The 71350-nt window shown below is 53.4% G+C and overlaps 1 pseudogene; it reads right to left on the reverse strand.

Annotated features, from left to right (window-relative positions):
* Nucleotides 1–23469: 23469 nt before the first annotated feature.
* On the reverse strand, nt 23470–23588 carry LOC120616147 (uncharacterized; annotated as a pseudogene).
* Between the last annotated feature and the right edge of the window lie 47762 nt (nt 23589–71350).

Genomic DNA, 71350 nt, shown 5'->3' on the forward strand with positions numbered 1-71350 from the left:
CATCGTTCCGCATTTTAAAGAAACAGGCACGAGAAGAGAAGAGTAGAGTCTTTCTGCTTTAAAAGTTATCACTGCATCCAGCCCCGACGGATTTCTGAGCTCAAATTATGGTTCACGGTCCGATTCTTTGCTCTCGTCTCCGCTGCTAATTCTCGAAAGGACTGGGGGAGTCTTTTTCCATCCTCCTCTGCTCTAAATTTCGAAGGATAGAGTTTCCGAAACGAAGGTGCGCTTTCCTCCTAATCTTCACCGGGGTGGGTCTCAAGAACCTGCAGGGAGATGTCACCTGGGCTGCACGTTCGGTGGCCGCCGCACTGGCTTCTGTAAGTCCCACGTGCGGGTGTGCGGGTAGTTAAAGATCGCCTAGGCTGACCGAGGCAGGATGTGTGTTTCGCGTGCTAACGGGCGAGGGGGCCCGTCGCCGACCAGCACCGGAATTGCACAAGACGGAACACGGCAGCCAGGCTCACCCTGTCCCTCCGTTAAGAAAGGCTCGCACCTGTCAGGGGTTGTGGGATGTCCCCGAGGGATTTGTCACCGAGGCTCCGGGGGTGGCTGACACAGCAGGAGCAGGGGAGCTCCGACTCCAGACCGGAAGGAGACATGGGGCTCGTCACCCACCACTGCCCAGACACCGTCCCCCACGGCCACACATTCTCCCATAGCCACATCATCTTCGGGATACGACTTGCCTGATATTTTTCTTTAAACCAACTCAGGCCTAACCTCACAAGCGGACAGCTCCACATAAGCAGTGAGCGCTGCGGAATCCTAAGTCTGATGTGCAAGTTTTGCTTTATTTTCTGATGCATTTTAATTATAGGAATATACACATATATATAGGATAGGTAGATAGGTCGGTAAGTACGTAGTTAGGTAGGTAGGTAGGTAGGTAGGTAGGTAGGTAGGTAGATAGATAGATAGATAGATAGATAGATAGATAGATAGATAGATATAGATAGATAGACAGACAGACAGATAGATAGACTCACACACAAACACACGTATGCATAGTGTGACCTGCTCACCCCCTAACTCTTTAAAAATCAATGATAAGCATGTTGCACTTTGACAAACAGGAACCTTATTGAAGTGACTCATTTTGGTCAGGAGAATATGAGGCATGGAGAGGAGAAAGGGCTCACCCGGTCATTTAGCCAAAATGACGACAGTCAGAAAACTAGAACCCAGGACTGCGGAATCGCAATCCAGACCCCTGTTCTGAAGATCCGAGTTCCCCTGCTTGACAAAGTCCCCTCCTGCGTAGGAACTGCTGACCCAGACGCCTCATGCTCCAGCCAGCCTGAGCCCCTGTGTGCCCCGCTCTGCCCTCCACGCAACAGAAACCCCATCGCGACCTTTGCAATATCCAGATAAATGCCAGATTCTAGGTCGCCAGGGGATTTTTAAAAAGCAGGGCGAGCGAACAGAAGAAGACAGCAAAGCTGCTCAACTCAGAGTCCACCCACGTCCTGAGAGCGTCCTGTCGTCCAAACATAGACGCAACCCAGACCTTGCAAAGGACACGGCCTGCGCCTCTGGGGGCAAAGGGAGCCGGAAAGCAGGCGAGAGCTTCCTGCCGGCCTTAGGCACAGGGGAGAGACACTGACATGACGCTGGGCAGTTACCGGTTGGGGGGGTTCGGGTTTTGTTCTTCCACGATGGGGCTCCAACAGATCACGAATCTGGGGGACTCAGGGACACAGCCGGCTGCAGATCAGAGTTCCAGCCACGGGTGGTTGTGTCACCCCGGGCACCCTGGCAATGCCTGGAGATCATTTGGTTGTCACAGCTTGGGGACAGGGGACCGGCATCTCGTGGGTAGTGTCCAGGGATGCTGCTAAATATCCCGCGATTCTCAGAACAGCCCCTCGCAGCCAAGAACGATCCGGCACGTGTCCATCATGCTGAGGTTGAGAAACCCTGAGGTCAAGATGACAGCTCTGAACTTTACTGAAGTCTGTGAATGCAGCAAAGGAAGAGCCGGCATCCCACGTCCAGTCACCGCGATGCCAGAGCAGCAGACCTGTGGGTACCTCCCCTTTCTACTCATGAGCTCAGTGGGGACCGCCCCCCCTCTCTCGCTATCAGCTCTATCCAACTTTCTGCAGATGACGATGGCTGCTACAAGACAATATTATTGGCTATTATTATCCAGACAAGGACAGTAGCTACTGTTATCATTTATTTCCCTCATTTCTATCTGCGGAGAAAATCGCATAGGTTATTTCATCGGATGATGTTTTCAGCGCGTTTGGGCGTCCATACACCGTGCCACTCGACAAGAGCTATCACGAGGAAACTGGGGGGGGGTGGAATGAGAGATTATTTCTTCTTCGAGAATGGAGGGAACTGGGGGAAAGTCCCCAAAAGGAATATTTTGCCCTCCTGAGAGAAACAGCCTTTCTCAGAATATTCCATTTTTTGGAGAGAATTTTCCTGGACTCTAAAATGGCAAGCCTTTCTTTATGCCTCTATCTGTCATGCATCAAGCACTAATTTAAAGAATTTCACTGAGGTACATATTTGAAGCACATAATATTTTGTAAGTTTTGACCTATGAAAAACTTGGGAAAACGAGACTAAAATCAAGAGAATAATCCAAAAAAAAGTGTAGCTGTGCTACTTTGTCACCCCGCCACCCCATCCCTCCCTCCCTGGGTCCCCCTACCCCACCCCAACCACGCACAACCACTGATCTGGTTCCTGACCGTACAGATTTGTTTGCATTTTCTATGATTTCATAGAAATGAAATCATACATTTTCCACATGGCTTCTTTTATTTTTCAATCAAGTTACACAGTTCCTTCCAGATCTAGCAATATTAGAGCACGGATCAATAGCGACGTTCTTTCTCATGCATAGTTAGTTGTCGTTCCTCATTTGGAGACAGGGTTTATCGGTTGTGTGATGGGCATCCGGGCTGTTTTCACTGCCGGGCTGGCGGGGGGCGGAGCTGCGGTGACTCCAGGAGCCCGTGCCTGTGCGGATGGACACTGTCATGCCTAGGAGGGAAGCGCCTGCAAGGAGAATGACTAGGTCCTAGAGACAGTATCTGTTCACGATTCTTTTTTTGAAAAGCTGCCAGATAATTTTCCTAAGTGGCTGTACCACTCGACTCCCCCACCAGCAGAGCGTTCTGGTCCCTCCAAACCTCCCCGATATCTGGGACGGTCAGTATATTTTAAATTTCGTCCATTCTCACGGGTGCGTGATGGTGCCTCATTGCAGTTTCGATTCTCATTTTCCTAATGACCGACGGCGTGGAGCATCTTTTGATGTGCGTGCGTCCACCTGCCGTCCATCCGTGTGGCTCTATGAGACGTTTGGCATCTGAGTTAGGAACGATGCCCTTTGAACTGGAACTCGCATCCAAACGACTGAGCGAGGAGCCGTCCTGACAGCAGAGAGCAGAATGGCTTGGCAGTAGGAAGCCACTGCTGAAAAACGCGAGTGGCTTCCGTCCAAATGGCTCCCTAATTGTTAGTCACGTGACTAACGGGCTGCCCTGCCGCTGAAGACGGGGTGGGCATCCTGCGGGTGACGATGACAGCTGATAGCCCACGACACTAAATGCAGCAAAGACCTCGGTCACTCTCCGTTCACTGGAAGGTGTGGGCTCTCTGGCGTTCGGTCCTGACCAGCTGAGTGACCACCGGCAAATGCTCTCTGAACCTTGGGAAGAGGGAGATAATGGCCTGGGACCCAGAAGTTAAAGCTGATTCGACCGTCTCCATCCAAATCAGATATGGTCTGTGGATGCTCAGCCTTTGAATTGTGACATTTGAGGTCAGGGCTAACACTCTACCCTCCGGAGAGGTCAGGCAAGTTCTTCAATCTGGCCTCAGCATCCATGGCTGTGAACTTGGCAGCGGCAGCAGCCACCGCTCAGGAGATGAGCAAGAATGGCCGTGGCCACTGGGGGCGCTGTCCTGTCTGCACGGGGCGGGGAGGTGCCATTGGCTGTCCTTGGAAGATAATGTGGCTACAGTTTAGCCAGATTTTGGGGGTTTCTTTCCAAGATAGGCCGGAAATCTTGACTTTGAGTAAAATTCCTAAATCCGAGTATTTAATGTACAGAAATGGAAAAACGTCTTGAGGGCCGGAACGTTTTGTTTGTCCAGGTGGCAGATGCAATTACATGTGGGCAACGAGGCCAGCGTGCGGTGTAACCCACTGGCAGTGACCACAGTTCCTGGCCCTGGCACTTGTCCCATCTGCCACCTGCAGGGTGCTCCGCCCGCCACCCCCACATCTTTCTCCCAACCCTGTCGCCTCCACCTGGCAAATGGGGAAGCAGAGGCTCAGAGGTCGAAGGATTCGGCCAAGGTCACACAGCCAGGAAGTGACAACGCAGGGAGAGAAACCTTGTCCCGCCCACAGGACCCTTGTCCCATCCAGGACCCTGTCCGTGGCACTGTGCTCTGGTCCCTGTCCTCCAGCTCTTGCTCTGCCATATGTACCTCTTCAACCTTCTGCCTGGGGACAGATGGCGGCCAAGCTAACACGGGACCGGATGTCTCTATTCGGGACTGGCCAGCCTGGCATGGGGTTCGTAGACATCACCCCAGGCAGGACGACACGCCCCTCACCTCGGCCTCCCTCTGCCTCTCAGTTTGGAAGCGGACAGTGAGAAGCGTGTCGAGCCCGAGGCGGCTCGTGCTGGGACTGCGTCTGCTTCAGCATGGTTAGGCGGAGGCTGCTGCTCCTCCTACAGACGGGGCTGCCCCGGTTTGTGTACATCCGTGTGCTATGTTTAGAAATCTCATTCAGTGTGAACGCTGCGTGCTGGCTCAAAGTGTTCCCAGCGGCTGCGAGGCTACAATTTTCCGCCTTTGTCAGCCTTCCCGCTGGGCGCTGACCACATCAGAGCTTGCTCAGCCTATCGGGGGCTTCTGGGTGTTCCGAGAATCAAGGGTTTTGTCATTGGACTCAGGGTCACGGACTGGGCCAGATGGGGTGGAAAGGGCGGTTGGTCCACACGTGACCTGGGCAGCCACAGACGTGCGTCTCATTGCCGACGACGATGCCCAACCCTGGGGCCGTGTCAATGGCAGGGTGTCCACGTAGGGTGCTGGGAAGGCCGCTGGCCAACGGGAAAGCACTTGGGCTCACGGAGGCAGCAAGAGGCAGTGGAGGCAAAGCGGACCTTGGCCCTGGAGATTCCTGGGTTGAAATCGTGTTTCGGTCACAGTGCGGTCTGAAAAGTAGAATTTTGGGGGGAGGTTTCTTGATTTGATTTTGCCCCGAAGGATTTATCCCATTACCATGTTGTGCCTTCTTGGGATTTTTTTTTCCAATTTCAAGCCATTTAATAGATAATATATGCAGTAAATAAAAGCAATAATCAAAGACTGCTAACGAGCAAGCGTGCCAGAAACAAATCAGCCCCATGCTGGTGACGGTTCTTCTCTTCACCGAGTGTTAATGACCGATGCTCATTACCGCGTTATCGTCCCCACCGCGCGGAGTTGTGTGCGCGCGCGCGCGTGCGTGCCGCGGCCGTCCGTGCGTGCGCGCGTGCGTGATGCAGCTGTCCGTGCGCTCGTGCGTGCCGCGGCTGTCCGTGCGCGCGCGCGTGCGTGCCGCGGCCGTCCATGCGTGCGCGTGTACGTGCCGCGGCCGTCCGTGCGTGCGCGCGTGCGTGATGCAGCCGTCCGTGCGCTCGTGCGTCCCGCGGCCGTCCGTGCGTGCGCGCATGCGTGCCGCGGCCGTCCGTGCGTGCGCGCGTACGTGCCGCGGCCGTCCGTGCGTGCGCGTGTACGTGCCGCAGGCGTCTCGCCCTGCTCCGCTGCAGTCGCCTCACCGTGGAGCGGACGCGCGCACGGATTTGCTGGACGCTGTTCTGGCCGGTCACCGGGGCGGCTGAGTCAGGGCCAACCCGGGGTCAACGAGCAGCTCGCCGCGGCCTGCACGGCCCAGGCGCGGCCCGCCTCCCTGCCAGGGCGAGGGGCGTTTACAGAGCCCTCTTGGGGCGCCTGGAACAGCCGGTGGGGGAGTTCAGGTTCTAGTAGAGAAATATAAGGATTTTACTGAGAACGATAAATCGGCTGAAGTAGAGTTCCTTATCTCAGCTAAATAATGTTCTAGAATTCTCTCTCAGAAGGCAAAGGGCAGATTGAGTGAGGGAGGGAGAATATGCATCAGAAGTCGCAATAATCGTATTATTTCACTACCACCTTGGCTCGATTTTCTCCTGGCAAAATTATTTTCATTAGGGGATCATTTTTTTTTTTTTTGCATTTAAACACTTTTCCCGGACCCTCAGACACCCCTAAATGATAGTAGAATATAAGTCATTGTAAAAAGAAAGGTAGGAATTCAGGTTTGATTCAAAACTCAGTGAGCAATAAGGAGTCCAGACCGTCAGGACATGAACGGTCGTTTGTGGGGTGAGGGGACACTGGCTCTGACGGAGCTGGCGGTGAGTGAGACTTAGGGCGATGGGAGTGGGCGGTACCCTTTCCCGACATATCCTCTGCACATGCATAGATGGTAAGTCCTCGTTCACCAACAACTGTGAATCTGGGTGAAGAGGAAGATTGAATTTTATTATGTCCCATACAAATCGTTTCCAAGTCCTAAAACGGTCTATGCAGTTAGACTCGTTCTCAGACCCTTTCTCATCCTCGGGGCTGTGTCTGTGAGAAAATCAAGCTTTCAACAGCAGAGGGTCCTGGGTGGTGGGTGTTTCAGCTAGCACCCAGGCCTGTACACTAAGCTATCAATTTTTATAACTATTTTCAAACCTTATTCCTTTCTTTTTCTTACTTAAAAAAAAAATGGGCTCGTATGATCACGTTCTTTTGACTCTATTTTTATTACCACTCTCTCCAGATCGTAACTCAAATGATGGTCGAGCAAGAAGGTAGACAGGCGCACAGCATTTTTACCCATCCAAACATCAGAGCTACGTCAATTTTCAGGCATTTTTATACTCGCGATTTATGAAAGCAGTATTGAATAAAGTTCAGTTAATGATGCAAATGTCACCATAATGCTTTGGAAACAGTCAACTCCAACCATATGCTTGACGCAGAACAACATATTTCATCGTCGCAAAGAAAGGTAGACGGAGAATTGAGAGATCTCTTCAGCCTTCTCGGTCCAACCTCTATTTAAAGAAAAGGGCACTTTTGGCGATCGAGAGTCAGTAAAATAAAAGACCAACACTTACTAATTGTGGAGCACGGATCAAACACCGTGCGAGTGTTCTGCGTCCTCCGTCATTTCGTGAGCGCTCCCCCATGCGCGTTAGGCGGGTGTGGTGCACATCTCCTGCCTCCGCATGCCTCCCGCTCCCCAGCTTCTCCGGTCCCCGCGCGGTGATGGGCACGCGTGATGAGCCCCGTGCATCATGAGCCTCTTTTCTAAGGGATCGCCATGACAAAGGATTGGTGTCCAGTGTTTTGAAGACTCTTAGTCCATATATATTTTCTTCCTGAGGTTTCAGGTAGAGGGTAAATTCATTCCATATCAGTCCATCCTGGCTTGAAGGAGACTTCTCATCATGATCATAATTAATGATCGATGTCTTTAAGAACCGCTTTTGCTGCTGGGATTACATTGTTTTCAAGATAGGAACCAAACCTAGACTGCTCGGCAGTGTGCATTGCAACTCGGCGGAGGCCTGGCGAACTGTAGGCATCCAGTTTTTTTTTAAAACTGAATAAATAATGAATAAGAGAAAAAATGATTATCTGTTCGGGAATTTAAAATGATGGATTAAACCAGTTTATTGGATTTAACCTAACGGGACTAAATTAGGTGATGATTCAAGCGGCTGGACAAAAATGATAGTTTTAGCCAAACTGGCATTTGCTTGACTTTGTTCTGACAACAGCCCAGTCATTCATCTATCGAAAAAGAAAAGCTTTGTTTTTGCTGCATTTACTGAACAGGTTATATGGAAGCCTGGAGCTTCTCAGGGCTTAACTTCCTGCCATAAGGAAAAATAATAAACCCAGAGAGATGAGCGGTAAGAGAGCCTAATACTATTACTTCAACCCTTTGATCCATGTGGACTTCTTGTCACGTGCGTTAATGAATTTCCCCTGTGTGCTAAGCCCGGTTCACTCGGGTGTCTGTCATCTGTAGTCTCCGACAGTAATTAACGAAGCTGGAGATGGTGAGGTAACAGAGAAACGATTTCTAAAACATTTCGTACACAGGCTGAAGGGGAAAGCGATTGAAGAGAAGGTAGAGATGATGTGGGTGTATCAGTCAGCTATCGCTGAATAACACATCACCCCGAACAGGTGCATAGACATTAAGTCTCTATTGTCATGCTCACTGGCCCTCAAATCAGCTGCAGCAGCTCCTCAGACTGCAGGTCTGTCCGCCCACAGCAGTGTTTCTTTAAGGGTTACCCCTCTGCCAGGAGACCTGGAGTGTCCTAGTCCCCACCCAGGGACTCCGCTAGGTGACTTCTGTGGCATGAGTTATTCGAATGCTTTAAAATTTGCTTGCTTTTCTAATCTCTCCTCCTTTATAATCACGTGGTCTTCACCTCCATCTCGTCACATGCCCTCACGACGAGTGTGCATTAAAATGTTTTGAATCGAGACTTTTTCTGCCCGCTTTCTAACCCATTGCACTGGGGCTTTGCATTGAACAGCTTTTAAAATTCTTATCACAGTAGTTCAGGCAGTTTATACGTTATAGTCTATTAAGATGATTCTATCCAAGTTTGTCGCAATTCAGAGATTACAGCTTCTGCGGGACGTTTTGTTAAGAACATATTCATATATTCACTGTTAGCCGTCAAACACATCCCATGAGCCTGCGTTTAACACCTCATTTGATAATAATCCGACAAAAAGGATAAAAAAAGCAATATTTATTAATCCTATGGAATGGGTTTTACAGGGACATCAATGGGCCCACGCTGTCTCCCCAACGCAAACGGTTCCGCATGTCTAGCCCTGTGAGGACCGACGGGCAAAGGGAGCCCACAAAAGAAGGGAGAGGCGTGAGATGTGAGAACTTCTCCTATCTGCGTAACTCGGGTTATATAATTACCTTTTCTCACGCCGTCTTTTTTATCTCCTCTAAAAAGAATGCAAAATTTATTCTCGCAAGAGTGACAAACACCATCTGTGTTGTTCTTTGAGTGTGGGAACATCGCTTGATCAGATAGTTTAAGAAAGCATACGCCCCGTGCAAAGCCCACGGGCATGACTGTCGTGTACCCAGACAGCGTTTTCCGAGGGTGAGGAGCCGGAAAAGCACATTTGGACCCCTCAGGATCCTGAGACTCTGGCGACAGCCAGGCCACCCGTGGTTCCTCCTCCCAGCATCCATTCCAGTCAGAACTCCACTGCTGCTTTCTAAGTCCAGCTGGGTCCGGCCCCCTCCCCCAGCTTCCAGGGCTGGCTACGGGGACTGGATGAGGTGCGTCTGTGATCTAAGTCGCCCCAAGCGGAGCCAGTGACCAGCACCCCCAGACTCGTGCTGGACCTCACGGGAAGAGCAGTGTTCTCTCTGAAGGGACCGAGCCAGCAGGATGGCCTCCGGGAGGTGCTGGTGGCCCACACGCCGCCAGGAAGGAAGAGCCTGCTGGAGACGATGCCGGCCCAGAGGAAAGACGAGAGACAGGTTGCTAAGGATGCTGCTCGAGCACCTGGGCCCAGACTCCCCGGTCCCTGTCCAGCCCTGAGCTTCTCCACATGCGTCAGGAGCCTAAGTCCTTCTTCCTGCTTGGACTTCATCAGTACGGTACCTAACGGCATCGGAGGGACAAAAACCCCAATAAGCACCCCAGCAACCAAGGAGAAGCCTTGCAGTGGAGACGCAAACACACACACGTCTCTGCACAAAACAGAGAACAAATATGACCTTCGTTGAGAGGGGAAGACTACCGGCTACCTCCCCAGCTGTCACTCGCTCGCCCTTCATCCTCGGCGGCCGGGCCTGCTCCCGACTACAAACCCTAAAACGACAGTACTCACCTCACCACACTCCTGCGAGTCTGCGACCCGCTGTGGACCAGTGGGATCGGAAGGTAAGACTAGCGGCAGGGTTTGTGGGAAGGTTTTCTTCCCTGCCAAAGAGACACATGAGGAGAAACATCCCTCTTCCTGCCCTTGGGTATAGCTGGGTAAGTTGGCGATGTCTGGAGGACCTGCAGCTCTCTCGTGATCGTGAGGAGAATGAGAGCCAGTGCACGGGGTGGGAAAACAGAAACATCTGGATGCCACTGGCGTGCCACCGGATTAACGACCCTGGGAACCGACCACTTCCGAATCTTTGATATGATATATAATCGACTCCTATCATTTCAGCCGCTTCGGGGAGGGTTTCTAACTGCAGCCGACGTCACCCTAAGTAACACACAGACCTCACGCCCTCTCCATGTACTTGCGGCTTGTGGAGCCAGTTTCCAGCGAGCGGCCCCTTGGGAGACCAGACTTAGTGTAATGAGACCCTGTCTCGGCGGGCGTGCCGGAGCGTCGAGCTTGAGAACGAGAATGTGGAGTTTGGAACCACACGAGTTCACCAATACCTCGACCAACCGCTATCTGCTTAGAAGGCTGACCCGCTCAACCTTGGCCACTTCCGACTCACTCCGAGACATCTGAGGCGGGCAGAGAACAGTCACAGGCGAGATTTGCTGGGTCGGCAAGAACGCAGCCCGCCCCGTACGGTTCCACGAGAAAAGGGGGTCCCAGCCGCCCCCACGTGCGCTCGTCACTCACTGTTTTCACTAAGTAAGTGCTCGCCGGCATCTCTGCTTAACGTCACATCAGTCAAATACTTTACGTTCTCAAAGAGAAGGAAAAGAGAACTTTAAGGCTCTGCTTTTGGAGCAGGAGGGAAAGCAGCCAAGAAGATGTGAACATGAGAACAGGTGACCACGTTCCAATAAAACTTTATTTATGAAACAGACGACGGGCCAGGTTTGGTCCACGGCTGTAGTTTTCTGACTCGTGAGCTCAGAAGCAGGCGGTGTCTGTGCTTCTCACGGGAAGGCTCCCAGGCGGGTGAGGCTGCATGTGCCTATGACCCCGTCACTGCGTGGAAAGGAGAAGACAAGGTGGCCCCGTGTGGGACCCTTGGAGGCTGAGGCCGGTCAGCGAGCAGTCTGCGAATGAGCACTCTAGGTCCTGAACCATCGGGGTGGCGAGGAGCCCTTCTCAGAGCTGCAGAACCTCTCCTCAGGGACAGCTGTCCTGTGTCACCATCTCGGGGAGTGGAGACTGCGCCCACCTTAGAGGCTTCCCCAGAGCGCTGCCCCTCCAAGAACCTCTGCTGGCATCTCGGACATGGCCACACTGTCTACTGGGAAATGTGTTTATTTAGCTGGGCACATCCCACTGCACAGCAGTGGGAACAAAGTCAGGATTCTGAGAGCAAAGGGTCGAATTAAAAAGTCGGACACTGCAAAGAGCCGAGGACGAGGAGAAACAGGAACCCTTCAAAGCATAAACACGTACTTACCACGGGACCCCACAAACCCCCTCCTGGCCAACAAAGAGGTGCGCCCGAGTGCGTGTGGCGGCTTCGCTCGTAACAGCCCAGACCCGGACACGATCCAAATGTCTGTCAGCGTGTGAGAGGGCAAACGAGCGGGTGTCTCTACACCAGCAGCGAGACGCTTCTCCGCAGGAAGACGAGCCGAGCTACAGGCTAGCGTGACGGCACGCGCGACTCGCCCGGGCACTTGCTGGCCGAGAAGCGAGCGAGACGCCGCGTGCTGCGCGATGCCACACAGAGTGACAGAGGAGAGGGGGCGTCTGAACGACGCAAAGGGAAGGGCTTGCAGCGTGACTGACTCAGCCGTTACAGATGAGCCACATCCTATAGACCTCTGAACGGCCTTCTGGAAACTCTTGTCACACCTACAAGATAAACAAGCTGCAGATAGATAGGACCAGTGATCCGGGAATCCCTCTCCCGTGCAGCCCCCACCCGAAACTCCCCCTGCCCATCCTGAGTCATGAGGCGCAGGTAGAACCTCAGACAAAGGACTCCCGTGCCCCTTGCGTGGACACCGCAGAGGTATGTGAGCCATGAGGCATCTAACCAGGGGAGCTCGTGCTCTGGTGCTGCTGAGCCCCGCGGCTCTGCCAGCTGATAAATTCTCCGTCCTCTAACGAAGTCGTCTGAGCATCCAGTTTCCTCTATCGAGTGTCACTTCCTGCAACAACGGACGTTCTCGAAAGGACAGATCCTATTCGTAGTGATGGAAAGAAAATTAGTGTTTGCCTGGCCCTAGAGGTCATGGGCGTACTGACTAAGAAGGAAAGAGAGGGAGCTTTTGGGTGACGGAACTGTTCTGTATCTTGATCGTGCTGGTAGTTGCGTTGTATATATACTTGTTAAAATGCATCAGTCTATACATGGAAAATGAATGTGCTTTGCTGCATATAAACTATATTTCCATAAAGCTCACTTTTTAATAATCTATATATTTGATAAACCCAAAATGCACAGCATATAAACTCATCTCAGACATGACCATTATCATCATCTCCAGCACTTCACCACCGTCTGACCCAACTCTCGGTCACCTCCCACCTGGATCCCTGTAAAAGTCCCCCACCAACTGTCTTTCTTCCAGTCTTAGAGTCTTGCTGCCTGATCTCTCTCAGCAGCCTGAGTGAACCTTTAAAAAAATAAGTCATGTCACTCTTTGGCTTAAAATCCTTTAAACATTTCCTATAGATGAGGATAAACACGTAAGTCCTTTTCTTGGTATATCAAGCAGAATTAGATTCAGCTGCAGCTTACGGAAGGACCCCAAAATGCAGTGTCTTAAAACAGTTAATTTCTCTGTCATGGCAGTGAAATCAAGGGGCTGTCAGCCCAGGGCTGGTATCGGAGGCCCAGATGCTCTTCCGTTGTTGCCCCAGTGTGCAAAGCTTCCATTGCTAAGGTCACCTGCCGCATGGTTCAAGATGGTTGTTGGGGCTCCAGCCATCGCATCTATATTCTAGCCACCAACCAATAGGAAGCCAAACCTCCTCCCATTTAAAACATATCAAAGAAACGTCAGGCCCCGCCCACCCGAAGAAAACTTCGGTTAGAAAATAGTCATCATTCTGTGGCGCTAACCGTCAAGGTGTCTGTGCGGGAGGGAGAGTGGGGATTGGGGGCGGGCGGCGGCCTCAGCCACAGGTGCCCATCAGAGCCAGACTGGGAGCCCCCTGCCCGCCTCCCGCTCCCCCTGACTGTCCTCCAGCCCCCTGTGCTGCGTGCTCTCCCTCCAGCACACCAAGCCGACTGCATCTCCCCGTGCCTGGTCCTGCCCACCAAGCTGACTGCATCTCCCCGTCCACGTGCCTGGTCCTGCCCAGACGGCTGCTCCTCTGTCCCCTCGTTGAGGTCTCCATTCCCAGCCCTCCGGACCGCCCCATCCTGAAGGCCAGACCCTTCCCTACTCCTCCCTGCTCACTCACTGCCCTGTGATCTGGGCGATCTAGTTTGCCTTTTCAAGTTAACAGGGACGAAAATAAGTAAATAAATAAGCCCCCTCCCTAACCCACTCCACTATAACTGGAGTTCCAGGGAGGAAGGGACAGGGGACTTAACACAGCAGAGAGGTTTTTGTAAAAAAAGTGGGTCTAGTGGGGGCTGGGGGGCGCTGTCTGAGAACCCGCAGCCTCAGAGAGGATGGATTACCCGGCATCCCCAGCTGTGCCTAAAGACTTCGGGGACACAAACCCAGCTCTTCAATTTCACTTAGCCAGGCCCCTTCCAGTGCGTTTCTAGGCCGGCTTTAGGCAGAGAGGCCCCCGGGAGAGGGAGTGAGTCTCGGGGAGCGCTCCGGCGGGTCCCCGAACCAGGGGCCCAGCGCAAGATCCGCAGGAGGGGACGCTGCAGCCCGAGCACTCAGAGCACGGACCTGCGGCCCCTCCACGCAGCGCTGGTGGCATTTCCCCCTTTATCTCTGCTTGGCCCAAATCCCACGCCTGGGAATCCACGCCTGTGTCCTGCGGGGAGGGTCGCCCAGAGGCTGAACCCTCCCCTGATCCTCCCCCGGCCTGCCCTGCTGCCCCGCAAATCTACAGGGCCACCCCGACCGCACGTGAAGAAAATAACAGTCATAACACTGCTGGTCTCCCTGGGCAGTACGTTCTGCGGCGGAGAGGGGCAGGTCCAGTCCTGTTCTGGAGACTCGCTCCCCACCAACCCCAGGCACCAGTCCCTCTAAGCCTCAAGCCCCCTCCTGCACCCCCGAATTGCTTTGAAATCAATCTCCAGTGCCCACGGGAAGGTCCCAGCTTTTTGGCACAAGTTGTTTAAGCTGAGTGAGCGCACCCTCCTCCCTCCATGGGCCAAGACCCGCTCCCACAGCTAGGGAGAGGGGCGCGCAAAGAGCTGGGTTCTCGTCCTGGAACTGCGGCCCCACAGACAGAGCAGCGGGGCGGTGGAGGGGACCCCACAGTCACAGGGATGGAAGCGCCGAGATCCGCCGCGCTCTCGTAGAGCTGGCCTCACAAGCGGCCCCAAGACCGGAAACTATTAGCGGGGGTGTCCTCAGGCAAAAGCCTGCAACGTGGGCACAGGAGAACAATTCGTTGTTTAAGTCACGCTCTTTCTGTACTGTCTGGTTTTTTAATGTGCTTGCACTGTCTACCCAAGAAAACAAACAGACAAACCCGAATCCCCGCGGCCTCGTCCCCACAGCCTCGTTGCTGCCAGAAGTTTCTCTGCAGTCAGGCTGCAAGGTCAGTGCTCCTCCCCACTGCCCCCTCTCATGTGTCCCAGCTGTCACCTGGTGCAGGAACCTGGCTCAGCCTCCTGGGCCCTGAGGGAGCTGAGCCTCTGCAGCAGGATTCGGCGGGCCCCTCCCCTGGAACGGCACAGTGGATGGCGCGGGCGGGCAGGGGAGGCTGGACTCCAGCTGCCACCCCTCCCCAAACCAGCATCTCCTGGCAGCGCCCCCAGGGTGGTGGCTTCTCACCTATAGGGCAGGCTCCCCGCAGGTCCCGCCCTCGCCTTGTGCTGCCTCAAGCATCAGAAAGGTAGCCTGACTTTTTCACGTGTCACCATCGTTCCTGGTACTGGAGAACCCCCAGCATATCCTGATCTCGAATGCTTTAAACACGAGCAAACACAAACGGAAACAATAGCGAGATCCAGAGACTGCGAACCCATCGTTCCCGACCCTCTGCAAGACTGGTCCTACCAGCCAGACAAGAGCCTGGCCTGAGGCTGGGGGAGGGGGCTCTCCCAGCGCCCTGGGGCTGGGACTCTGGCCCTAGGCCAGGTGAGGGGGGCTCAGCGTTTTCCACTCCGCTTGGTCGTGTTGGGAGGAGGACTCGAGGGCCCCTACTGCCCTGGTGGCAGCGGTCCCGTGTCATTCACAGACACCCGCTGGGCACCCTGGTGGCAGCACACAGGGAGCAAGCTGGTCGTGGCCATGGGTCCTTGGGTGAGCGTGGTGAGCGTGGGACCACCTGCTCCCGCCACTGTTCAGTGTCCTCTGGTCCTGTTCGAGCTCAGAGGAGATGTGCCTTTTACTCACACAAAGGGCTGGGCCCTGTGACTTTAAAAGGTGGCGATTCTGACAGAATCCAGCCTTGGGGAATTTCCAGACATGTGGCCTCTGTCTGTCTGCCACGTCGGGGGGTGTCTAACTCGGGGAGGGCACGGAAAGCAGAGCCTGCTGCGCTGGGCGGCGCAGCTTCACTCTACGGTCCCAAGAGCCTGCGTCACCTCCCGCTGGGGCGTTGTAAGCTGCACCCTTCTCCGCCAACGCCAGGGAGTCGGCCCGATGGCTCCGCTCAGGGTCGACGGCACCAGACCCTGGACGGACTGTGCCGCTCCCTGTGGTTGACCCGCACCCCCCGAAGCCGGCCGCCCAGCCTGCCTCAGGGTGCACAGCCCGCTCTGACTCCTAGCTGGGGGACACGGTTCCTCCAGAACCCACGGGGCTCGCTGGGCGCTGCGCTTCCCGCCGTGGGGCGGGCGTGCTGACTGGCCCTTCCCTTCAGGGAGGGGGTCCATGGCAGTGCGGGTCCGACCTGTCACGCCCTCTGGAGCACAGGTGTCTTTCCAAGGCCCCCGGAGTACGAGCCACCTCCCCCTGTCCATCGGCGGGGCGAATGGGTCAGGGCGAATGGGTCAGCGCGATCGCCACAGGGATGCGTAGCCGGTCCAGACCCTGCAGCTGCGCTTCAGCGGTGAGAAGATGCAGATCTAGTCCCGAGGCAACACCGTGGATTAGCGCTGTCCATCCAAAGGCGTGTGTGTGCGCGTGCGCCCATGTGTGCGTGAGCGCGCACCTGTGCGTTCTGCATCATCTATTTAATAGTGCGGACTATAGCAGAATACGCGGTGCCACACCGTCAGCGTCTGGACGCAGCAGTAGAGTCGCTGCATTTCGGGGTGTATATCTTCAGCTTTCAGTGTTGCCAAATTGCTCCCCAAAATATTTGGACCAATCGGCAAGTCGTGTTCGAGGTTCAAAGGTTTCCTCACTTTCCGAAGTGAGGCTTTTCCAGAAGTTCTTCTCGTAAGACTTATGTCGTGGCGACGTACGTCTGGCTTGGTTTCATAAATCTGCGGTTGAAGTTTGGTTCTCCAGAGAAACGCTCACCTTTATGGCTCACCATTTAATTTCTCTGCTGTCAAGAGGCAGAATTAAGTTCTTCCTCTTTTAAAAAGAATGGTATAAGTGGGGAGTAATGAATGCAAAATGCTGTAGTTAAACAGCGACAGAGAAGCTGATGGATCGGCTGCCGCTGACGTTATGCTATAAACAGGAAGAAAGTGATATTTAATCATTTGCCAAAAAAAACAAAAAACACCCAGCGGTGACGGATATGGTGTACTTTGACTCTGGGTGACTCGCTACAGCAAATCGTTATTTTCCAGTTCATAGAGGAAATAAAAAGTGCAAAGCACAGGAAATTATTGCTTTCCAGAGCACGCCGGGTCCCCCGAACTGTTTAAACTTGTGAACCATTGCACAGTTCCGCTCACGGGCCGAGTCGGGTCCTCCCGAAAGCCGCGTGAGGACCTCGGACGCCCAGCGCCTCAGGAAGCGTCGTCATTCAGAGACGGGGCCTTCAGAGGAGTGATTAGGTGAAACGAGGTGATGGGGATGGCCCTGCGCCAAGACGGTTGGTGACGTTAAAGGAAGAGGAGGCTGGGACGCAGACGCCCACAGGGGGACGGCCACAGGAGGACACGGAGCAGCCAAGGAGCGAGGCCTCCGGAGGAGCCGCCCTGGCCTCTCCCGGCTTCTGTGGCCGCGTCGTGCTCATCTGTGCCTCCCTGTCCACGTGGCTGTGCCCTCGTCTCTGTGTCCTCCCCGCGTCTTTCAAGGACACTCGTTTGGGGACTTAGAGCCCACCTGGCTAATCCAGGATGACTGCATCTCAAGATCCCTCCCTCAGTCACACCTGCGAAGGCCCTGTTTCTGACGACGTTCCCATTCACAGGTCCTTAGGGGACAGACAGGGCACAGACAGGGCTTTGGGAGCTGTCAGCCCCTCGCACTGCCCGGCGGGGGTGTTGGGGGGTCGCGCTTTTAGTTATGGACAGCGCTCGTAACAGCACCTGGCATTGAGTGAGTGACCTGTAAGTATTGACGAAATTAATATTTAGTCCATATTTTTCTTATCCACATCTGTATCAAAAGTAGGGGCACGATGAGAGGGATGTTGTTTCAAGATGAACGAGAAAGCTCGCTTCTTCGTAGCAGAATATTCCTGTATGATGAGTGTGCAAACGACAGATGACCACGCTGAGAGAAACAGTGTAGAACCCGTCAGAGATAAGCACACGGAGACGATGTGCCGTGGAAAACGCCACGAACCTCCGCGGGCTTTCTCTCGAAGTGCGGATGAGCCAGGGCTGCCTCTGGGACCTGCACCCCTCTGCCGGCCCTTCAGGTGTTGGCGACCCCGCACGCCCCACCCGCCACTGAGCCGAGGCCGAAGCGGCCCAGGGTCACCTGGAAAGGCTCTGGGGACCCAGGGGAAGGGGCGTTCGGGGGGCAGGCAGCCCGGGTGTGAGGGCGGCTGGGCCCCGCGGTGGCCCCCTCCCCCGTCTCTGCCCCGCCTGTGAATTCGTCACATGACAGACTCTGTGCAGTGGGGGGTTCCTTGCAGCCCCCCCAGGGGATGAAACGAAGCAAACCATAAAGGGCGGCCCGGCCTCGCTGACCGCCGTCCTCGACCGTCTCTTCCCTCCGCAGAGACCCACCCCGGAGATGAATCCAAGTGCTGTGACTTCTCTTTCTTTCTTTTTAAAGAACTTTCCCAATGGGAGTATCTTTGTCTAGGGCAATGTCTGACCACACTGGATCTTAGACTGTGGCCACACTCGGTGGTCCTAGAATGGGGCTCCCTGCGGGAAGGACCAGCCTTACGACTTAAGGCATGGTGTGGGGTCCCAGGGGATCGCCGCTCGACCTGGAGACTGAATTCAATCGATTAAGCCTCTGTAATGATTCCCAATAAAATCTCTGAGCACCGAGGCTTGGGCTGGCTTCTCTGGTTGGCGATGCTCGGTGTGCATGGTCACCCGGCGACGCTGGGAGGGTGATGTGTCTGACCGCACGGGGGGAGAGGACAACGGAGCCCTCCTGGGCGGCCTTGTGCATCTCTTCTTTGCCTGATTTTGATCTGCATCCTTCCCCTGAAGTAAACGGTGTCCGTGAGCGGAAGGGCTTCAGTGAGGGCTGCGAGCCCTTCGAGCAGAGCGTCCGTTGTGGCAGCCCGAGCGAGCTGACTCAGGCGCTCAGGTGTCTCCGGCGAGGGCACCCACATTGCAGTGGGGCTCCGGGATGCGTGAGGGGTTATGGAAAGGGCCTGCGTCACGGCGCCTGGCTCTCGGGCGTGTCTGCGGGCGGAAGACGGAGCCGCCACCCGGTCATCCTCTGCCTCCTGCTCGTCACTCCTCCTATGAGTTTGTGCCTGTGTGTGTGTGTGTGTGTGTGTGTGAGTGCCTCTGTGTAGGACATGTGTGCTTAGACGTGGCAGACGTGTTATCACCTCAGAGTCTGTGCCCTCGCTGTCCCCAGGCTGGGATGCTGATCCTTGCCCTCCATAGTCCCCTCAAATGCCACTTCCTGGGAGACGCCCCCTTTCCGGACTCTGAACGATGCCCCCCCTTCTCTTCAGCTTGATTATCTCCACCTCTGCATATTTATCACCGGTCAGGTCGGGGCCCACTTTATGTGGCGAGAAGGAACACCCCGGTGGCTTTAAAGGGCAGAATCTGCTTCTCACTCTATGGTCCCCTGAGGTCGGGTGACAGGCTCAGATCACGGCAGTAGCCCAGGTGGCCGAAGGAGCCGGCACAGCCCCAGCTGGAGCCCAGCAGGAACCAGCGTCAGGTGCCCTGGCCTGGAAGAGAGGCACAGACCCGTCTGCAACGTGCTGGTCACAGCGAGTCACCAGCTCCGCCCACCCGGAGTGCCAGCCTAGCCTGACAGAAGGTGCGACGCTGGGGTCACTTACAGACGAGCACTGACGGCCCCTCGTTCCTTGTTTAATAACTGTCTCGTTTACTTCTGTTTGCTCGCAACCGTCTTCTCCAAGGAGCAAATAAACTTCAAGAGAACAGCAGCCTCGTGTGATGACAAGCTTGGCACACAGGAACTGCTCAGTGTATGGTTATCTATGTAAATATTTACATGTGATAATGTGTGCATTTTTCCACATGTGTGTGGAATGTTTGAATGAGTTATACTGCGAACTCGAAGGCCCACGAGACTGTGCATTCGCGACGCTCTCTGGAACTAGAGGCTCTCGGCAGGTCATTTGGCGTCTCTTGTTGCTCTCGTTGCCTTTGTCGTGCACTGAACTGGAAGTCGGGAGAGGGTCCTGGCTTGATTAGTCTCTGCCCGTAAGACGCTCCACCTCATGCGACCACGGGTCTTCCTCTGGGTTCAGAAACTTTGGTTCTCGGCCTCCCCGCAGCCCTCATTAGGCCGAGGCCACCAACTTAGATCCGAGAGAGAGACAAATGATCACCTTAGGACCGGACGGAAGTTTCAGGACACTGCCTCTGCGGGCACCAGCGATCTCCCAGGTTCAAGGCCGAAGCCGAACTTCAGGCTTCTTTGGGATACTGCAGACCCCGGGGGGCGGGGGGGGTGCGCTTTGTTCCCGGCCCTCTGTGACTCTCCGCAGTGGCCGTGGGTGGAGGAAAAGATAACGATGTCAAAGGTCGGTCTCCCAGAAGGACCCTCGCTCTGCCACGAGCCCCTCATTAGTGCAAGGCAGGAAGCATCGAGCGGTCAGATCCCTTTTTTATTTTATTGTTTTGGGCCAATTAGTGGTGCTCACCGTCCGTGGGGCTGACCTGGCGCGCTGACTCACACCCAGATGCCACATCGTCTCTCTCCCTTAGATGCACCCATGGACCCGTTTCCTTTAATGAGTTTCCCCAGTTCTGCTATGAGCTGGGCCTCGGGCTAGGGCACAGGCACCGGGGTCCGACCCCTGCACACACCCTCCCTCCCTTTCCTGGAACCCGGAGAAACAGATGCCCCAGTGGAGGACCTCATGGTCATCTCCCTTCTTGAGCCATCTTACTTTTGCGTTCTCCCATGGGACACGAGCAGGCTTTGCAAGACAGAAGAGAAGCAGAATGTTTCCTCGTGCATGAGTCTGGAGGATATTTGCTCAGCCAGACAAAACGATACAGTTAATGCGTTATAGATACGAGCACCTTTCCATGGAAAGAATTCTGGGAATGTAACAAGCAAAGAAGTTAGAGACAGAGACAGCACGTGCACACAATCCTTTGACTCTGGTTGACTTAAGACCTAATTACTATAGAGTACTTGACCTCTAAGAAAGCTTTTGAGGCTGTAGTGATGAACACCGTGAGAGCGAGGAGCGGACGTGATGGAACCATTGGGTTTTAATTAATTGGATTCTGGGGGGGTGCGGGTGCCCCAAAGAAGAGCTCTTAGCTGAATTTACACACTTTGGGATTTCAGGAGCCTGTTAAAATTTTTTCCTTTGAATTCCTGTCAAACTGGGAAGTATTGAAAACCACCAGACAAACTAGTAACATCCGATTTCTTACTAAAACGACATTTGGCGTGTCAACATGCTCCTGGGGTCCCCCAGCTCTGCAGTTTTCCTCGTGGTAAAATACACATAACGAAACTTACCATCTTAACTATTCTAAGTGTGCAGTTCAGTGTTACTAAATACACTTATAACGTGCAATTATCATCTCCCTCCGTCTTCATAACGATTTTCATTTTGAAAACTGAAACTCTACATCTATTAAATAGCAGCCCCCTCCCCACCGCCTCCAGCCCCTGGCAAACCACCATCCTAAGTATCTCATATAAGTGGAATCATATAGTATTTGTCTTTTTGTGACTGGCTTATTTAACTCGGCATAATGGCCTCAAGGCTCAACCATGTTGGAACAAGGGTCAGAATCTCCTTCTTTTCTAAAGCTGATAATGTTGCACTATGTGGATGGACCACATTTTGTCGATCCATTCATCTGTCCTCACGGATACCTGGATTGCTTCCGAGTTTTAGCGATTGTGAATAAAACTGCCATGAACGTGGGTACATATATGTCTCTTTGAGACCCTTTGGGGTATAGAAGTGGAATTGTCGAATCGTGTAGTAATTCTATTTCTAATATTTTAAGGAAGCTCCATACCGTTTTCCATAAGCTGTACCATTTTACATTCCCACCAACAGTGCACTTGGGTTCCGATTTCTCCACATCCTTGCCAATGCTTATGTTCTGTTTTCCCATAGCAGCCATCCTAATCAGTGTGAAGTGGTATCTCACTGTAGTTTCGATCTGCATTTCCGTAATGACTAGCGATGGTGAGCATCTCTTCGTGTGCTCATTGGCCATCTGTATTTCTTCTGAGGAGAAACGCCTATTCAAGTCCTTGACCCATTTTTGTTTTGGTTGTTTGTTTTTTGTTCTTGCGTTTTAGGGGTTCTCTATATATCCTGGGCTTCTCCGAACTATTCTACTGTATCTCAAGATTTATGAAGATGGAGGTCCTCTTTGGGCTTGTCTTCAAATATCTGAACGTACCTTCACGTCGTAGGTGCTCCAGGAATGTGCCCTGAACCACGTGAAGTCAACGGACTCTTTGTTACATCTCTCTTGGTGCACGATTGCCTGCTCTCGCCTTTGATCTTATTTTTAAAAATGTATTTAGCTATCATGCTGTCGAAATGTTACTGATGTTCTGAGGTGTCATGAGCATTGGCGAGGATGACTGACTCAAAGGTGGATGGTTTACCCTCTTGGGGCAAGTTGGTAATCATCGCCATTTGTGATACTTCTCGAAAAAGTTATCTTCACTCCCTTCACGTGTTACCGAGTCCACTGTGACAATAGGTGCCTTCGAGACCTGACACTGGGGATTCCACCTCTGGTAATGGTTGAGGAGCTTCTTGCCGATCAACACTTTCCCAAAGAGCAATTATAAAAATACACACACACACACACACACGCACACACACAATGACAGCTACCTAAAGAAAGTGGGGAGTTAACAAGAGATTGGAATCCATGCTTGAAACTACAAAGCATCTAGAATAGAAAAAATACGCAATTAGAAAAATGAAATAACAAAACTTGCAGAATTACACCACCTGATTTCAAGACTTAATATATAACTACGTTAATTAAGACAATGTGATAACAGCAGAGATATACAAATCATCAACAGAACAGAATCGAGTCTAGAAATATACTCATACATATATGATCAACTGATTTTCAAACAAGTGACAAGCCAGAGATCGAGAGAAAATATTTGTAAACTTATATCTGATAAAAAAAGGTATCCAGATTCTACAAAGACCACCCATAATCCAGTGATAACAAAAAATCAACAACTCTTTTTAAAAATGACAAAAACATTGGAATGGGTACTATGACAAAGAAGGTACAGAAATAACTCGTAAGCACATGACCAGATGATCAACGCAACTGGTCAGTAACAGGAATGTGAATGACACACCCGACAGACGAGACTGACAGTACCCAGTGCTAGGTAGGATTTGAGCAACTGGGGTCTTTAAATATGGCTGGTGGAGACGCAGACCACGGCCTCCTGGTAAACAGTTTGTCGGTTTCCTGTGCGGTGAAACAGGCAGTAATCATAAGACCCAGAAATCACACTCGCAAACATTTACCGAAGAGATATAATACTATGTTCACACTAAGACTTGAACGCAAACATTATTGTGGATTTGTTCTATGCAGCCAAAAGCTAGAAACAACGCAAACGCCAATGAGCCGATAAATGGATAAATACATGCATTCGTGGATACAGTTCTCAAAAGGAATTTTTAACTGATGAAAGAATTTTTAATAAATGAAAGTGCATGGGTGAATCTCAGAAAGGAATCATTCTAATTGAAAAAGCCAGATCAATGACTCTGCATGGTATAATTTCATTTATATCAATTTTTTTTTTTTTTTTAGATAAAGCGACCCTTGGTTGACCTCACAGATTGCAAGGACCTTGTCAGCTTAAATGCCTTATTTTTTATTTTTTACGCCTACAGCACCTGGTCTTCCTAGGTGGTCTCCCATCCAAGTACTAACCAGGCCCGACCCTGCTTAGCTTCTGAGATCAGACGGGATCGAGCTTGTTCAGGGTGGCATGGCCGTCGACTATATAAAATTCTTGAAATGGAAAAACTGTGAGAGAAGGCATACCAGCGGTTGCTAGGGTTGAGAGGTACGGGGAGGGGACTGACCACAACAAGATAGCGGGGACTTTGGGAGGTGACGGACGTGTTCTATGTTGACGATGGTGGTCACTGCACGTCATTCGCTGACATTCGTGGACTTAATACTAGTGAATTTTACTCCATGGACATTAAAAAGAGTAAATCTCGATGTGGCTACATAGTTAGCTTTTCACTGAGTGTGTGCGACACTCGGCCTCTCCACCTGGCTCTGCACTCAGGCCCGTGGCACCCGGGGGGCTCTTCGGAGCCGTGGGACCTGCCCCAGCCGGTTTCCCTGTGCGCTGGTCACCGCTTCCCTGTCGGGCGTGCAGGAGGCCTGTCCTCGCTGGTCCCCGTGGTCACACGGGGCCTGGGGCTGGTTCTGTCCTCGCTTCCCGGCCGGAGCATGCCACTGTCGGGGGGACATTGTCCCCTTCAGGTCGGGGAGCAGACACTCCACGGGCAGGACAGAGCGAACAGCGCACACCGTGTGTGCGACGGGGAGGCCAAGGGTCGCACGGGGTCACGCGCGAGGACACGCAGACTGTCCCTGGAGGGTCGATGAGAAGACCACCCGTACCGTGGGTCGGCTGAGGGCTTGGTGGGAGGAAGACGTTTCGCTGTTTTCTCGTTTCATTCGTTTTGAGTGTCGAATCCCGGGATTGTATTATTTTTATCTAAAGCTTGACTTTTTATTATACAAATAAAAATACAAATTCCCCGGCTCCATTCTGATACAAAGATGCAGACTCATGAATATTTACCCCCAAGTCTTTTCTCCAAAACCCTCAAGGAGAATGAACGAATCCGAAAGCCTTCCACTGTGCGCGTCGCCCCCAAACCCCATGTTACTCCTTGAGTCACGCAGACCAGGTGACCACCTTAGGGACGACTCCAACTTAGGGAGATTTAAATAGAAATGGAGCCCCCAAGTCCTTTGGCATAATAGGAGTTTTTATAAAGGACAATAATAGAAAGAAACGAAAGAAGGAAGATTTCTAAAAATTGCGTTTAGGAAGTTAATTTGAAAGAATTTTTGAGTCATCATTTTCTGGAAGGGTTTGGGATGTTGTCAGACAGATAGAGGCAAATAAAAAAATAATTACAGCACTTGTCATTGCTGTGTCTGGGCTTGGTCGTGAGGATGCCGATGAAACCAACCCAGCTGGAAGTGAGCGTGAGTTGTTCCTGTGAAAAATGGTCATGGACTTGGAAGCTGAGAAGGCGGAGGTACTCAAAGTATTTGTTCATTAGCAAGATTTGTTGTTTTCGGCTCTGGAAAAATGTTGTCAAAGCAAAAATAAGGTCATTTATACTACTAGTCTGCAAGGTAAATTTTACTTAAAAAAAGAAAAAGAAAAAAAAAAAGGAGGAAGAAAATACAAGATTGTTCTCCTGTGGTTGGAAAGTAGGACAATGGATTGAATTACTTGTCAGGAGATAATTAAAGAGCCAGACAGGAAATTTCTTAGAGAGTTTAAGCTAGAACCATGTATTTGAGATTAAAATAACAACGGCAGAATCTGCCAAACAAGGGAGATGCGGTGATGTGAGCTTTCAGTTGAAATAATATGCCAGACGATGGAAAGGTATAGAAAATAATATGCAAACACCTTTGTCCGCTGGATTTGCCCACTCTTAATATTTTGGCATACTTTGATATTTTAAAATAAAACATTACAGACTAACTGGAAGCCTTTATCTACTCCTTCCTCCTTGACTGAATTCTCTTTCTTCACCAAAGGAGTCACCATTCCCAGGTGTGTTATTATAGTTTTCTACTTAGATGTCGATCTATAAATGCTACGTAAAATTGTTACATACATTTTTAACATTTTTACAAAAAGTATCTATCACGCTTTTCATCGATCTGTAACTTGCCCTCTCGTCTTATTCTTATGTTTTAAGATTAGTGATTACATTTATAGCTATGGTTAATAAATTTTAACTCATATTTATTTTGCATGAATGTGTCACATTTTATTAAGCCGTTCTCTAGCCAATGGACAATTAGATGGATCCCAGTATTCTGCTCTTATACTTCTTATATGCGATGCTGCTGTGAATACTCTGGTGCGTGGCTCCTTGTGCAGATGTGTGAGAATGCCTCTCTCCCCACGCCCACCCCACACACCCTTAGAAAAAGCTCCTGTTTGTAGGGCAAGCGTATCTTCAACTTTACAAGATACGACAAATTGGTCTCTGGAGGAGAAGCGCCAATTTACATTCCCATCATCATGCATGAGTTTCCATTTCTTTATCTACTCTCCAAATGTTTGGTGTGCTCAGATTTGTACATTGTTCGCCAGTATTTGGGATGTCGAATTGTATTTCATTATGGAGCTTAGACATCACTGGTTTCTAATAAATTTGAGCATCTTTCCATATGTTTGATGGATATTCAAATTCCGTCTTCTGTGAATTTCAGATTTATGTATTTGAACCACTATTTCTTGAAATGATGATTCTTTCTCTACAATTCGGCTTTGAACCCCCATTGAAAATTAATTTTAGATATATAGTATAGACATAGACATAGGTTAAATAGAGATATAGATTAAAGATGTTAGATATATAGATTAGCTATAGGTTAGCTATACATGTAGATTAGATATATAGATACAGATAGATAGAGATAGAGATATATTTCTGAACTGTTTGGTTCCAGAGATCTATTTATCTATCTTTGCGTCATTTGAAGTTGTTTTGGCTACTCGAGGTCCTTGCCTTTCCTCACGAAGCTTAAAATCACCTTGTCAGTGTCGACAAAAAGCCCTTCTTTATTCAGTCCCGCTCTTTTGTATTACATTTTTGCTTTTTCGTTATTTAAAATCACGTCCTTTATTTTTCATTCAAATTTTAAGAGTTATTGCAATTTTAAAACTTCACGTTTGAGGACAATCGCAGCCCGCGTGTCAGCAGTTTCTCATGGACACGCCTCTCCAGGCAGCTGGGCCAGTGACTCGATTCACACTGAACTGGCCGTGCTGAAAGCTGGCGTCCATCAGCAGGTCCGTTTCCTCCCGCCCTGTCCCCGAAGTCACCCCGGTAACACGCAGCACGTGGCCACGGCAGCCGGCTCTGTCGCGTGAGGCTAAAGCCGCGCGCTTTGCGGAGGCTGCCGGGGGCCGTTCCCCAGGGTCCGCCGCTGCCCTTCCAACGCAGGTGACCGCACGGCGGACGCGGGGTGCAGGAGGGCGGACCCCAGGGTGTGGGAGGGCAGACCCGGGGTGCGGGAGGGCGGACCCGGGGTGCGGGAGGGCGGGCGCGGGGACTCAGGCTCAAGTGGGCGCAGCGGGAAGGGCGCGGGGAAGTCGCACTCGGACTCCGGGCCGGGCCTTTGCTGGAGCCCAGTTCGGAAGATGAAGAGGAAGCTGAGCAAGGCCGTGACAGACGCGGGCGTCGCCCAGAGCCGCAGAGCAGCGGGGACTCTGGGCGCCCCCGCGGCGGGCGCGTGACCCGCCAGGGCCCGGGCGCGGTCAGCACCATCGCCGTGGGCACCGGCCCCGTGCGCGGCCCGAGCGGCGACGCCGAGGGCGGCCGCGTGACGCGTCGTGCGTCCGCCGCCCTCACGGGGCAGGGCCGGCAGGAGGCCGGAGTCGGAGGACAGGACCTTCCTGAAACGCCGGTCCCCGGGCCCGAGACGCCGAGCTGCGCGGTGGCCGTGCGCGTCGTCTGCGGCCGCAGCACCTCTGGGGCCTCCGCTGGGACGGACGGTCCCGTTCGCAAGTGACACCGGGCTCCTTGGTAATGGCCTCGCCACCCGCGTCGCTGTCCCCTGCCCCGGCTGGGGGAGGTCGGGCCGCCGCGGTTCGCGTTCGAGCTGCCACGCGCTCAGGCCGTGTGACGTCCCACGCGGTCCGCCCGGAGCCTCAGGTCCGGTCCGGAGGGGAAGGGAGCCTGGTCCCCACGGGAATAACCTCAGCGAGGTCCGGCGACAAAGCGAGGCCGGATGCGCGCGGGGCCGTCCCAGCGCACGGCGTGGAGACTGTGCACCCGCTCGGCGGCATGCCCGTGCGCTTGCGGGGGGACAGCTAAGGACAGGGGCTTCGGACAGGGTGGCACTGACGACAGACGCAGCCCGTGAATGAGCGGCACGGCCCCTGCGCTGGCCCCACGCCGCGGGCCGGACAGCAGCCCCGCGGGGACGCCCGGCCAGGGGACGCCACGCGCACCTGTGCTCGGCTCAGCTCGGCGCCTGCGCCCCGCACACCTTTCTCTAAGCCGCTCTGATCCCGCAGACGGCCACCATGGCCTTTCCCATGGGCTCCATCCAGCTTCCTTTTCTGAGGACAGGGACACACGGTGACAGTCCCCGGGGTGCCACTAGATGGCGCTCACAGACCAGCTTGTGGCCGCACTTGCCCTGCGCGCCCCTCCCCCAGAAGGCTCCCTGAACACCTGCCCTGGCGGAGCCTCTCCCCAGGTGACTGCTCATCAAGCCCTTTGCTCACCTGGGACCCTCATGTCCCCAAGTGTGAGAACTGGGGGCTCCCTCCTGAAGCCCCGCCCTGCGCTCAGCACAGCACCTGGCACCTGGCACCTGGCACCTGGCACCTGGCACCTGGCTGCTTGGAAAGGTGTTGCCTTCCTTAACCAACGCTACTGCGGCTGAAGACGGAGGCTGGCCGCCCGTGTGTGGCTTCCTTTTCTTGAAAGGTTTTCTTGTTTTTATTTTAAACAAAACACATTCATTATAAAAATGTTAAACATAAGGGAAAAAGCCCAGACCCCAGCACCCCCCAGGATGAAGGTCCGTTGTGTTAGAGAATCATTATCCCAGATATTCTGCATCCGCGAACCCACAGAGATGAGAGGCTGCCTGGCTGGATAAAGAGACAGCAGATGGACATCAGATAACAATAAAGTCCAATGAAATGAAGCCATATTTTATTTATGAAGCGCAATTCCTTGTGATTTATAATTAAAGGAAGACAAAGAATCCAAAATAGAGTTGTTATACTTTGGAAAACAAACAAAGATTCACTGACAACAAGAGCTTTTGAATTTTAAAGTACCCTGGTGAGGTTAGGGGGGAAAAGTTCATATAAGAAACATCAAGGATTGGAACAATTATATCATTATTACTACGGCGAGGTCCTGTTATACTTAACATCATCGATGGGTTCTTGGGACTGTGGCGAAATAATGTGTAACGAAGCTAATTTTACCGCGGGCTAATTGACGTAAACAAGAGGTGGGTTCCTACCGCATCCCATCGACGTTCCAGGAAACGACATTATGTGAGGACCTGCTGCGTTCCCAGCTGCTTCTGTGACCGCCATCTGCGTCCCCTCCCCCCACACCTCCGCCTGCTCCGTGACACAGCTTGAGACAGCGAGGTCGACTCCCTTCTTTGCAAGCAGAAGGGCCGTCACTCCGAGGTTTCTTCCCACTTCCTCGCCGTGTGGATATTTGTTGGGTCTGTAATTTGTCCACCGTTGAAGTCTGCGACGGGGATGGCCTCTCGTGGCGCCCGGGTCCCACACGCCTTTGTTGCCGATGGTGACCACGCGAAGCTCCCCTGGCCCGCGTCACCCGTCACCCGCAGGCCGCCTGCTTCCTTCCATCTTCAGAAATGGCAGGTGTCCTTTCTCTGCCGACGGCCCGTTCCTGTGGTTCCCGTTACGTTTTTATTCATTTACCCTCATTTTAACGTGATCTAGAGAGTAAGTGAGATGAACCCAACGGTTCGTCCCCCGTAATCCCGACACTCTTTCAAAAACATCGAAATGCCGTTTAGATCCGAGGGACAGGTCGTCAGCCGTTCCTTCCGCACCCCTGGTGGAGGCCCTGGCCCGGGCACCGGGCGGGAGCCGGGACGCACGGGGGCACTCGGTTCTCGGCATCGGTGACGTCAGCGAGGGCTTTCCATCCAGAGACGGTTCTCCGATTTCTGGGGGTGAAATGTTTTTAATTGAGGAGGAAGTATTCTATCCCTCGATTAAAGACCAGGCTGGAACCCTGACGGCCTGGGGGGCAGTAACCTCGCCTTTACTTACTTCTGACTCAGCCGCAGAAGCCCAGTGAGTCTGCCTGTGCTCCTGTCTCTGCGTGTCAGGCTGGCCCTGACCTCGCTGTTCCTCTGACCCGCCAGAAGGGAGCAAACGGGTTCGGAGCATCGTCCTGGGAGGTGGGCCGACTCGGCACGACAGCCACCGCTCAGGGTGGGTACACCTCGGAGCTAAACCGAACCTCTGATGACTGAGGTGTCATCTCCAGGGACGAAGCCATCAACGCGTAAACGGACAGGGACACTCGGCAGGAGGCACAGCAGGCTGGCCAGGTCCTGCCGGCTCTGCGGGATTCTCAGCTTGTGGATCGTGAGCCTCCTGAGGACAGCCACCTGTTTGTCAACCTCCCGCAGCGCCCATGACGGGGCAGCCAGTACCACAGGTGAAGGGGCTTAAATCAGATTTCTCCAGGAGCCGGGGTCACACGTGGGTGAGTGACAGGGTGGGTGTGAGAGCAAAGAGGGTGCGATGGAGCCGGATGACCAGGGGGCTTGTCCCCGGTCTAAAGGGGGTGTCGCCACTCAGCCCCACTCCGCTGTTTCCAGGGGGAGTTGGAGCCCACACCCCCAGATCCTCCAGATTGTCACAGCAGGCCAGGGATTTTAAGATGAAAAACGTTCCCAGTTTTTAATTGTTCTCAAAGTTTTTAAAGGTTGCAACGCACATTGTGGCGGGCGGTGCCTTTTCTGGGGGCAGGGACTCTGTCCACCTTTCCATGCTGTGTCCTCTACAGAGCCCGGCGTGGGGGACTGGGCGGGACTGTGCTCAGGGCCCCGTGGGCAGCTGGCGGTGCCGCTGCAGCCCTGGCAGACACGCCATGTGGCCCCACAGCTGGAGCCTGGGCCTGGGTGGGGGCAGGGAGGGCTGGCTGCCCTCGCTGGCCGAGTCGCCGAAGCCAGGCAGTCATCTTCGCGCAGCTGGGCGATGCCTTTGCTACATGATCTGTGTGGAACACTTGACTGCTGTTCGAAGGCCCAGGGTTCCGGGCCTGCTATTCTGCTTCCTGACTTGCTCTCTGATCCTGGGCCGGCCACCTAATTCTGGTGCATCTGTTTCTCATCTACAAAGCGGGACCGGCGATGGTACCCACCTGGCATGCTGGTTGTGAGGATTATACAAGTTTACATATATAGTGTTTAAAACATGGCCTGATGCACAGTGAACACTCTGCGTGTTATATATCGCCGCCATCATCCAAAGACAGGTTACTTTAAAAAGCAAAAAAAAAGAAATTGTTTGAAATTAACCAAATCACACCATAGATAAAATCATACATCTATTTCTCAAATTTCTCCAAGAACCATCTCATTGATCAAGGACGTTTAGCTTTTGAATGACGAGAAAAATCGAAAACCAACGGATGGGCCATGTGACAGGAGTTAATTAGCTCGTGCACGCGAGTAAGCAAGGTCGGGGGCTGCAGGTCCTGGCGCCCGAGGCTCGGGCTTTCTCTGCCTTGCGTCGCGTTGCGTACCCCGTTCATTCCCTCCTTCGTTCCTTCCCACGCTCCTACAGCACATGGAGAGTCAGGCAGACGGCACGTGAAGGACGGAGTCGAGAGAATGACACGCAGGCCCTGGAGCGTCCGCCTACGGAACAGGAGGGACCTCTGTCCCTCCGATGGGCGGAGCTAGCTGCCACCAGCCTGCCGCTCGGGAAGGCCCTGGCGCTTAGGGTGAGTGTCTTTAGGGCTGTTAATGTTTCTCCCTCTACAACCCTCCCACCCTCCTCTACAGAGAGTCATGAACTTGACATGTTGTTAGAAAAACAAATTGTCGTAGAGTGGCTCTAAAAAAATAAACAAACAAAAAACAAAAAAAAAAACCACTTTACTTTTTCAAGCCCTTGACCACGTTCTCCAGACCGCAACAGGGATCTGCCTTGGAAGAATATGAAAAAGGGAAGGGTGCCTCGTCTGCCTTCAAGTTGCTGGGGAAATGCTCCTTACGCGAAATGAGCATTTCATGCAGAGGAGGGAAATACAGAGATGCAGGTGTCGGCGTGGCACAGTCACAGAGAGCAGTGACGTAAACGTGCGTGTCTTCCGAAAGCTGAAGGAAGGGAGGGCTATTATGAACTACTTTTGGCACTTGGAGATTGTCTTTCTCTTTTGTTTTTCCTTCTTTTTGTGCCGTTTTCAAACGATGTTTACATTTTTTTTAAAAAAAGTTCCCATGAGGATACTTGCATTAAAATTATTCCTTAAAAGCAACACACAAACCAACTCACCAAACACAAGGCTTTTTCCTAAGTGTTTCTGAAACTCCAGGTGGCAGATGACCTGAACCAGGCCCCCATCCCCCCAGCACCACCTCTGCTCCATTTCGACTGCTTCAGGTGGCTTCCTGAGGACTTCGAGGGCTTATTCCAAGCCACCTGGGGTGGCGATTGCTCTCGCATTGGCCCCAGGAACGGGCATCGTTTCGTCACTGGGAAAGGAGGGAGGAGCTGGAGCGGGCTCGGCTGGTTTCACACCCGGCCGTTCCCACTGCCGACAGGAGACGGAGGAGCAGAGATGACTGACGTGTTCGGTCCAGTCGTCTCGGCCATTCGGAGCGGGGGAGGTGAACGAGGTGGCGTGTCAGAGACGGCAGACGGCAAGGCACTGAAGCTCAGTGATTAAGGGCACCGGGGCCTGGAGTCGGGCCAGCTCGGGTTCGAACCCTGCCTTGTGCTTTCTGGCTGTGCCCTGTGGTACGTCCCCGAGCTTCAATGTCTCCATCTGCTAAAAGGGGGTGACAGATCTCCCCAGAGGCTGACGAGAGGGTCAACGGCAGTTTGGCTCAGAATCCGTGCTCCACCAGCACCCCAACTCTCCAGCTCTCCTCTCTGCCCCTCCCCCGGCCCCCGGCAACCACACCTGCTCCATCCATCTGCACATGTGGTTCTTGTCGACATCTGAATTTTCATCCCCGTCTCAACCAGCTCTAAATGTCAAGAACTGAAGGTTCACGGGCGATATTCAGCCTGGACGGCGACGTTGGAGATTGCCTAACCGAGCTCGACCTCCAAGGGAAACCGAGGCATGGGAGGGGCTTTTCTAGGTCATTTATTGTTCTTCTCCAGATTCAGAGAGAATGTGTGGGTGATACCCAGCCGGGCAGGGGCTGAACAGACCTAAAATCCCACATGTCTCTGGTCCCGGCTCTTTCCTGAGATAAAGGATAACCATGTGAACGAAGGGTCACCTGTGAAGATGACCATGGCCTCTGTTAGGTGGTTGTCACTGATTTTAGCGGTGTCACTGTTGGAGGTCACCATCCCAGGCAGGACACGCAGACCCTCATCAGCATTAGACCGGCGAGTGCATCTCAAGCGCTTGGCTGTTAGACAGTCACTTGGACACAGGCCACTGTCTCCGCGGAAGCTCCTCCCCGCTCCGCTGATTAAGCGTTCTGCTCCCGGTCCGGAGCGATTACTCAGTGATTCCGGTGAAGTTCTAGTTCAAAGGGCATCATCTGTAAGTCTGGGAACAAGCCTCTGAGACAGCAAAATTCCTGTTAATCAACTCTCCCAGCAGCGTTTGGTTTTGGAAATCTAATTTGTAAGGGGCTCACTAAGCTTTTGGTAATTCCAGGGTTCAGAAGGTCTTTCAAATCCCATCCTTCGTGTCAACAGACAGAATTTTCCCGCAGTCCCCCACCCCCCGTCTCGGCAAACGGCACCACCATCCTCCCAGTTGCTGGGAATACAAATCCAGGAGCCATCATGATGCTGCTCCATTTTTTTACGTCCGTATCTAGTCCATCAGCCGGTCACCGTGCCCCTGACCTCCAGACATACCCAGAATCCAGCCACTTCACGCCCCCGCCCTGCGGACACGTCACGTCTCGCCAGGCCCACCGTCCGGCCCCCCGACCGGTCCCCCGCCGGCTTTTGCGTGCCCTTCACGGCACACTCTCCCAAGCCCGCTCCTTATGTACGTTTGTTCGCTAACTCCTCTCTCTCTTCTCTGCGGAATGTCAGGTCCACGAGGGCGGTTCGTGTTTGTCTTTATCCTTCTATTTCTTCACTTCCGGCGGATGCTCCGTAAACATCGGATGGGGGAGCAGCAGGAAGACCGTGGGGCGGCGATGTCAGTGCTTTGGCTCCTTGAATGGACACGGCCTTCGGATGAGTGTGTGTTTCCTCCTCCAGTCTCCTGTCTTCTTCGTTCTATGACTTGTCTTCTCTATTTCTCTCCCCCTTTTCTCTCCTCTTGACATCCGCTGCCCTCCCCTCTTCCCTAGGACCGTCTTGTCTTGGGCGGGTCAGTTGGTAGTAGAAGAACAAGGTCAACCGACTCTTGAAAAGCCACGTCGGGGACTTAGGTGCCCGGCGTGTGTGTGCAGGGACAGTCATGATGTGACCATCCAAGTAGGCACGTGATCGTAAGCTTAGTCGACGCCCAAGGGAGAGCTGCTGAGTGAATAAAGGAAACATGGGGGGCCCACTAGACACAGGGGACATGGGGGAGCTTCCAAGGCCAGTCTTGAGGAGGAGGGCGATGGGGAGATCGAGCCGAAGAGTCAGGCGGAGCGGGGAAGATTATGCTGGACGCCGCAGGCCGTACTCTGGGGTCTTCTGTAAGGGCCTCATCTCCGTGTGAGATGGGGCCCGAGGAGAGCAAGTGCGACAGCCATTCGAATGGGGCCACGTCGGGCAAAGACGGGAGAATAAGGAGACAAGCCAGGGCTGCTCTGCAGCCTGCTGCGGCCACCGAGCCGAGAGCCGATGGCGTCTGAAGCCGAGCACGTCATTCTGGAGGTGGCGTCGGTGAGGAGCGGTCACATGCTGGGCATGAGCAGGTAGAGCTGAGAAGATGGGTTGATGAGCTTCTTACAGTGAGACTTTTATCTTGGAAATCTGAAAGGATAGATATCGACCTATCGAGACTGAGAAGCTTGAGAGAGAGGTGTCGAGGAGCATGGAAGGCAAAGCATCGCTGGCCGCAGTCAGGGGGCTGTAACTTGGGGCCAGTTCGGCCTGCTGCCTGTTTTCTTTAAACGAAGTTTTATTGGAACACACCTGTGCGTATTTACCTGTGTGTTACCTACGGCTGTTTTTGAACTACAACAGCGGAATGAAGTCAGCGCAACAGAGAGAGTGTGGCCGGCCGTGCCTAAACTATTGTCTGTCCATCCCAGCTGAGAACTCTGGCTAGAGCACTGAACGATGACGATTTATGAACTAAGTGACCGAAAATAAAAATCAGTGTCTTTTATGAAGTTCAGAAGCATGTTCCACGTAACACTTAGAAATAATGTTGGACGTGGCCTTTTGAAAGTGTATTTTATAGGCCAAATTTACAGTCAGACCTTAGGCAAGTCCTTCACGTGAGTTCTTCAGTAGGTGTGATCAGAGTCCAGGGCGTCACTGTAGGGTCTACGGCCGTCCTTGTCGCGAGAACGAGTGTTTCCTTTGGTCTCTATTACACCTAGTTTCTCCACAGGAGAAAGAGGTAACCGTTCGATGTTCTCTTCGGTTCCTTGTAGTGATAGTTCCCGTCCCAATAGTTCGCACTGCATTCTATATGAATATCCAGGCTCATTTAAAACATCTGATAAAACAACCTGTATCATTGTCATTTCAGGTAAAATGAGAAGAAAGGTCATGACCACAATGCAGATGACGGCCCGTCCCGCTCAGAGCCTCCGACTCTCCGGTGAAAACGCAGATGAATTCGGGGCCCGGCTTGTGTTTGACTCCTGAATCAAGCAGCGTCCTGGGTCCCTGAAGAGTGACCAGGTGCTTTCTCAGCAGAGGCGGGAAAGCGGGGCCTCTGGTCTGAGTGCGGCTGCTCGTAGCACGGCTCCGTGATGTGGAGCGAGTCTAGAAAAACCAGGATAGCTGAGCCCCGGAGAGCTCTCGCAGGACGCGATCTCATTAGGGGGATGTGAATGTTAAGGTGCAGGGAAGGAACTAAGGAAATGGCCGATCGATTATTTTGCGATTTGAAGTTGTTGTAAAAGTGGCAACTATATTTTTTTCAACGCAGAGAATTGATAGATGGTGAGAAAGATTGAAGTTTTCTCTAGAGGAAAAAAGAGTTTTCTTCGCGCGTGTGTGTGTATGTTTCTCTAGCAAGATCAAGGTCAGCCCTGAGAAATCAGCCCGTTCTCATGCTTAGAGACTCGGGCAAAGAAGTGATGAGGTTGCATTTAATACCATACAGCTGTGGGGACAAAAAGATTTGTATCTAGCACTTTCTTTCATGTGCATCTGATTCTTGAAATGCTATTCATTAAGTGCTGGGGCAGCACATTAGAATTTCTTGGGATTATAATAATTTAGCAAAGCAATCACTTTATATATTAATCTTAATAGATGTGTGTTTGTTAAGAACGAGATGTGAATAATTTATCAGACAAAAAAGTACGCATATGGCAGCATGTCACGTAACTTAACGCCTGCGAGGTGTAAAGCTGTCTCTGCTTCTTCGCTCTGTCTTTCCTGGCACTGCTGTCTGTCCTTCCATCCACCCTCCTGGGGCTGGCCGCCCTCTCAGGCTGTCTCGCAGGCTCCAGGCCTTTCTCTGTCTGCTTCTCGCTGCCTGCGTCTGTCTCTTTCCGACTGCGTCTCAGCTCGCGTGTTTATTCCCGTCCGTGCACTGGTGTTCCTCTCCCTCTCCCTCTCTCTCTCCCCGGTTCGCCTGTCGCTCTGGCTCCACTTCGTTCCCGTCTCCATCCATCCATGCAAAAGGCCCGAGGGAGCGATGAGGAGCGAGCTGGAGCCTCCAGCCAAAGCTCTCACTGCTCACTGCTGTCACCAAGGCACCAGCCAGGTCGCGGGAAGAAATGCACGGAAGGGTTGATTCGCATGTAAATACAGTCATCATTGTGGACTTGAATTTCAGTAGTTTCGTGTCCTTCCTCTGGAGCGTGTGTCTCCACGGTGCCCTGTGATCCGGTTTGGTTGTCATCGAGCAGCTGTCTCTGTGCTGGTTTTGTGGCAACCCGAAGCTTTATTAAATTTTCATTTAGCCTAAGACGGAAAAGAAGATCTATTTCAGACAACAGAGGAACCACTGACATTAAGCAGAGCTTTGCCGAAGTGGTGAACGCAGCGTCTGGGAAAAGAATCGGGGAAAATGCCGACGGATGATTCATGGCGCTGAATGAGGCGTGGAAATAAACCGTGAGGCCGCCGGAGTCAGGAGAAGCAAGGCGATCATCGAAGGGCCCCAGGCGTGGGGTCGACATTAACGAACAGCCCCGCCCCCCCCCCGACCGCTGCCCCATGACCGTCTTCCTCCTTCTAGTCTCGAAGCTGTGTTGTTCTCGGTCTTTCCATGTGTCCCTATGTCACTCTGTCTCTCGCTGCCCAACTTGGTTTCAAAACACGTATCGCGATCACACCTCAGTAAAGCTGTTAAAAATAAAAATTTTTAAAGGCGGAAACGGCGTGTTTCCTTTACCTTCCATCTGCCTAGCTCTCCCCATGGTCTCCTCTGCCCTGTCTAAGGGAGCGTGATTTGGGTCTTTCTCTGTCCAACATGGTCAAGTCCACTGTAACTGCCTCCCTGTCCAGCCGGCAACACGTTCCCCATCAGCGAGCAACTGGGTTTTCATTAGCCACGATATCTTTATTCGTTTGTTCAGTCCTGGGATACAGGGAAACAATTTGGGAATCACTAACTCACATCGGTCAAGGAAGCGAACCTACTAGTTGGGTTTAATACATAGATGTACTTTTTGTCTTTAAGCCGCGATTGCAGACTCAAAGTGATGTGTTCCCTGTTCCCGGGGATCCCTGAAGGACCATCTGAGGAGCTGCGAGACCCAAACCGACACTGAGGAACCATAAGAACCGGAACTGACTCTCACAACCCGGGGGAACGGAACCGAAGCCGAGGCCCCTTCGCTGTGACAACCCGAGGCCTGGCCACCTCGCAGGGTCCGGCCCGGCCCGCCAGGCCCTCAGCGGGGATGTTTGGCCCCCTGGTGTCAGGTCCGTCTGCCGAGGCCCCTTTCCTGGGACAGCTGCGCGGTCACCGAGGACAGAGGCCCGGCCACCTGGCAGACGCCAGCCCCGACACGGCTCTGCCGGCCTCCTCGCCTCCCCCGGCCGCGCTCGGCCCCGTGCGGGCCCTGTCTCCACTGCATCCGCCTTCAGACTCGGGCGGGGGCACGCGTGGGCATGCAGTGACGCGGCCACGGAGGGGAGGTGGCCCTGTCCTCAGACTGCTTCTCCCGCCTGCCGTGGGAGCCGTTTTCAAGGACGCCGCCCGACAACATTGTATGGGGACACCATGGGGACAGTGACCTGACAGCCCGCAGAGGCCTCTCCGGGAATGGTAGGACCCTGGCGCCCGCGTGAAAGGTCCCCTGCTTGTGAAACTGCCACCACCTCAGCCGCGGCCTGACCGACCGCGTGTCCCTCTGTCCGCCCCTCTGTCTGCCCCTCCGTCTGTCCCTCAGCCTGTCCCTCCTCACCCCTCTGTCCCTCCGTCTGCCCCTCTGTCTGTGCCTCCATCAGTCCCTCCATCTGTTCGTCCATCTGTCCCTCTGTCGGTCCCTCCCCGCCCCCCGTGCGCTGCTGGTTCAGCCTTCACCAGGGAGACGAGGCGCCGATGTTGGAAGGACGAGCTGAATTTGGCCACTGCCGCTGGAAACAGGGTGGCAGTCCCTGTCCTTGGCAGACGACAGGGTCGTTCGTTACCATGGCCACCGTGGTACCCGCCGTGCGTCGTCGTGGTGCCGCTCTGCGCCGGTTCAGTGACTGTCCGGCCCCCTCACGCGCGTGTCCCCGCCCTGCTGAGGGCGGGTCTCTTGGGGACAAGCACTGGGCTTCCGTGCGCCCGCGTCTCTGCCAGAGCTGCGTCCGCGTCACTCTCAAAGGCCGAGCGAGGGAGCCGAGGAGCACGGGGCGGGGGCCCGGCCGGGGGACAGACACATTTTTTTTTTAACGAGCTAATCGCTTACCTTTTCCAGACTCGGTTGACGTTGTTTTCAAATACTGTTGTGTTTTGTCGACAAGTCGCTCTGGCTCGCGAGTCCCATATCCACGGAGGGCCGTCCGCAGAGCAGGGGCATCAGCAGGGCTGGCGGCGTCCGCGGTTCAGCGGGAAGCGTCCCCTCCCCGCCTCTTCCCACCATCTGCACGAGCTTCGCCGAGTCCTCACATCACATGCTGCTGTTTCTCAGTCTACATTCTTTAAACGAGCCACTTTTTAAAATTTAGAAATCAGTTTTAGCCTCACTACACAACGAGGAAGTCATGAGTGTGCTGTACTGTTTTTTTCTTAAAGTACATTAAATGCAAAGGCTATTTCAAAATGTTCCTCCCTGGGCCGCCTCACTCGAGCGTCGCCGGGGGATACAGCCCACGGTGCGGGAAGCCTGGCCTTGGGCCGTTTCTGCTGGGTCCTCCATTCTAATTCGCTGAATCCGTGACCCCCACATGCAGCCGGGAGCCAGCCCACGGCTGTTTCTTTTGTTTCTTTCTGTTTTTAAATGTTCTTTGCAGGGGTCTGTTGAGCAACCAAATTTAGAGTTTCTGCCTATTTTTTCGTAGCTGACTGGTTGGCCATTTCCTTTTACAGCAGAGACCTCGGGGAAATGGACTTAGATCTTCAGAACCATCTTAACTCCTTTAAGTTGCTCAGAGAGCCCCCAGGTCCTATTTACTCATTTGGAAAAATACCACGACGCCCCTCGTTCCTCACATTCTGTTGGCTGTGGTCAGGAGGTTAAAGGAAGCTTGGCCTCAGCCTTAGGAAGTTCACGGTCGACAGGAAAGCCTGGAGGGTGTTGTATGGTAGAAAAGATCATCGTTTTAGGCTACAGTGTGACGGAGGCTTTGAGGGGGGCCGTACCTTAAGCCAGAGATGGTTTCAGTAAAGAGGTGATGAGGTTTCTGTGAAGCATATTTTAAAAAATAATGATCCAAAGGAAAGCCCATTTTGGCACAGCCTCTTCCTGGCCTTAGAATGTTCATTTTTTTCTTGAGACAGCAGGTGTTGGTGCTTCAAACCTGTCCCCCCAGGCCTGCCCGGGGGCTCCTGGCCATCTTAGACTCCGTGGGCAAGTTTGATTAAACAAACCCAAGGCTTAAATATTCAGAGTTTAGAAAAACCTGAGCCAAGTCATAGCTGGTCATCTGCTCCGGAGCAAAAATGGTCGCTGATTCATTTTCCTCGGTCGCCTTCGACAAGGCACCACTTATCGCTCCCATGTCATTACCGAGGGGAGACGAGACTAATGGTGTTGGAGAGAGACCGTGTCCGTGTGCTTATGCCGCTGTGGCCAGACGGTGGCTCAGCTCTGCAGTCCCAGAACCTCCTGCTTCCTCCCGAGAGCCCGGCGCAGAGCCCACAGCGTGCGGTCCCCACTCCCCTGTCTGGGGACGTGCCCCGGGCAGGGCCACGTCCAAGCCAGCGGGGGGCCGCGTGGCTCTCGGCCGTCTCTCCTCACAGAAGCGTACTGAGGGAGCCTCGGCCCAGCCTGATAGAGCAACGCCTGCGCAGAACACCAGTCGCAGGTCCCGTGGTCACTGCAGTAGCTGCGGACAGATGGGGCTTTCTTCTAGAAAAGTACGGCCCGCCCTTCAGAGGACCATACTGCGTCTGCAGATCGCCAGGTTGGGAGCTGCTTCATCGCCTTTCTGGGCAATGCCAGATCACGGGGCCCTGCGACCAGAGGACTTAACCAGCCGGACTGCATTTTTCATGGCTGGCAAGCCCACGGGAGCGATGAAGTATGCCACGGCTCCTAGAGGAATGAAGAGCTCCATGGAGCTGTGCTGTCCTTGGTGCTGACGGGGGATGTCCCCGGGCCATCTCCAGCCGTGCAAACACTCGCACCTTGCAGGAAACCCCCGAGCTGTGGGATTTCCCCTTCCTGCCGCCGGGCAGTCCCCAGGGGGCTCCCGTGAGGACTCACGGAGCTTCTGTGGAAGAGGGTGCGGAGTGGGAAGCTCTGCGCACTGGGATTTAGCTAAGGGAGGAAAGTGTGAATTTGGGACAATTGTGTCAGAACTAGGATCAAGGTTTTAGGGTGGGGGCATTGCGAGCAATCGTGAGAGCCCAGATCCTGGGGGGAAACAGGATTTCAGAGACTAGTACTTGACCTAATCCGGCAGATAAGGAAGGAGGAATATCAAATCAGACTTTTATGTTTAAAAGAGAAAAAAGGTCTTCACCAGCAGAGACTTTGGGAGATGCAGCTGACTAGCAACTTCCACGTGAAAACAAGCCGTGACATTGGACGGCGAGATGCGGCGAGGTAGCCATCCGGAGAGGCTGCCGCGAGGCTGACGGGCTCCCCGTTGGCATTAGCGGGTCGTGACCCCAGAGTCCTGTTCACGCACACGCAGGCCGCCGGCCGGGCCTGGCCCACAGCGGGGCTGCGTGTGCGTGTTCTGCATTTTCAAAACTGAATCGGTTGCCACCATGGTGAAACGTGCCAATTTTACCATGAAATCTGGATTTCCAGCTTCTCTGGAAACACTCTTGGCTGCGCCGCCGTGAGGCCACGTTCCTGCCTGGCGGGATTGTCCGGAGCGGATGGGTCAGGACCGTCCGCAGAGGCGGGCTCCCCTCTCCCGCTCACGTCATTCCTCACACTGCTGCTGCTGGCTCTCGGGCGGGAGACCCCACGGGACGTGAGCTCCTTCTCAGGCCCTGGTCTCTGTCAGGAATAGGCAGCACGGGGAGACCTCGCTCCATCCCTCCGACCGATAATTCTGTCTCTGCGCATGAGAGGAACGCAGGAAACCGGACTGTACTCTGTCCGAGATTGTCCGGGGGCTGAGGGCCCCTGAAATCAAATCGCAGGAGAAACGACTGGAGGAAGCGTGAGTGTTTGGCCAGGTGACCAGGGGAAAAGGCCCCGGGGTGGGGTGAAGGGGGAGACCAGACGGCTCTTTTTCAGTCTTTCAAGGGCCATCATGCGGAAGATACGCTAGATTGGGGCTTTTTAGATTCCAAGAGCGAGATTTAAAAAGGAACTATTTTTAGCTCACTTAAAAAGGAAGAATACAGAGGTGGTGGATCCCTTGATTGAGCTTTCAGGCAGACGAGGTTGATTCACACCCTGGTTCTAGCTTCCTCTCTTTTTGACCTTGGGAAAATAGACAAGTAGGATTTGGGAGAAGTTGGAAAGAATTGAAATTTCTCCCTCTCTATTGTACTCTCCTCTCTTGCGTATCATCTGATGGGTATGTTGTTAGATGGAAGCCTACACTTACTCTGAGCATGAATGACTGAATTCTCATTAAATGGTTAAAATTCCAGTATGGAATTTTGGGGAGGGTGAGATTACAAGATAATGTTTATAGGGGAGCTGCACGGCACTTGACCTCCATCATACCAGCAGATAGTATGTTTCTGTCTCTATATATACTGTATCTACACCTGTATCTTTATTTATATCTATGTAGTTTGACCTCTATTTGACTGCAGGACCCAGAGCCTAGGTATGGACCCCTTTACTAACCGTGTGTCTCTCGTGTTAGCACAGTGCCTGGTACATATATGCCCTTCAGTGAGTATTTGTTGAACGTGCGAATGAATAAACGATAGAGTGATTTAGAGGTGAAATAAACTGCTTCCAGGGTGGCCACCCAGCGCGCATCACCTGACAGGTACTTTCGCAGGAAGCCCCTTAGAGAGGTCGCCCGCCCAGTCCTCACGACGAGGCGGGTAGTACGACTTGTCGCATTGGGCGTGTGGGGGGCGGGAGGCACCGCGGGGTCCGCACCCGACCCGGGGCGCCCGGCCACGGAGAGCGGCAACCGCGTTCCCCGCGGAGCCGGCTGGCGTCGGAGCTGCGGGCCCACGTGGGCGTTACTGAGCTGACTTTTCTGGTAGCCGCCCAGGACCTGGCGTGGGGGCGGAGCGAGGCGCCCAGGAAATCGGTTGGGGTGCACTCTTTGTAACCCGTATGACGCCGTACCCTCAGGAAGGCACGTTTGGCTATGTTTGTCAGGTTTCTTTGGAAGTCTTCACGGGGAGGATGGGAACACGTGACTGGACAGTGTGACTATATCGTAACCTTGGAGCGTCTGTGTTTCTAGTCGGCTTGTGCTCGTGGGCTCACGTTTTCATCTGATGAATCATTGTACAGTTTGTTAATGAACCGTGGTTCCCAGGACCCCAGAAGCCAGTCGCGAGTCATCAGCAGGGGTGCGCTCTCCACTCCTGGAGAGAAATGAAAATTCAGTCCCGCCGACCCCAAGGGCGGCGCCCTCTGGCTCCCCCTCGCGGTGATTCAGTTTCTCGGCCTCCGGGATTGTCTGGAGCTGCAGTAACGGGCTGACGAAGGGCCGACGAGGGGTGCTGGCTGCTGACGCCTTCCCATCCCTGGAGGCGCCGTGTTTTCGAGCGTGGTCCGCCAGTGTGTAAGCAGGGTGTCTTTGTTGGACACGTGGCCAGAGGGAGAGCTAAAGGTGCCCAGCTGCTTGCATGGCAGTGCAGGGTCACCAAACAGAGCCCCATGTCACCTCTGGAGAAAATATCGGCTTTGCTAGATCAGCTGAATTTCCTGGGTTAATTTTCAGCAGCTACCAAAGGGCTTTGTGACTAAGTTTTCCTCCAGTTTGAATCTTGAGAGTTATAGTATCACAGGAGTGTATTTCTGGGAATGGGCGCTCTGTACAGACATGACTGAACTGCGGTCACTGAGCTCAGGTTCATTACTCAGAGGGACGGGCTCATAGCGGTGGGATCTGGCAGGTTTAAGTTGATCCTGCCATCAGTTATATTTGGGTGTTTTGTTTGTCTGCAAGTCACGTAAGTCAAATCTCGCTTGCGCCACTGATGAAAATGTACTGGCTCCGTAGGTGCGGACGTGATGACCTCAAGCAAACTCGGACCCGAAGCGCATTAGGATTCGGTTTCTCTCCGTTCCGATAGCCCCTGTCCCGTATTTGTTCTGGGATGGGCTCTTTCTGCAGCGCGGCCTCCGACGGCTCAGAGGCTTATGCCGTTCCCTACGCAGGTCCGGGAAGGCAAAGCTTCTCTTTTCCAGAGCTTCCAACAAGAGTCCACGGTGCGAACGGAATTGGGTCTAGAGTCCATTCTTGATCCCGCAGTCTGTGGCCGTTGAACAGAACACGTGCCCTGGTCTTCCCTGGGCCACACGTCCACCTCTGGGGCCAGAGGGGGATCAGTTTAAGCTGAACTGTACGGTCCAGAGTGAGGGGCGAGGGAGTGAAGACGAGGGTGATTCCTGGGGAGGAGGTTCCGCCCCCATATCTCAGGAGCGCGACCCCACGCCGGTCCCCACACAAGCTGAGGCTTCTCCTCTCCTTCCTGCACCGTGCTGTCTGCTCGGCCTGGCCTCCCTCCCCGCTGTGCGGCCACCTCCGTCCCGCCCGTCTGGTCCCCGCAGGGGTCCCCCCCACCGCGTAGACGCACGTGTCAGGGACCCGGCACAGTGTCTGCACCCCTTGCCCGCTTTCCTGTTCTGCCCTCCCACCACTCGTGATATCGACAGTGACATCGACGGATGTCCTCGCAGGACGCTGCACACAAGCACGTAGCATTCGGCCTCCAATTTCAGGATTTCACAGGCGCCTCTGCCTCTCAGATCAAAACACTTCTCTCTGCTGGTGTCTTAGCAGAGCTTCTCGGATAGAATGGAAGAACCAGGCTATTTAGAATCTCGTTATGTTTTCAAAGTTCTTTTTCAAGAAATGCATAAAGAATAGCCAAAATCGTGCTTCGAAATGAGTGGTATGGGTTCGCTGTTTGCAGGGAACAGGCGAGTGGTCCCACAGGACAAACGTCGCAGTGAAAGGCGTGTTGGCTGCAGCTCTCCCGGGGAAGGTGGGCCTTGTGGTGGTCAGTTTCGGGCGGCACGTTGCAGGCATTTTTGAAAAATCCGTTCCGTGCAGTTCCGCTCCCAGCCTGCGGCCTCTCAGGAGCCGGCTTCACAGTGGGACTCCGAGGTCTTTTGTGAATGTGAAGCCCAAATGCAAACTCTTCCTGATGTCTCCAGCTGATGTGACCCCGGGGTGAAGGAGTCTGGGCCTTGCCTCCTGTTGCTAGTGGGGACGCAGCAGGGGACTGTGGGAAGCTCCCTGGAAGAGTTAACAGTGACCCTGGGGAGCCCTTCCTCGGGACCAGGCGCTCTCTTGAGTGCTTTGCCTGTGTGACATCCTGCAGCCCTCACAGCAAGAGGTGATGTCACTGATGAGGAAACGGGGCGAGGGCTAAGAGATACGGACACAACACCCCATTGCAGAGGGCGGGTGGGGCGAGGACTCGGACCCGCCTCTCTCTCACCCGGGAGGAACTCCGGCCTGCAGGAGGAGCAGAGGGGACGCAGCACCTCACTGAGCTGCAGTGTAGAGTCGGAGCCACCGGCAGGGGGCCGGGGCCGATCCCCGTCCTGCCCCCCGATGACAGGCGATTGGTGCGGGACCTGCAGCCTATTCCCACGGCCTGAAAAATGCTGCCTTCCCGTCCCACAGAGTGGTTCCCCCAGGATGGCAGGGTTTGGGGAACACGCTGGAACCGAAGCACGGAGCGCGGGCTGCTAGGGCAGGCAGAAAGGCAGCCCCTTCTCCGGCTCGTTTCTGGGGAGACCCTCCGTCTTGTTAGAGCTCACCGTGCAGTTCTGATGACCAGGCGGTTTTTCCGTGTTGTTGTTATTCTAACATAATCACGATCAGAACATCTGTTGTTGAACATGGCACCGTGTGCATAGCCTTGCTTGATTGGTTTCTATTAATTACCTCTATAAATTATGCATTAAAATGGATTCAGCGGCAAAGAGCATTGCAGCAGGCGTGGGGGCCAGTGCGCCGGCCACTGCCCTGGAAGCGGCCGGAACCCGGTCCGTGCTCCCGCCGGCTCCCCCCCTTCCCCTCATTTGATTTTCCTCTCAGCCCTGAGACCAACAGAAACCGCCGGCACCTAATGATGCTTTGGGAGTCCAGGAAGGACGGGGTCTCGGGGCAGCTTCTCCAGCCTGCGCGGCGGGCTGCGCGGGTCCAGCCAGACGCTGCGTCCTGAGCCCCGCGGGGTCAGGCCCTCCTGGCGCTGAGCCCCGGGCCCCATTTGCCCTGTGCCGCCAGCATCACATTCGGCCTCTCGGTTCATCCCGCGGCCTGCTGGTGAACGGTCACCTTCCCAGCATCAGCCACAGACGTCGCCTTCCCGGGGGTCATGGCCAGGGACAGGTCTCCCCTGCAGGGCGATGGCAGCCTGTGCTGCGTCTTGCACGCAGCAGATCCAGCCGTGACTCGGGACGCAGCCGCGGACTCCAGGGCCCACCCTCTCCCTTCAGGAGCCTCCTTTCTTGCCTTTCCCGTGTCCTCGCCAGACTCAGAACTCGCCCACCACCTTCCCCGGCCCCCCAGCCTCTGAAGCCCATGCGACCAGGCCCCCCAGGCGAGAAGCCTTCGCAGTTCATTCTGAGAGAGAGACCTTGGCACAGAGCAGAGCTGGGGCCTCGTGCAAAACCCAGGCACCCCGTTAGACAGCGCAGCGTGGAAATCAGTTCATGCCACCGCCTTCAGTGACACATGGAGCTGCTTTAGGCTGTGACAGTAACAGCTCCGGGACGTCAAGCCTGCTGGGCCGTGACTCTGACCCCCGAGTAACCGGATCTGGGGTCTGCACGTTGCACCTCAGCACCCCCTTTCCGTGGTGTGCTTCTCCGGGCTGGCACGTCTCGTTTTCCGAGTCGTGGGTTGATAGCCCTGGGGGCGATGAGATGACAGATGCCAGGCCCGATGTCCCCACTGGGGGAAGGGCTTTGTCCTCGTGAATAAAACCATTGTTCATGTTTTGCTAATTGTTAATGAAGACGTTAGCTAGCACTAAATAGAGAAACTGCTGTTGTCTGGGCAGCAAACTGGCCTGTAGGAGCCGCGGTCCTGTTTGGTTGGCTGGGAGGGTGTGTGTGCGAATACGGATGGGGTTATCACAGGGAGACCTACAGGTGCATGTGTAGGTATTCACGCGCGTGTGCACACACAGACGTGTGTGTCTCTCCCAGGCATGCACGCGCCATATTTCCCTGGAGCGGCGGTGGCGCTGCAGACGGGCTCTCGTGGGGATGTGGCGTGGGGCGAGGGACGGGGTGTCAGGCTCCTTGACCAGGGGACTGCAGCCCAGGGTTCCCAGGGGAGCATTAATGGGCAGTGGCCGCTGGTCAGGATGAGGTGGAGGAGGGTCCCCTCTCTGTCAACGAGGACGGGGCTTTCCCGCCGCGGGTCAGCGGAGGGATTGCACGGAGCAGCCGATGCGCGACCGGCGTTTCCTGAGGAGGAAGCGCTGGACCCAAGACCATCTTTCCTCGTGCCGCTTGCAGACACGAATGGTAATGGGCGACCCGCGGCTCGATGTGGGCAGACGGGGGTGATGAGCACACCCCGATCTGGCTGGTGAGCAGCGCAAGACGGCACTGTCCCCATCTTCAAATCTGTGTAAACTCATTATCATGCGTGGCGGGAAAGCACACACACGGACTGGTGTGAAAACTAAAACAACATTTTACTGGAAACGGTTTCAGTATAAAACTCTGAAATATAAACATAAAACATATTACATTAGAATTAAACCGCAGTCTAGTGTGAGTGGTCAAGCCTGTCTCATCTGTGCCCCCCCCTGCTGCCCAGCGCGTGGCCCCCCCAGCGCTCCTGGTCAGTGTGGGTGCCCCCAGCGTTTCAGGGGCGCCCGTGCGTGTGCCACGCACAGCCGTCAGTCTGCCTTACTCCGCACCAGCCTCCTTCCGCGTGGGGCGGTGTTAGGGACGGGACCCGCACCTCGCTGGTGGCTGATGACGCCTCTGGGATCATCCCCTCCCCGGCTCGGCCACTTCTCTGTGAGGCCATCCTCAGGAGCGCGGCTTCCAGCCTGAGTCTCACCCCGAGCTAGGGGATGGGGAGGGCGCTCTCTCTGGAGCAGCATAGCATGGTGGGACACACATGCTTCAGAGGATTTTGCTCCTAAAGATGTAAAAATGTTAAGATCCGCAAGTCTGTTGGGGTCGTTCAGCCTGACACGCAGCACGGTCGCCTGACCGGCGATGATGAGGTCGCAGCCTGGCGCCTCGGTGCTGCATGGCCCACGGTCACAGCCCTGTTAGCCAGACGCTGAGAACAGCCTCTCGATTCCTGGTGACAGCTCCTTGTTGGAGGACGGTGCGCACGTTATCACTTACGCTGCCCTCCCGACTTCATTCCCGGGGTGTCACCTGGGCAGGTGAGCTGCACAGGCATCGCTACCTCTGCTGTAAGACGAGGGAAGTGAGGCTCAGAGCTGACTTCCTCCGGTCAGCATCCAGCACGGACTGGATCCGCTTCCTGTCCCCTAGTCAACTGGTCTCTCCCCATCCTGTGCCACCCTCATGCGGATTCTGACCCGACACCAGAGTTCATGGCCAAGGATGGGTTTATTTGCTGTCCCCTCTTCGCTCTCTGACAAGCTCGCCACACATCTCTCAGTGGTGGACGTAGCGGAGGAGAAGGGGCTGGAGGGCCGTGGTAGATTCTTCTGGAAAGGACTACGGGGTTTGGGGCTTTAAGCCCACCCCCTCACTCTTTCACCCGCTGTGCGGGATGAGACCTCTAGCCTCTCTCATAGTAGTGGATTGCGACGGCCATATGCAGTTCATAGCACTGTGCCGAGGATCTGAATACAATCAGAAAATGAACCCCACGATTTAAAAAATGTAATATATCTCGCGAATCTATGTTGAATAGGAAATCTATGAAGCATGAACCACAAATGGCCAAATAATGCATTATTTAAAGCTCAAATTCAATAGTAGCTAATGAGATATAAATTAAAGCCAATTTATGTTAACCAGATTGCCAATAACTGTGCAAAATGTAAACGTGCCTTGCTGTTGGAAGTTCAAATTTCGGAAAGAATTGTAGCAATCTGCACTTGAAAGTGAGCACGCCTTTAACCAAGTGATTTTGCCCCTGTGCAATTGCACTAAGGAAGTAGAGATGTGCCAGCACGCGTGTGGAAACGGATTTTCACTGCTTACAACCACACCAACGAAAACTTCGAAACAGCATGAATGTCTCAAAATAGAGGTTTAGTTAAATACATATATATATATATATAAAAAATCATGAAAAATAAAGATATATCTAATAAAGATAGATGATTGATAGATAGATAGATAGATAGATAGATAGATAGATAGATAGATAGATAGATAGATAGATATAGATAGATAGATGATAGATAGATGATGGATGGATGGATGGATGGATGGATGGATGGATGGATGGATGATGGATAGATAGATGGATAGATAGATGGATAGATAGAAGGATAGATGGATAGATGATAGATAGGTAGATAGATGGATAGATAGAAGTCTGTTAGCTCACCGGTAGCTATAATTTCAGTCGCAGAGGTGGGAACGGACAGCGGGAGTTGTGTGGGCAGCCAGCAGGCCGGGCCAGCCACCTTTCCTTGGTTCTCCTGGATGACTAACAATTTCATCACTGAAGAGACTAACATTTTTGTGATGTTTTTAGGCTTCTGAGGAGTTGTGTTTCAGTCAATCATTTTGTTAATCAAATTACATTTACAGATGCACAAAAAGCTTTCATGGATAAGAATGTCTGGAGAAATAGCTTTCAATTTGGATTTCTCGCATTGGGTTTTGGAACCCGCAGATGCATTTCCCACAGCCCATAGGAGGATCTGTAACCATGCCGACGCTGCGTCTTCCACAGCACTGAAAGCGCGTTTGGGGTTACTGCGCTTACCTTTGTGGCAGAGTCTTCCGGTGCCCGCAAACGCCTGCATGTCCCTCTTCTTGGCGAGGATACTGTACATAGCTCTGCCCATTGCCCCTCCACTCGCCGGAGCCACACAGCTAGTTCTCGCCACAGAGTGAGAGAAGTCAGGTGCGGTTGGGCTGGAGCGGTTGAGAGCGGGTCTGACTTCTCCACTCTCTCTCTCTCTCTCTCTCTGTCCCACCCACTGGCCGATTATAAAAGAGGACGGGTCCTCAGGACATAGCGGACCCATAAGCCGGGGGTGCCTGGGCCCCTGAAAGAGCCTGGGCCCGCACAGTGACGTTCTGAGAAGCGGACCTGTGCCTGCTTTACCCCTGACGCGAGATGTCCCCCTGGAACTGAGCACTGGCCTGTGGTTTCGGTGCCCAAGTCGACGCTTTTGTTCTGGATTCTCCTGGTGTCCATGAAGCAGAGGTTGCACTTGAGAAGCACGTGGCCGTGGACCCAGGCGGTGGGCTCTTGGGATCACAAAATGTTAAAACAAATTGGAATAGCCGTGAACCATTTAAAGTACAAAATTTCACATAAAGCATAGGTGACTCACATCTCGCCGTGCTAGGCCGAATTTTGGCCCCTCTGACCTCTGCCCCTGACGTCCCTCACCTGTGGCTGTCTGACCTTAGGAAAGAACGAGCTTACAGATGTCGTGCGGGGTACTCACCAGGTGCCCTTAAGGCAAGGCAGCCATCCTGGCTTCTCCCGGAGGCCCAGGGCCAGCGCCGAGCCCTTCAGAAGGGGGCCGGCGGAGAGAGGGGTCTGAGCCGGGAGGAGGCTTCGCTGGGTGGCTGCTGGCGGAAGGCGAGGGGGAGACGGGTGCTGCCAGCACTCTGACCGGCCGGGGAAGCGGCCCAGCTGGCGCCGGGACCTGCAAGACCCACCACCCACCCCGGCGAGCCCGCCAGGCCTTCTGGCCCGGGAGCTGGGGACGGAGCGCTGGGCATTTCAACCCCACAGCTTGCAGGAAGCCATTGGGCAGCAAGGAAAACTAATAAGTTTGCGAGAAATCTGGCAGCCCTGGAGGACACTCCCTGGCTCCGGGTGGCGGTCTTGCTTCTGGCGAGTCGCCAGGCCGCGGGGTCCGGCTGCCCCCGGCCGAGCGCGGTGCCCAGGCCACCTGCCCGGCCTTCTGCCCGCTGGCTCCGGAAACGGTGCTTCCCAGCCCGCCGTCTGGAACATGACCTTGGCCTCCGTTTCTTCTCAGCTAATAGAAGGGGTGAAAAGTAATTCCCGAGCGTGAGCGACTGGTCTTCATGGTTTTCCACGTCTGCATCTCCTCACGTTGCCTCTTTCAAAAGCAGGAGATGCCCGGGCGTTTTTTAACGTGCTTTAATACGGACTTAGCGTCCGTCATTTCCTTTTGCTCCGTGGGGTCACAAAGCACTGATTTGGGGATCGGTGTCTCGGGAGGGCTTGTCCGTGCTGCGGTTATAAACCTCTCCCACCTGGAGCCCACGTGAGACTCCACCGGCGCTTCTCCGATGCATGAAGTGCGATTCAATTTTAATTGTCTTTAGAAATGGTTTTTCTGGTGTATCGGTTTAGAACGAGCTTGTTTATCAAAACCCACTGATCTGAATAAATTCACAGTCCAACTAAAATTACCTTCTGAAATAATGAGATTTCTTTAAGGAGGAGGCTTAGTTGGAAGCACCCACGGCACCGAGGTACCAGGCTCCCAAACAGTGCGTTTTATTTCATGGGTAGGACCTCTTGGGGTAGGACAAGACTTTTTGGCGATTATCAAGCTGCCAGCTAACATCCTTTCTGTTTCTCAGGTCGGCTCTCCAGTTAAAACCTAAATTTCACTTCTGTAAACACATCCTCCCTTTTTTTTTCCCCTTATATCCTTCCTTCTCTTCTTTCTTCAGACGTTTTATGTCAATACTTTCTCAGATTTGAAGAGCCAGCGAGACCGAGCTAAAGACGCGGTCCTGAATTTGCGGAATAAATCAAGCAGCTCTAGTTCTTTTGCAAGTGGGACACGAAATGGAGGTGAGGGGACTTCGTCTGGAGGAGCTGGACTGTTGGTTCCGTCCCGCCTCACACGGGAAGTTTCGGGCGCCAGCCCGCACCCCGGGTCTGCCAAGAGCGCTCCAGCAGGACACTCACAGAGCTGGTGTGTGCCCCCCACCCCCAGCGAGGCGGGCACAGTGGGCAGGTGCCCAGCACACTCGGAAAAAGCTGAAGCAGCCTGTGCCGGCACCGCAGGGGGAGAGCGTGGCCCCCTGACCGCGTGACGTCGTGTGAATCCTGGGACTCGGTAGAGAGCTTGCTCAGGGCTGGGAACACTGGCCGGGGGACGCTTCAGACGAGGTCCTGCCCAAGGGCCCGTGCCCGGCCAGAGGGCCCACGGCTCTTTCAGGCCAGAGCTGGCGGGCGGGGGTGTTGGGGCAGCTGGCAGAGGAAAGGCCTTACGTTGTTCGAGGTAATCTGGCGGGGAAGTCACTGGAGAGTTCATGGAAGGACCCGGTACTTGGGGATCACTGCCTAGTGTATACAGATGTCACATTATAATGCTGTACACCTGAAACTTACATACTGTAATATGCCATTTTCAATGGAAAATGAAAAAGAAGCGGCCGGCTTTGAACATCTGCCTGGTTTTGGGGGGCATCTCCCACCGCCGACGCAGACACCGCGTTCGGCGAGCTGGGCCAGGAGGGATCAGCTCGGTGAGCACGTGCTCGGTGCCACCGCAGAGGGATCTGGTTCACTGACGTGCTCATTCACTCCCGAGCCTCTCAGGGCTCCGCGGGGCGCGTGGGCTTCTCCTCGGATGGCATGTGACTTAGCTTCGTAAGCGTGCACCCCTCCTCATCGACCTCCATTCCCTCTGCCCTCACATATTTTGACCTAAAAGAAAAATAAAATTCGTGCATTCCCCCCCCTTTTTTTTAATTTCGAGAGAAAGCGAAAACCCCGATTCCTTAAATTCTTCCCCTCTTCGTCTGAGTGACGGTACTCACATAGGCGACATTAAAACAGCGTGAGCCGTGAAAACGTCTAAGTAAAAATTCGGTTCCCAGAGAGTTTAAGCCTCTCATTTCATTTTATCACATTCTCTAGATTTGAGGGCCTGCTGATGAGTACGAGGTCTTTTAAAAAAGAAACGAAGACAGAAGAAGAAGAAAGGAAAATGTCAAGCCATGGCTGAACTGGCATAAGGAAGAGAAGGGCCAGCGAGACGAGCAAAGCGGGAGGCCGCTCCCGCCAGCTCACGGCCACTCCGCTCCCGCCAGCTCACGGCCACTCCGCTCCCGCCGGCTCACGGCCACTCCGCCCCGGCTCGCACGGCGGTGCCCGCGACCCTCACGTCTGTCCGTGCAGCGGACGAGCAAGCCCATCTCCACCAAGGCACTCGGGCGGCCTTGCTGCCTGGAGGCTGCTGAGCCTCGGAGGTGAGAGGTCGCGGCCCATGCTAACTGCATTTCCCGCCGAAAGCTCAGTTTGCCGGGCGAATTTCTGGGCCAAATAATAATTCATCTCAAGGTCGCAACTTGCTAACACCCCACAGTGATGAAAGGCGCTGCATGAAATAGCAAATACGCGCGTTGACTCTGGAGGTTCATCTTAACGGGAAAACAAGATCCCATTCCAACACGTAACGTGTCCAAGGAATAAACCATTCATCTGACTTTGAAAATTCTAATGGTTCATTTTCTTGGCATTAAAAAAAATTGTTATTTCATTGTCACGGCCCTATTAGTGTACTCAATTCATGAAACATTGTACACCCCCTCTAAGATGGTGGGTTTGGGTATGATTTCTATGTTTATTACTAAGTTATTTCCATTTAAAGGGTTATAGGCTTCTCATTGACAAGGTCAAAAGCAAAACCTCATGGGAGAGGCATATATTTTTCCTTCTTCCTCCCTCTGTTCCTCTCCCCTCCCTCCCCTCCCTCCCCTCCCCCTCCCTCCCCCCCCACTGGACACTTAGGCCGTTGGTCTCTTTCCATGAGAAAGTAAGAGTAGGCAGAAGATCTAAGCGGCGTGGCCGCCGCGTTATACAGTCAGCTGACCCTTCCTCGCCCCCTCTAAACCAGCCGTCACCTCTGATTTCTGTTTCTCTATTTGAATGTCAGAAAGTCACCCGTTCGCTCCCTCCGTCTTCCTTGCCCTTCGCCTACGGCCATCTGAAATTTATTCTCAAACGTCCCCTTTTCCCTCCGTCGGGAGCACCAGACTCTCGCGCGCTTTCGCAGTGACCGCTCTGAGTGACTTAAGGGAAATGCCGGATGATGGGGAAGCTAATGACACGTCACAGGAAGAAGACCGCCTCCGACCTGGGAGACGTGGCCCAACGTGCCACGAGCCGACCTCCAGGACCCAGCAGGAACCACAGTGAGGGTGGGCGGGAGTCTGCGGTGTGAAGCATCTGGGGTGTAAGCAGCCTCGTACTGGGAGTGGGAATATGTAGACCGGTCACCTGAATGTCGGGCTGAAATCTGTCCGTTTCCTATGGGTTCACAGCGTGACAGAGACAGATTTTAGCACTGCCCACTTTCCGGTTTAGGGTGTAGCGGTAAATGTTTCAGACCCGTTAGGGATGCTTTCACATATCACTACGGCAGGCTTCTGTCTACCCTCCGCCTTTAGCTTACCTGTGGCTGAACGTCTGTCCCTAAGTCACGATCCAGGACTGGTTCTGCTCTCAGAAGTCAGTCCGGGGAATTTAACTCTTATTTGGAATATGCTTGGAAATGAGTTGTCATCTCCGAGACCGTGCTTTCCATTTACACACCTGCCCTGAAACGCCAGTCGTCTGCGGCATTAGAGGGGACACTGTCACACACATGCTCCTCTGGCGTCGGCAGGCGTGGTTCCGCTTTTGCCGTCCCAAGCGGAGTCCGGGTTTGTGTCTGAGAACGTGGGGCTTGTGGACAGGTCAGATCTCCAGCCTGCGTCCCCTCAGCCCAGGCATCCTTGGTGGGGTGAGTCAGGGGATGCGATTGTACCAGAGCCAGTGGCCAAGTTGGTTGGGGAATAAAATGTGTTATAAGTAAAATAGCCGTCTACGTGGGAGCCATGGTGACAAACAGAGCAAAACTGTTGTCAGGTGATGATGAGAAATCTCGTGTTTCCAGCAATGTGAAAATTGAGTGATGCTATTTATAACAAAAGTATATGCTTTTAAATATCGAAACTTCCTAAGTACCGTGTTTTAATGGAGAATCAGCAGACGGAAAAGCATTCTTCCTTGCGGTCTTAGCATAGGGAGAACGTATTCTAGCTTCCTTCCTGTGCCTGACGTAGAGGCACCCCGGGTGCCTGGCTGCTGCCGCGAGCCTTGTGGAATGCAGTGACTGTCACTGGAGCTACTGGTCTAAACCAGCTTATGGTGTCCCTTATCAAAGAATCGAAAGGACAAGGTCTTTGAAATCTGCCTCTGATTAGTGCGTGGTTCCTACCATCCATTGTCTGCCTTCGCTTCTCCCTGCGCCCCGCCCCCCATCAGGCCCTGTACCTCCCAATCTGTTTCTCGTAAAGCACTTCTGCCCAGGAGACTGCACGACCTGGACCGTGAGCTCCCAGGCCCACCTAGCACCTAGTTAGTTCAGGGCCGGGGCGTTCTTAATTAGCCAGTAGGTGTTCGTTGAATGAGCATCCAAATGTATTACAACAGTGTGTAAAGTAAGAGTGAGGTGGTTCTAAGAATTCAAAGCAATGTTCTTTGTTCAAAGTGCAAGGGGCTCGGGCACAAAGTCAGTGGGCATGCACAGGCTTTTGAAGCTTTAAAGATTATCTCTCCACTCTTTGCTCTCGTCATGGGAGGTGCGACATTGCACGTCGTGGGCACCGTGACTTCTGCACAGTTCTTTGCCGCTTCCCACGGGAAATTATTTTCCCGCTCTATCTTCGCAATTCTCTACGAGTCTTTTGTGTCACTGTTCAGGCGATCCCCGGACAACTGTCACACTTTCCTCGGCGTCGTTCAGTAGTCAGACTTACAGAAATATCATCACCGGAGAGTCGTGCTTTTTCTTCTGCAAAACTTGACATTAGTGGCCATTCTCATAATTATTTTTTAAAGTATTAACATCTTATTTGCAGCTTGTTACATCAATTCAAGTTTTTTCAACTCAACAGAAGCCCCTTACATTCTTACCAGCAATTGTCTGAAAGATTTGAAACTCATAACAAGAGAGCCTGAGCTAGGACGTCACTGTTCTCTCTTCAGAATGTCTATTTCCAGCACAAATATTTTCTGCTAAAAATAAGGCCCTAGAGACATTGGGATAGTTGCAGACTCGACAACCGGCGTTAAATCCAGCCAGCGGACAGAATCTTTGTGTCGACGTGCGTTGACACATCTAGCTGATAGTCTGAGCTGGGAAAAGTGGATGGTACTTTATTCGGTAGGTTTCGGTCTTGTGGTGAAAGACCCAGGCCTGGGCATCGCTCGGCTTCCCAGAGCTGTTTCTTTAACCACTAGGGAGAGACTTCTCACCAAGCCCCTTTGTAGGGTGGGCTGAGCAGCAAATACCAGATGAGACAATTCGTGCGGGCCCTCTGTTCAGAAATACCCCAGATTGAGACACTTAAATTGATCTGCAAGTGGTTGATGCGAAACAGACAAAACCACACTGCGGGGCGGAAGAAAACTGGCCAGGGAGGGTGCAAACCGTGTGAAAAGCACGTGCCCTTCCCCAGCTGACAGTCTGCGGTGTGCGCCAGAGCCGCGTCCTCGAGAGCTGCCGTTACCCTGTGAGCAGCACGCTCGCGGCAAAAATATCTTTACGTGTGAAAGGGATTATATTGTGAAAGATAGAGATTTACTGTGTGCCACAGTTTCTTAAACTCTAGATTGCCATGTCTTTATTTAAAGATTAAAATAGTTTATATCTTTAAGTTAAAGAAAGTATTACTCCATGTGTTGGCACGTTCTGAATGGGATCGTCTGGACCTCTCTAGACCCTGATATCTGAATAAGCCGCTGACGGTGTAGATTGTGGGGACGTCCCGCTAGGACGTCACCACGAGGAGGGGTTGAAACTAGTTGTCAGCAGCCATTCAGCAAGTCCACAGCAGATGGGACAGGATTTCATTCCTCCGCGCCCAGCCGTGAGTGAGCGGAGGGCGCCCCACTCCAAAGGTGCCATGAAGTACTGCCGTGCAGCCTGTGGCCGACCGTCAGACTCAGGGATACCGCCGGACGCCACCCCTGGCACAGGAAGCCCCTCCTCGGTGTCCGCTGGCCCCATGGGCACTCCTTATGGATCCTTGCAGTCTCTCTCAGTTGGAGATCAGTACCTGTCCTGAACTCAACTCGTCATCAGAAAGAAACATGTGCCTGTTTTGGAAACAGTGACCATCTCTGATGGATAGAGTATCGACCGCAGCAGCTTTTGAATGGAAAACCCTTAGCCTGGCTGGGGATGAGCAGGCTGGAAAATTGACTGCTGAGTACTGAAAACACTCTTATTTCTTTAAATTTTATTTCCAAGGTCTGAAGAATTAATTGGGAGTTTATCCGGTCACTTCTGAACATGAAAAGCATCGTAGAAGTCTAGCGCTGTTTGAGTCAGGTGGCGTCGCCTTTAAAGCGTTCTCTGCCCGTTTCTGTAGCTCTCAATTACTGAATAGCAGTGTTGCTGGAGAGAAAATGCCCTAGCCATCAACATTTCATCCTCTAAGGAGGGCTGTGGGTTTTAGTGCCACATTTTTAACAAGGAAGAACTTGTTATAGTCTCTGAGGCTTAAATAAGTTATTTCCCTTGAGTTCCCAAGACAGCCAAATATTTTTAAAGGTATTTTTCACGAATTTTCAAGGAGATTAAGTGCTCCGAGTGCGATAACGTACGTGGTCTCCCTCAGCCTCGGACATACCCGATATCGCCACTCACCGAGCCCGTGCTCAGTAAATAACTTCGTGGGTTAGAAAGGAAGCATGAAGGCGATATACCCCATTTATTTCAAAGCTATGTCAGAAATTTATGGCGCTAAAAATTCCCGGAGCTTTCAATTTACCTATCCGAACTTCTGAAATAAATTTCAGTTTTTGACAAAGAAAAAAAAAAAACAAACTTATTCTAGGCCACATAGCACCAACAATCATAAAACTTAAACATCATTTTTGCTGAAATAGCAATGGGAATTTTTCTTCCTGTTACTCTGACACACATTTTTTCCCCCTCTCTTAAGCCATTTTTATTTCCCCTAACGCATCTTTAAGAGAGTCTGGCAGTGCTCTGCCCTTGGAGAACACCAGTTTGGTTTTTGGAATTTTTTTTTTTGCCCTTTTTTTTTTCCGGGGAGATTGTGTGTGTGTGTGTGTGTGTGTGTGTCTTGTGGCACAAGTTTGTGTTCAGCAAACTTTGCCATTTTACAGAATCAAATACCTGTCACATTTGAAGGAAATAGTAATTATGAATTATAAATCATTTGCAAGGAGCAATACAAAATTAGCTCCTGGGCTTGTTTCCAAAGTTGGAGTGAATTTATGACAAACTGGATATTGATGAATGATTTATAGAGTCTGTTCAATTTGTCAGCATAGCCTGTGAATGAGGGTTTGTTAGGTCAAATAAATTAAATTGCGATGAAATAGATTGTTTCTTTATGAAAAATTAAAATGCATGAGTTCTGGTCGTTGTGTGTCTACATTTGAAATCTCTCCTTTATGCATGCTTTTATTTCTAATACTGAATGATGTATTGAAGCTCTCATGCCAAGGAGCACACTGAATCCCGAAGGTAAAGGACTTCGAAAATGACCTGCCCCAAGTTCAGGATGGCGAGCATCTCAAAAAGGGCGAAGCGCATCCAAGCGTCTCAAATGTATTTGTAACCTGTTACCCCTAGAGTCACTGTGACGTGCTGCTCAGACTTCTTATAGAATATTATAAAGGGGCCTTCAGGGTCCAGCAGAGCAATTAGAGATAAGAACCCCCACTTTTCACAGCGGGGTGCTAGACCTCCGCGTCTGCAAACACGGAGGGTGCCTGAGTTGGGGGGATCAGGAGAGGTGCTGCGGGGGTCTCTCTCGCAGCCTCAGGGTTCTTCCGTGGCCTGGCAGTGGGGGGAGCACTTCCTTTTTACCTGATACTGGGAGGGAGATAGGTTTTGCTTCATTTGGATTTCTTCAAAAATCAGACCTTGTGACAAGTATTCAGATGGGAGCCGTGTGGGTGAGATTTCCGGGGAACGTGGGTGAGATTTCCGGGGAATGTGGGTGCAGAGGGCGTGAGGCAGGGAAGGGAGAGAAGCCCGCGAAGGGTGCTTCCCTCATCTTTTACGATGGAGATAAAGGCAACGCATCGAATCCTTTTAAAGTAGACAACTCAGTGTTTTTAGTATATTCATAAAACTGCGCAGCCATCAGTACTAATTCCGGAATGTTTTCATCGCCCCTCCACCCCCAAAGAAAAAGGCCTTACCCCCAGGCCTTACGCTGGCAGCCACGCCCTCCTCCCGCCACCTCCGGACGCCACTGATCTGCCTCCTGTCCCCAGGCATTCGCCCACCCGGCCACCTCCCGTGCGCGCGATCGGAACGTGGAATTTCGGGACCGGGGTCTCTCGCCTGGCGAAAGGTTTTCGAAGCTCGCTCACGTCGGACCGTGGTTCGCTGATTCGTCCACCGGGACCGTGCACAACGGCAGCGACTTTATCTGCAGGTCTCGCAGCACCGACCGCGTCAGCCTAAGTCTAAAAGGCCGCTCAGCGCCCGTGCGTCTGGGAGGTGCGGGGAGGTCGGTGCGAACGCCACGTGGCTCACTGGTTCGCAGTCGTCATCGGACGAGACGGCACGTGACAGCGGGCTTCCGGCACCTTCGGCACGTCCTCTTTATACCAAGCAACCTCAGAAAAGAAAAAAAGACAGTGAAATCACGTCTCCTAGTGTCCGGAGCCGTCACTGAAATGAGCCAAATGGCTCCGTGAGGGTCCGATGCCAACTCGGAGCCAACCACTGACTCCTGAACCGTTGGGGGAACCCGATTGGCCAGCCAGGTCACGTGAGGGGTCCGTGCCAACTCAGAGGCCAACCGCAGCTCAGACCGTTAAGAACCCGGTGTAGCCCTGAGTCGCGGTCCGATGCCAGCTTCGGGCCTTCTGACCAGACCGTTGAGGAAACCCGGTTGTTGGCCAGCCTGAGTCACGTGAGGGTCCGATGCCAACTCGGAGCCAACCACTGACTCCAGACCGTTGGGGGAACCCGACGGGCCGGCCTGAGTCACGTGCTCGTTACATCACAGGCATCAAGACGATGGGTTCTGGGCCCCAGCAGCCTGGGTTTCAATCCTGCCACCGCCTGCCGGCTGTATAATTTTGGGGAAGCCACTAAATGTCTCTTGCCTCAGTTTCCTCCCCTGTTAAGTGATGTCAATGACGGCCACTCACCTGGGGGGTGAGGAGCGAATGAGTTACTGTCTGAAAGGCGCTGGAACAGCCTTTGCCACGGTCGCGCGGAGTTGGCAGAGGCAGTAGCTGAGAGGGGAGCACTCCGGGGAGGAGGGACTGGCCAGGCTCACGCGCTCCTCTCCCGGCGAAGGCTCCCTGCCCAGGGGAGGAAGGCGGGGTCCTGCTCTCTGCCCCAGGACCGAGTTCAGTGAGCACCAGAGCTCGAACCCAGTCCGTGCATGAGCCCAAACCTGGGCCCCACGAACACCGCGCGCCCCTGTGGGTGTCTGCGCCCTGAGGCTCTGATCACAGGGCTCACGACAGAGCCCCTAATTAAAGCAGCAGCTCAAAGCATGACGCGAATACCCAAAAGCAACGGCTCTCTTCCTCGAGAGACGCAGGTAATAAGGCCTCGCCTGTGAGAAAAGGCGGACCTGTCCCTTCACACAGCCCCAAACAGCTCGCTGGGTCAGCGCCACTGTGGACTCAAGGTCTCTGTGGAAGTTTCAACTTGGGGACAACCAACCTTTGCTGAAAATGGAGCTAAATCAGTAAAATTCCAGCTGGTGATTCGTTATCTTCGGCATCGTCCGGTTTCTCTCTAATCCCTGACAGCAACGTGGCGGAGGAAGGGGCGCCGAAGACACAGGAGAAGCCTGATGGACTGAGAGACAAATTAACATCTTAATTCTTAACATCTTAAAATGCAGCACTGGAGAATCCGTCAAACGTTCTTCACTCCGATACCCATGTTCCCACACAGAGCTTATTTGATTATGGAATTACTTACAACACACAGCAAAACAGTCAGGTGTAGATCACAATGGACTCAATGTATTCAAAATGTATTTAGAACACTGTTCAAAATGGACTTAATGTAACCAAACAGTGCAGTTCCCTTAGAATAAAATTTTAATTTAGCTCCTTCAAATTCTAGTTAAAGAAAATCTGAATTCCTGGAACTTGGTCTTTGTCTTAACAAAGCTGTTGATTTGAGAATGGATTTCATACAAAGTGCTGGAGGTAGAAATGGAGTACAATTATTTGGACATTTTACTCAAAAAAGAGTATCAACAACCATGTCTCTAATTTGGATTTATATGGTCAAAATTTCTATATATATACCTACAAGCGTATGTCTGTGTATCCATATAAGGTTAACAGTAGTTGTCTGAGAAAATATTGTATTTTATTTGGGGGTCAAGTGTTAAGAGCCAAATGTAAAGTCCAGATCTCAGGAAAATTAGCGGTATTCTGGGTATTCACTCTTGGTCTTTAATTTAGCCGTTTACTTGGCCCTGAAGCCAGACATTCATTACTGGGCTAGAAATGTTCACCAGTTTCATTCTATGGAATACCAGCAGAAGCATCTCCTTAAACAAAAACTGTGAGACGAAGCGCCAGGGCGAATAATCAGATCTCATCAGAAATCTCAGCGATATTAAAGTCACACACAATTCCTAGAAGGCCACATCTCAGCTTGCAGGAACAGCTCTCTGAAAAGGTATAAAGATTGATTTGGGCCAACAAAAGGCATTTTCTCCTTTAGGCTCTCCGCACGGACATTCAAGGCCAACCGCCTGGGCGTCTGCCAGGCTCAGCCATTCTAGCAACCTTCTTCTTGCTCGCTTCAAAAACGGCGATTCCCCAGCCCAGAGCGGACCCACAGCCTAATTAGCAGCCCGGGCTGCCAAGACGGGGCAGGGCACACGTCAGTGCCAAGCGGCAGTGGGAGTTTTTCTCGGCTTTATGCTCGCAGAGAGGAGCCCATCGTGATCCTCATCTGTCAGAGGAAGGACGAGCTGTGTCCCAACTGGATGGGAACCAAACGTGTGTGGATCCAAGGGTGGTCCCCACCCAAGAACAAAGCGAAAATAGGTAACCTTGGTTCGCTTTACTTTCATCTTGTCACAAATGGCCCTTGGCCAGATGCTTCCTTACACCTAGGCATCAGCTCTCTAATTGCACGGGGTTACGGATAAAGCTGTCTGTCTGCGCAAGAGGCGATGCGAGGGTGAGCGACAGCGGCCAGGGGCTCGTTACCGGTGACGCCGTTCGGCTCTCAGAGCCCCACTTGCGACTCGGGGGTTTAAAGCTGTCTTTGGCGCCGATAGATTATCTCCCCACCTCCTATATTAAACCCTTGTCAGAATGAAATACTGGCTCGCACGGGAAATCTGCCTCTGTTAGCTTTCAAAACTCTTATCTCTACTTCCTGTCACCACCCTATCAAGAGCCGCGGTTGAGAAATCCGACTGCCAGGCCCGCCGTCACCTCCGCCTCCTTGTGCACGTCTCTGCCTGCGGGACTCTGCAGCTCGCGCCCAGCGCGGCGATGCTGGCCTCACCTACGGTGCGGGCCGGTGACCGCTCCATCCGTGTCTGGGGCTCTGGAAACATCAGGCATTCTCTGAAAAACGGTCACACGACAGTACTTTCTGTTTGCGGCTCATCGGTCCCTGGGACATTGTCGTTATCCGAATGATGTAAGATGATGAACTACCGATCCTATTATAGCCAGTGGGGAGAGGGGACGGAGGAAGAGGAGAAAGGTCCACGGCTTTTAAAGCTATGACTCGGAAGACACAGCGTTGTTTCTGCGTATCCTGTGGACCAGAATTTAATCACGCGGCTCCATATAGCTGCAAGGTAGGCAGGAAATGCACTGTTCATTCTTCACGGCCAGCTACAATTGGGGATCTTATTAGTGAAAAGAAGAATAAGGATTTGTGTGTGAGGTGTGGCAATGAACAGCCTATCGCAACTATACATCAGTCTCAAGAGCAAAGGTGATTTCTGGGTAAAGATATGCTGAATGAGATAAATTATTATTAATATTGTTTCTCGCCGAATCGATCTGATACTGGCAGACATTCTCTGATCTTAAACAAATAGGGCACAATTTTAAAACCACTCATTAAGATTGCTTACACCCGCTGTATATCTACAAAAGCGAATTTCCTTGTTCAGGGAGTGATTTTATATCTACCGAGAAAGCTACCGATTTCTAGAATATTTCTTTCAGTCGTAGTCAGTGGTTGGCAGAGATGAAACATAGTTTTCCAGATCACAGTTAGCAGAACTCAGGAAATTTAAATGTGGATACAAATTTCAAAACAAGCCATCGCCTCATCTGGGTCACGTGCTTTCGGCGGCACGTCCATCCCGTTCAGAAAGCGATGGGATTTAGGGATCCAGCCGAGATCTTCTGAACCTCATGATTCGGAATGCGTTTCCCAAACTGCAGAACTGTAAGACCGCATAAGCTAAACATGGAGATGACGCGTCAGAGAATCCGGCCAGATGCGAGCCCCCCGAGCTTACATTTAGAAATAAGACTTGTATCAATGCTTCCATATAAAAAAGAGACGGGAGAAAAATCCGTGTTCTGTCAATGTTTATGTGCTCCCATACGAGAGCCCTTTCCCCTTTCAGTATAAATGTAAATTTTAATCTGTGTGCCAGGTTAAAGTTCATTTCTTCTATAAATTTAAATAGTATTGTCGGAATGAAAGAAATACTTAGAACTTATTTAACATCACTTGACTGTAGAAATATTACTACGTAGGAGTTACTTCTCTGACAAACACGTGACCATATTTGAAATTTAAAAACCGAGCCGGCTACTGTGCTTCGTCTCTTTGCTTTCCAGTTTATCAGATTAACTGGACTGAGTTAATCTGAGTTAATCTCAGTCCGGGTCGCCTGCTCTGCCCTCCTCCCTAATGTGAGACCGGAATTAAAGCAAAGCCACTGATCACAGTGCTGCTCGTGTTGATAGAATCGTGAGGTTTTCGTGTAATCATCACCTCCGGCGCCTGTCCTCATGAAGGGTTGACTTGAGGCTGACCCTGGGGCGTGCAATGTGGCATTTGGGAGGACACGGCGGATGAGGCACACTGAAATCCGAAACTGCCAGTGTGACCACTGTCCCGATTTCTTTGGGGGACGCTCAGCCTTCAGGAGTTCAAGGAAAATAAGTGCGCTGTTTGCCCAGCGAAAGCCAGACTTGTGCCACGGAGTCTTTTGGTAAGATGGACAAAGGGAGGCTCTCAATGAACTCGAGAAGGGAACCTGGGCCGTCCCCGGAGAGGCACACGAGTGCCGACCCTGGCCAGCAGTGGGCGCCTCCCGTCCCCCAGGGCAGGGCGCTCTGGGTCTCCGAGCTCTGGGTCTCCAGGGACCCGCTCAGCACCCACCGCCGAGCCTCCTCCGCCCCACTCGCTCCTTAGGGACGTGTCCCAGGGTGCTGGGCACAGTCAGTAGCACAGAGCCCTGGTTCAGAGACAGCGGAGTGTAAGTCCCAGCTCTGACGTCACTGCCTGGGTGACCACGTGGGACGTGACCTCCCTGGGACTCGGTGTCCCCGTGGGATGAGGAGAATGTAGAAGGCGAGGTTCGATTCAGTGAGAAACTGCAAAACTCTCGGCTCTGGGCTTGACCCGCGTCGTCCTCCTGTCCAGGTTCCCTCGGACGGAACTCTGGGAACAAGGCTCCTGGTCAGGTAGAGTCTTCAAATCCCCACCTGCTTTAACAATGTCATGTAACAACAGATGGATGGGTAGACACGTGTGAAATCGTGTCCACGCGATGACAGGGCAGGGAGGCCACCACTGGCCGTGCTGAGAATCTGGGGTCAGTTTTCCACGATCGGTGCGTGAGTCCTTCCAGAGCAGGGCAGGGGTCCCTGAGGCTCACCTGCCGGAGAGGGCGGGACCACGGAGCGGACGCGAGCCGGACTTGGGGTGCCGGGCCGGGTGGGCCAGGGAACGCTGCGCAGACAGGTGTAGAGTGAGGAGCTGTGCGGAGATCTCAGAGCTGTGAGGTTTCACACCCCGGTACCCGGATTTTTCTTCCAAAATGAGCAACTGTGACTGTATCTTATTCATATTTATACGCGGCAAAAACGGACGGGAAGGAAGGTTGGAGAGGCTGAGCGTGGAGGGCTTTTAGGGTAGTGAATATAATTATATGTTACATTATGAGCGAATCATATACTATATATACATAATGAATTATTCAATATTATGTAATGAATAGGATAGCGAATAGTTACATGTTATAAAATCAATGTATTCTAAACATATACATTATAGACATATCATATAAAATATTATAATGATGGCTGCAGGGCACTATACTCTTGAGCAGACCCATAGAATGTACTAGAATACAGGAATTACTTCTCTTCACTGAGAGCGGACCCTCATGTAGATAGTGGACCCTGGGCGACTGTAATGTGTCGATGTGGGTTCATCAGTTGTAACGAATGTCCCGTGGTGGGGATGTTGAAGCGGGAGGAGGCTGCATGCGTGTGAGGCCCGGGGGCGTGTGGGACATCTCTGTGCCTTCTGCTCAATTTCGCTGTGAGCCTAAAACTGCTCTAAAACAAGAAATTCTCTTCAAGTATAATAAATAGATACACGACGAGTAAAGTGAATGAATGAACGAATGAATGAATGAAGTCTACGGTTTTGAAAAGGAACTGATCGGAAGCGCGTAGTGGGTCCGCAGTGCAGGCTGTCAGTGGTTTTCCAGCCCCTGGGTGACAGTCTCTGGCGCGAGTGTCAGCGTGAGGGAGCCCAGGACCGTGTGCGGTGAGCGGGCAGAGCCGGACGTGGGGGTGGAGGGAGGTCACCTGCTCAGCTGAACATGCAGCGGAGACAGCTCGCTGACCTTCCCTGCACAGTCAGCGCCTGTCTGCTTGATTTCCGGGACTCTCTGTGTCCTCCATCATATGACCCCAAAGTCCCAGCCTGCACTAGATATCTCATGAACTTTCACCTAGTAAAAACATCACTCATCTCTGACAGGACGTCGTGGCGAACTCTTTAGCTGACCGCGTGAGTTGGACTGTCATTGCATTCTATTAAATTTAATAATGCAGCAGCTTCCATAAATGATTTCATGGAGACATGAAACGTGGATGTTTAGATATCAGGTTCTTCACTCCACGAGCTTATCACCGTCTCGGCTGCTCTGTGCTTCCCATTCTAATACCCCGAAAGATGACGATCACACCTGACAGCCGACCAATGAGCTTCCTAAAGTTAGTGCACATTAAAGGGCTTGTCACCGAGAAAAAGACAGTTGTCCAGGCTTCACCGTGGTGAGCTTAACGCAGGCTTGCTGTAAAATCAGGTGTGTCCACCTCCAGTAACGTTTGCTGACTGCCGTCTAGAACGCTCTGTGCATTCATTCATTAGAATTCGCACCCGTCCCGTGCCACATACGATGAGATCCCCAGCTTATGCACGAGGCACAAGATATGCACGGGACACGCTTAGACCGGAACTATGTTCACTGTCTCTGTCTGAAATTCAGACTTACCTGGGCGTGCTAAATCTGGCCACCTCGGCCCTCAGGGAGGAGGTGGCTGAGCGGGACCACGTCCAATGCACAGACAGTGGCGATGCAGTGCAGTCAGCACTGTGGTGGCCGGCGGGGGCGTCCAGGGACAGCACGGCGCTGGCAGCGAAGCTAGGGTGCCGGCGCCAGAGAAGTCTTGCCTCGGGCTAACGTGCAGACCGAGGTGTAACCGGCAGTGAGAAGTAGTCCAGGCAGAGGGGGTGCAGGGGATCTTTGGGCAGAGGAGGACAGGCGGTACATCAGACCGGTCAGTGGTCCCCAATCCCATCGCTCCTGGACCTTTCTCCCCGCCCTCCTCCCTGCCCTGGACTTGCAGCTTCTTATGTGCATCGCTGTGCCCCAGATCTCTCCCTCCTCCCCGCACCTGTGAGGTCCACCGTGCAACTGGGCTGGGCATGCTGAGGGATACGTGTGCTCCACCCAGAAGCACGCCTTCGCCGGTGACTCTCACGGGGTGGAGGCTACGGCCCCCAACCCCTCCCACCTCCGGCGGGACTGATCTAGGGGCTGCGTGTTGCAGTTTTGCCCCAAATGTCACGACGCGATTGAGATGTTACCCCGTGGCCGCTGGCGTGGGGGAGCACCTTCCCGGGTCTGCCCCCCCCCCGCCACACCGGTGCTTTCACGCTGCTCATCGGACGTCCCCGAGCTTCCCCAGGAGCCGTCCGCGTGCGCGTCCATGGTGCGGGGTGTTTAGCCCAGGTGGAGAGGGTGAGGCGGAGGACGGCCACACAGCACGCTCCTCCATCTGCTTACGATCCAGCTCGGGGCCAGGGAGCGGCTTCCACGTCACCTGCGGAGGCACCTGTCCCCTGCCCAGGCATCTGGAGGGAAGGCGAGCACCAGGGCGAAGGCCTCAGCAGCTCCATCTCCTCCGCGCTTGCCACTTAATCAGCGTCAAGGCCTCGCTGCCAAGACCGATGGGTTGCTCAGGACGTTCCAGCTCCTGGGCTGCGGGCCACGTGCGCTGGCAGCCGCCACCGCCCTCCGCCTGGGACCCACGCACGTCTTCCCGAAACAGTCGAGAGACATCGTCCTCTCCACGTTTTGTTTTTTGCCCGAAGTTGCTCAAAGTCGTCCATCCGTCGTCAAAGTCGTCCATCCGTCATCAGTCTCTGGGTGCTCAGTTCGGGTTTGAGGCTTTATTGGATGAAGCATCCCCGAACGAGATGGCGTTTCGCTAACTGAAAAGTGGCTGCAGTGTATCGCCGAGGGTGAGCATTCTGCCAGGGGCGCGAGGGGAATCTCGGGGTCCTTATCGATGTCCGGGAGCGGGTGGTAGTGGTGAGGGGCCGGGCGGCGGCAGAGGGGCATGGTTTGCCGGTTATTTTTGAGATGGAATGAATAGAGTTTGCCATTTTGTTATAGAAAGGGTAGGATTGGAAGCCTAGTTAATGTTTATAAATGTAGATAAACTTGTAGGTAAAATTACACCTCATGGCATCATCGGGCTTTGGAATTTCAGCAGACGCTGACTGACGGCTTGAGGCGACTGTCAGCTGGCTCAACGCACTGGTTTTGTGGCACTAGGTGCACAATGACACCTGTGTGGCTTCGGGCACCTTGAGAGGACGCTGGGCCCTGGGAAGCCTGCGATGCACAGGCCGCGGGGGCCTCGGCACTCCGCTCCCGCGGGCCCGTACGTCACGTCCGCTGTGTCGTGCCCAGGTCCCGTCCTCCGACGTCGCCATCCACGGGGCCCTGTGGCTCCTCGCAGAGGCAGAGTTGTCCGCTCGGAGCTCTGCGCCACACTCGGACAGCCAGTCCCACGTCAGCTGCTGCCATCGCTGTCATCTCTGCCATCTCCAGCCCTTCGTGTCAAAGCTTCAGACTCACCTTCGCTCGTTGGTATGGTTCGGTCTGTAAGACATAGTCCATTTTATAGAATGTCATTTTCAATATAAAAGTACGTTCAAATTAACAATGCAAATGTTTTTAATAATAACGAGTAAACGTAGGAGGCGTGAGAACTGATGGTTTCCCCTGAGCTAATAAACCGCCGTCCGCGCTCCCTGACACGGAGCTCTCGGGGGCAGCCCTGGTGGCCCGCGCTGCTGCCCGAGATGTCCTTCTCAGATAGAGCCACCGTTCCGACAACAGGCAGCGCCCAGCCCTGAACTGTCCTACCGCGTGCCGTGCGGGGACCATCGGCAGAGCTGGCGTGGCTCCTTCGCAGCGGCAGCCCGAATCCTGGGGTACAGAAAGCGGCAGTGGACGCTGCTTTCCTGTGGCAGCCAGGTGACAGCCACCTGGAGAGACGCCTTCCCAGGACAGCTGGCCCACCGCACCGCAGGTGCAGACCGCACATTTCCCCGGCCAGTCCTTCTCTTGGAGAGGAGCTGCCCTCCAGGGCGACTTTAGAGAATCCGGGTCTGTCACCTGAACTCATGCCCGCCTGGCCCTGCTGACTGGCGCCGTGCAGCCGCGGCCTCGATGCCCGTCTGAGGAGCTCGGCCTCTGCCACCGCGGCCACGCAGGGGCCCGGGCAGTGGGATGAGAAGGCGGGCACCGTGGGCTGCAGCCACCCTTCCCCCGCCAGGAGCCCCCACTTGGCTCGGCCCCTTTTCAAACTGCGGGCTGTGTTGTCATTTCATCGCCTTTGCGGGGTTGCCTCGCGACCTGAGCTATGTCACCGAGTTTCGACGCACGTGTAAGCCAAAGCCCCCCGGAACCTCGTTCGATCGGCGCCCTTTAGGGTGCAGGGGTCAGAAAGACGGGGCCGATCGGCAGACCTAGCACCGTCTGCAGTGCGCGGAGCTACGTGCTCCCGGTCCGGGCACGTCACTGTGCGCAGATGCCTCTTCAGGGCACAGGAAATAGTTTCCCAAGCAATGAGAACAACCTAATAATGAACCACAGTTGAGAATGAGCGAACCTGTATTACAAGTATTTTGCGTTGGTTTGGAAATGTTCTCCTTGGAACAAAGTCTACTTATCGCATGGGAGTTTTTGATTCCCAGTTCATACGTGAAGTTGTCGACTCTGTAAATGCCCCCGGGCCCCCTCGGCCCCCCGTTAGAGACCCCAGCCCGCCTTGCCAAGTCCCCCGCGCGCTCCCACGCCCCACGTGCTCGTCTCTCACACGCTTCTCTGGGCCGTTGCGGGAAGGAGCGGGAGGGAGGGGGCTCAGAGCCGGGAGGACGAGAGGCCTAAGGCTTGGAGCGGACGACACTTTGCCAAGAGCTGGAGCAGAGGTTCCAGAAGGTGCTGGATGAAGGCCGAGGCCGCTCCCCCCTCCAAAAGGGCCAGCGGATCCGGGCTCCGTCGGGCGCCGTGGGGACTTAGCGCACGCCCGAGAGAGGGGATCCTCATGTAGTGACGCCGTCAGCGTCCCAGCCTCAGCTCCTCTGACGTGGTCGGCACCGTCATTCACGTCCCGATGACAGGGAAACACATCTCACCGGGTCCGCGCGGCACAAAGAAGCCTCTGGAACCGCGCAGCCCTCGGCCGTCTCACTCGGTCTGCGTAGAACACAGGTGCCACCTCATACTTTCCGTTTGGGATATGGACGGAAGAAGAAACGGTCATTGACGTGCCCTGTGTGATAAAGGCAGCGAACGAGCGAAACCCATAGTCTCCGGGCGCCTTACGTATTTCTAGGTGCACATTTGCCAGTGGTATTGGTGATACCACTTTTGAAGACGTCTCCTTTCCCTAGCATTGCTGACCGTGGGGACCGAGAAGCCACTATTCCGGGTGGCGTTTAAGGCCGCTGAGGGGTGGAGGAGACCACCACGGGACGCTTCCTGTGCACACCGCGACCTCTCAGACTCTCCGGAGCCCGCTCACAAAAGGCACGGACACATGGCGTGCAGGGCAGTTGCTGGGCACAGGCGCGTGCCCGAGCGTTCCGGCGACTGGACAGTTGAAGAGGAAGGTCCTCCTCTGATCGCTGTGGACCCTGCGGAGGGTTCGCTACCCGAGTTGACATGTCGCTGGGCCGCAGTCACCCAGAAGCCGGGCGTGTGCGTGGCCACATGCCCGGGGCTTTCAAGGGACAGAAACATTTTAGCCTCGAGAGATGCAGACGGGTGATAAATCCTCATCTGTGTTGCTGTGGTCATTTGTATTGTCACCATTTTAATGACCACATCAAACCCAGGCAATTAAGTAGCAAGATAACACCTCTAGATAATTGAACAGCATCCGTTCCTAACAACTTGTGGCAAAATTTGACGTAGTCTACGAGAAAATTAAAAGTAAATAGAAATGAATCATCCCAGACATGAAACATGTAAATATCTGAGCTGACCTGTGGGCACCACCACTGCGTAAAGCAAACGGACACGAGGAAGGGCTCGTTTGAATGAGGGCGAATCATGGACGTGCAAGTACCCGCGAATCAAGACCAGTTTCTCTTCTCTCTCTCTCTCTCTGTCTCTTCTCTCTCTCTCTTCTCTCTGTCTCTGTCTCTCTCTCTCTCTCTCCTCTTCTCTCTCCCCATTCCTCCCTCCTTCCCTCTTCCCCACCCTTCTCCTTCTCTCTCTCTCTCTCTTGAATAAAATAAGGGAAACACACTCTTGCAAATTATTTGGACACGTGGCATCAGCGTTGGGGCTTTTTTGCAGGCCTTGTGATGCGTTCACACCCACTGAGCCCCGGGCCACAGGGGAGCGGCCGTTGGCACGATGGTGGCGTCCGGCAGCGTGATTGCTGCAGACCGAGGCGGTGTCCGCCGTGTGTCCAGTGGGGAAACTAAATGAGCTCGTTCTTGCTCCTTCACCAGAAACATGTTTGTCTCCTGCCGGACGAGGGGGCCGCCTACCTCTTCGCAGCCAGCCTGAGGGGAGTGGAGTGGGCGGCTGGTCGCGGGCCCGAAAGATGGACGGTAGAGCAGGCGAGCAGCAGAGAAGTTTGGGGCGCGTGGTGCTGAGGAGACAGAGGACGAAGCGGTCCCTGAGAACTCTGATTCGGTTCGGTGGTCCTTCTCCTTCCCTCGTCCTTCGGGGAAGCTGCCCCCGCTGCCCCCGCTGCCCCCGCTGCCGGCTCCCCGGCCGCGTAGACCGGTCGCCCCCAGTGTCCTCCTGATAACGGTTACTGGTTCAAGAGTGAACGCGCGAGCCGAGTTGGTCCAGTCGGGCTAAAGCCAGGGCTCTATAGTTCTTGATCAGGGAAAGGATTTTGTCTCTGTCTCTCTGTGACGGAGTAAACGGGTCGGTCGAATTGTTGTCACCTTGTGCCCACGAGGGAGGTGAGGTCTCTGTGCACAGCAGACAGAGATGGAGACAGCCTTGGCTATTAGGGACCTGGCGTTTGGGCAGCTGCATTAGCTAAAGCTGGAA

This window comes from Pteropus medius, unplaced genomic scaffold, assembly GCF_902729225.1.
Source record: "Pteropus medius unplaced genomic scaffold, Ma_sr-lr_union100, whole genome shotgun sequence".
NCBI classification, from domain to species: domain Eukaryota; kingdom Metazoa; phylum Chordata; class Mammalia; order Chiroptera; family Pteropodidae; genus Pteropus; species Pteropus medius.